At 40.6% G+C, this 58,431-nt stretch overlaps 4 protein-coding genes and 1 non-coding gene across 5 annotated transcripts in view; 1 reads left to right on the plus strand and 4 right to left on the minus strand.

Moving 5' to 3' along the window:
- Window positions 1-512, minus strand: part of LOC133054486 (olfactory receptor 51G2-like) — a 954-nt gene extending 442 nt beyond the window's left edge. The window contains exon 1 of the mRNA XM_061139499.1: window positions 1-512. This exon is cut by the window's left edge and continues 442 nt beyond it. Coding sequence (XP_060995482.1) covers window positions 1-512 — 512 coding nt within the window.
- Window positions 513-16,895: 16,383 nt separating this feature from the next.
- On the plus strand, window positions 16,896-28,314 carry TRIM21 (tripartite motif containing 21). The gene is made up of 7 exons (XM_061148904.1): window positions 16,896-16,965; window positions 18,283-18,726; window positions 19,218-19,313; window positions 20,578-20,808; window positions 25,851-25,873; window positions 27,099-27,199; window positions 27,478-28,314. Exons 2-7 carry the CDS (start codon window positions 18,319-18,321, stop codon window positions 28,026-28,028), a joined length of 1,410 nt encoding a protein of 469 aa, XP_061004887.1. The 5' UTR covers window positions 16,896-16,965; window positions 18,283-18,318; the 3' UTR covers window positions 28,029-28,314.
- Window positions 28,315-28,519: 205 nt separating this feature from the next.
- TRNAC-ACA (transfer RNA cysteine (anticodon ACA)) lies at window positions 28,520-28,591 on the minus strand. Its single transcript has one exon. It is a non-coding gene; the product is annotated as a tRNA-Cys (tRNA).
- A 4,549-nt stretch (window positions 28,592-33,140) lies between these two features.
- LOC133060933 (olfactory receptor 52B4-like) lies at window positions 33,141-34,927 on the minus strand. Its single transcript, XM_061148917.1, has one exon. The coding sequence runs from the start codon at window positions 34,596-34,598 to the stop codon at window positions 33,648-33,650; it is 951 nt and encodes a 316-aa protein (XP_061004900.1). The 5' UTR covers window positions 34,599-34,927; the 3' UTR covers window positions 33,141-33,647.
- An 11,612-nt stretch (window positions 34,928-46,539) lies between these two features.
- On the minus strand, window positions 46,540-47,484 carry LOC133054490 (olfactory receptor 52B4-like). The gene has a single exon (XM_061139514.1). The coding sequence runs from the start codon at window positions 47,482-47,484 to the stop codon at window positions 46,540-46,542; it is 945 nt and encodes a 314-aa protein (XP_060995497.1).
- Between the last annotated feature and the right edge of the window lie 10,947 nt (window positions 47,485-58,431).

Below are 58,431 nucleotides of genomic sequence, written 5' to 3' on the forward strand. Positions count from 1 at the left end.
GGAAAGAGCAGACACCGCAGGAGGATGGGTCCTGGGAGATTGAGCAGGACGGCCCTCACCAGGATGGCAGCCCCCACTTTGGCCATGGCTGAGTGGGTAAGAATGGAGGCATAGTGCAGAGGGTCCCGGATGGCAACAAAGCGATCAAAGGCCATGGCCAGCAGCACCCCAGATTCCACATAGGTGAAGGCGTGGATGAAGAACATCTGTGCCGCACAGAGATCGAAGGGCAGCTCGCGAACACCCAGCCAGAAGAGCCGCACCATGGTGGGGAAGGTGGAGGCACAGAGGCCCAGATCAGAGGCTGCCAGCATGGACAGGAAGCTGTACATGGGTTCGTGTAAGGCTGGATCTGTGTTGATCAGGAAAAGGATGATACTGTTCCCCAGGATGGAAACCACACAGATGAGATTGATGGGGATGGAAACCCAATGGTGAGAAGCTTCCAGACCTGGGAAGCCAGTGAGGAGGAAGGTAGAATGACCAGAAGTGCTGGTGTTGCAGGAGAACATAGTGATTCCACGAGGCAGTGGTCCACCCTACAAGGAAGAAGCACTCATTCCTATGATTATCACTTATAAAGTCCCTACCAAGAACTAAGGGCTAGAAAAGAAGAGTTGCCCCATCACTGTTTCTCAGGCCATGAGAGAAACCTCATTCTTCTGAGGAGCTCCATTCCCCTCTGTTTCCTGGATCATTTAATCTTCTCCCTGAATAAAGTCATACTGAATAAATTTTGTGAGCTAATCTCTGCATATTGCTTTAGCCACTGGATATCTATCATATTTTTGGCCTAAACATCCTCCTTTTTCACTTAAGCTATACTCAAAAGCTATCTGAAGTGTATTCTCAGACTAAATAATATAGAAAGGAGAATAATTTTGTATTTGAATTTAGTATGCTGTTAGAAACAAGCAGTTTAGATTCCATTTCTATTTCTTAGAGGCAGGTCTTCCATAGTGTGACCTATCTTAACAGATACAAATACACCAAAAGGGACACATTCAAACCCATGAAATATTTTCAAAACCATCCTCTGAGAAAGCTGTTTGTTTTTTCCTCTAATTCTTGTTCTGGAACCAACATTTTCTGTGTTTCTCTTCTGGAAAAGACTTTGAGGTCCAAAGGTTCTTTCCAGTGTGCTCAGTGGTGACAAATGTCTCCTCCATGAAGATGGGTTAACCTAGAAGGAGTATTCAAGTGTTCTTTAAAGCTAAATCTGGTAAACAAGATGGCAAATGAGATGGATTCACCTTTGTTAAACTCCTTCCCCAATCCCACTTCCACCTCATGGGCTGCTTAAACTTGCACATTTTATTCCGACCCTTGGAGACAGTCCTGTGGCCATGGGCTTAATTAGAAGGCATCTTCCCTTAAATATCTTTTTTTTTTTTAATCCCCTCTTACCATAAAAGCTGTTATGACAGGACCAAGTGCTTTGTTCTCCAGAGCTGAAGGGTGAACCTGACAGGTCTTGAGGAGCACACCTACAGAGCCAGGCAGAGAAAGTTGATGACATTAAGCAAGGAGCCCAGAGTGTGGTGTGTAAGCACATCTTTTCCCATTACTTCACGTAACACTTTTGGGCTACAAAGCTTCCCATTTCTTTCCTTTGCAACAAGACTGTATCTCCATTTATCTAGTAAGTATTTTCGCATTGGTATGCCTGTGAATCGAATGTCCTGCAGAACCAGAAACTATAATTCCTCTTTCCACCCAGAACTCACCTTCCAAAACCTATTGGGTCTTCCTCCCCTCCTGTTATCCTAGAAATCTCCAGGGAGGAAAAAAAAAAAAACAAAACAAAACTTCAGTATCTCTTTTTACTTTATAATACACTCCCCAAACCAATTATCTTTGAACTATCTCCCCCTTTCAGATCCCAAAAAAAAAATAATCTAGCCAAAATCATCATCATTTCCCCAGATATTATTATAGCCTCCTAACTATTCCACTTTCTTCAGTATTTCTGTATTCTGATCCACCTTCCAAATTTTCATTCAAATCATGATCAGAATACTGAAGAAAACGAAAGGAAAGCATGGACATTTATTTTTTTTTTTCTGTTTACTATTTTTTTATTATTATTATTATATTTTATTTATTATATTTTTTATATATATAATAAATATATATATATATTTATTATATATTATTATTTATTTTTTCCAGTGGGTTTTGTCATACATTGATATGAATCACCCATGGATTTACATGTATTCCCAATCCTGATCCCCCCTCCCACCTCCCTCTCCACCTGATTCCTCTGGGTCCTCCCAGTGCACCAGGCCCAGGCACTTGTCTCATGCATCCCACCTGGGCTGGTGATCTGTTTCACCATAGATAGTATACATGCTGTTCTTTTGAAATATCCCACCCTCACATTCTCCCACAAAGTTCAAAAGTCTGTTCTGTATTTCTGTGTCTCTTTTTCTGTTTTGCATATAGGGTTATCGTTATCACCTTTCTAAATTCCACATATATGTGTTAGTATGCTAGTATGCCTAATGAAACTTAAAAGCTTTTGCAGTACAAAGGAAACTATAAGTAAGGTGAAAAGACAGCCCTCAGATTGGGAGAAAATAATAGCAAATGAAGAAACAGACAAAGGATTAATCTCAAAAATATACAAGCAACTCCTGCAGCTCAATTTCAGAAAAATAAATGACCCAATCAAAGAATGGGCCAAAGAACTAAACAGACATTTCTCCAAAGAAGACATACAGATGGCTAACAAACACATGAAAAGATGCTCAACATCACTCATTATTAGAGAAATGCAAATCAAAACCACAATGAGGTACCATTACACGCCAGTCAGGATGGCTGCTATCCAAAAGTCTACAAGCAATAAATGCTGGAGAGGGTGTGGAGAAAAGGGAACCCTCTTACACTGTTGGTGGGAATGCAAACTAGTACAGCCGCTATGGAAAACAGTGTGGAGATTTCTTAAAAAACTGGAAATAGAACTGCCATATGACCCAGCAATCCCACTTCTGGGCATACACACTGAGGAAACCAGATCTGAAAGAGACACATGCACCCCAATGTTCATCGCAGCACTGTTTATAATAGCCAGGACATGGAAGCAACCTAGATGCCCATCAGCAGATGAATGGATAAGGAAGCTGTGGTACATATACACCATGGAATATTACTCAGCCATTAAAAAGAATTCATTTGAACCAGTCCTAATGAGATGGATGAAGCTGGAGCCCATTATACAGAGTGAAGTAAGCCAGAAAGATAAAGAACATTACAGCATACTAAGCATGGACATTTAAATGAGCATATGCTTGGGGAGGAAACACAGTGATCAGATCTGTTTCAGGAAGAGATCTCCTATCATCACCTTATTTAATGATCCTCACTGGTCCCTGATGCTGCAAGATCAGGTCTAAGTAAGATCTTTATACTGGGTCCAGAAGAGGAAGAGGAAGGATGCTGTTCTTCTGACGTCTTTGGCCTATTCAGTCACCTCTCCCCTAAGCATAAACACTATTCATAAGGTATCTTTCTACTCAGCAAATTGACCATATTTGATAATACTTAAAATATCTTTATATATATACATATAACTGATTCATTTTGCTGCACAGTAGAAGCTAATACAAAATTGTAAAGCAACTATATTCCAACAAAAATTAATTTTAAAAAATCTCATTTTAATTGAAATATAAAATACACATAGAAAAGTCGATATCGCCTAAATGTAAAACTTGATGAACTTCCTCCAAGTGAACACAGTCACGTAACAAGCACCCGGATCAAGAAACAGAATTTTGTCAGCCACCCAGGAACCCCTTGTGACTCCTTCCAGTCACTCCATCCTCTCAGTGATAACCACTATCCCAGCTTCTAATACCACGGATTAATTTAACCTGTAAGAATCATGCAGCATATACTCTTTTCTATCTGCCTCTCTTCATTCAAGGAGTGAACAGATGGTTTGATTTGTTTTACTCACTGTGTTACTAAACTGACTTTCCATTATGTGTCAAGTGCTGCACTAAGAAACAGCATATGGCAATGAAAGCTCACGTAAGACAGGAGTCCCCTAAAGCAGTGGTCCCCAGCCTTTGTGGCAACAGCGACCAGTTTCATGGGAGACCATTTTTCTATGGACCAGTGAGGAAGGCATGATTCAAGCACATTACATGTATTGTGCACTTTATTTCTCTTATTACATCAGTTCCACCTCAGATCATCAGGCATTAGATCCTGTAGGCTGGGCCCCTGCCCTAAAAGAATGTGCTTATTTGTTCCAATATGGGCCTGTGAGCTTCCTTCCACCCATCAGTTTCTGATGGTGATTACAACAGTAAGAGGGATTGCTATAATTTATTGACTATGTGTCAGACACTGAGTGAGCATGTTCCTACCATCTTCTCAGGTTGAATAACTTGCTGTAAGCCAAAGTGAGTGATCCTGATCTCAGCTCAGCCCTGATACTCAAGCAGAAAGCTTATGAAATATTTCCCAATCTGTCAGGCATGACATGCATTATCTGATAGGACAGAGCCCAAGTAGAAAGACTCTTCTCCATATACAACCTAGCCTATACACAAAATAGCAGCTTGAGGCCCACCTGTGTGCAACGTTTTCGTGGACTATCATTCCATATGGCATCATATAGTTTTGCATAAAGCTTCTGTCCACAGCATAGTCAAATGACAACCACGTGTCCACAATCCAATTTGAAAAAGAGAACAGCCTTCTCAAATATTTGCACCTTCTCAAGCAACTTGGACATCCCCCTTCTCTTTGGTCCCTAGAGATCCCTGTATCACTGTGCTGGAGTTACATCCACCTTGCCTTATCCTAATTTTTCCCCTTTTTGCCAGGTCCCTTGCTTTCTGACACTTCTTCAGGGTCCTAAGTTTATTTATTTATTTTTTTCACTAAATAATAGTAAGGGTCAGAAAATTATATTATTTGTCCTTTATAAATGCTCTCTACACATATACTTGGGCTTCACTTGCGATTCAGATGGTAAAGAATCTGCCTACAGTGCAAGAGACTCGTGTTCTATCCTTAGGTCAGGAAGATTTCCCTGGAGGAGGGCATGGCAACCCATTCTAGTGTTCTTGCCTGGAGAATCCCAAGCACAGAGGAGCCTGGAGGGCTACAGTCCATGAAACTGCAAAGAGACACTACTGAGCAACTAACATTTTCACTTTCACTACACACATGCTTACTTAATCCTCTGACCCTGTGAGACATTTTTTTATTTTCTGATGAAGAAATTGGGGCTCGGGGAGGCTAAGTAACTTTCCCAAGTTCATGATGTTGGGTGATAGATCCAGAATTTAAATCCCAGCTGTCCTAAAGAGAAAGGCTATTCACTTAAGTGCTTCATATAAGAAAAGGCAATTCTGATACTTTGTGATTATTAGATTTTTTGTCCTCAGGATAATTTAAAGATCAGTTTTTCTGTCCCCACCCCGCCTCCACCCTCATCTCCCTTTAAAGCAGATGAGGACATCTGAGACCAGAGTGAAATCACCTAAGAGGAGTAGTCTTCAAACTAGTCCAGCCAAGCCTCTCTGCTTCCATCGCTTCCAGATTTTCCCAGCCTTTCCACACGTTGTCGCTCATCATCTGGATGCAATGGCCAAATTACCATGCACAGCCTGCCTGCACCCAAGACCCAAGAATTCAGCAGTGTGTGATACCAGGGAGGCTGCCTCCTCTTCCCTCCATTCTAATGCTGCAGGCGTTACAAGAAGCTCATCAAAAGGCTGTACCCTTATCATGCTTTAAAAAAAAAAGAAAAAAAGAACAATAACTCTGACTTCATAGAGTCGTTGTGAACATGGAAAATTCTATAAACTTCTTGAGCACACCATTGTTGTTTAGTCACTAAGTCATATCGGACTCTTTTTCAACCCCATGGACTGAAGCCCACCAGGCTCCTCTGTCCGTGGAATTTCCCAGGCAAGAATAGTGGAGTGGGTAGCCATCCCCTTCTCTAAGGGATCTTTCCAACCCAAGGGGTCAAAGCCACGTCTCCTGCATTGGCAGGCAGATTCTTTACCACTGAGCCACCAGGGAAGCCCTGTTGAGCACAGAGCAGGCATTTATTAAAAATGTAACAATAAGCAGAGACACCTACTATTTCCACACCCATTATTTCAGCAAGTCTCCTTCCTTCCAAAACCTGTAAGTGGTGCCATTCCCCTTCTGTAAATGAGGAACTAGAGCCTGAGAAGTGAGGAAACCTGTCAGTGACCCCATTAAGAGGAAAGAGAAGAGACTGGCTTCAAGCACAGTCCATCTGACTCCAAGCCTCATGCATCTATCCATTTCTCAGTGCTATCAACTTTAAAATGTTTGAAAATAATGTGTCTCTCGAGATCAATATAGAGACTGAAATATATGCAGAGGACTTCAGATAGTGTCGTGCACATACTAAGCACTTAAAAATAGTAATGCTTGATCTGAAAAGCAAGTAATTATGCCTTATGATAGGAATAATTTTCATTCCCATTTTGCATATAGGAAAACTGGGCACTAAGTGGTCAAATAACTTGCCTAAGCTCATAAATTAAGAAAGTGGATGAGCAAAGGTTTAAAAGTAAGCAGTCGGACTCCAGAGCCCACATTCTTTTTTTCCTCTAATTTTATTTTAATTTTTACTTTACGTTGGAGTATGGCTGTATTAGTTTAGGTGTACAGCAGGGTGATTCCGTTATACATATACATACATCTATTCTCTTTCAAATTCTTTTCCCATTTAGGTTTTTATAGAATACTGAGTCGAGCTCCCTGTGCTATACTCCAGAGTCCACACTCTTAAGCACTGTGTTATGCTGCCTCTGCCTGCTAGCTATGATGGTTATTAATATTATGAAAGCTGCAAATTCTCATCCCCAAAGAAGATGAAATAGGATTTCAAATTTATGAGATCTCATTTACCATCCCTGCCTCCTCCCTGACTGCTTATATGCACCAGTCCCTCAACTGACAATTTTTGTATTGCACACTACATGAGTTTAGCTAGCTCATGGCTTAGGAAGAAGAATTTTCTCCTCAAATAAGAACTCTCCTGAGAGAGCAAAAGAAAAACATGGTAAAACTATATGTGGAAAGAAAAACAATGAGAAAGGGATGGTGAAAGTGACAGAGAATCAATGCATAGCACACCCTTTCAAGGATGAGTTAAAAAAAAAACAAAACTGAATTACGCTCTCTGCCCCTCTACCGTCTTATTCATCCAGGTTCCAGAAGGCCATGAATAGTACAAAAACTATATTTCTCTAACCAGAGAAGTCTGCCCCCAGTTTGGTTTGAGACCAAATTGTGAGCCACCAAAAAGAAATGACCCAGCTTGGAGAAGATTAGAGACCTTCTTTCCATAAGGTGATCTCACGGCAACCAATGCCCAAGAGGATACAAAGCTTTAAGCCTCTGGATTTTCCAGCTGAGTCCTGGGACTGAAGAAGCCCCAGGTATGGGGCCAAAAGGAAGGTTACAGATAAACAGGCCCTGGCACTGCAGCTCTGGCTTAGCAAGGACTATGGGGAGCTGGGGAGCCAAGTTTTCCCCAAGACCATGAAGCTGTTGTGCTTTAGCCAAGAATAGCTCTAATACTGCTCTGCTCAGAAATAAGCTTAGCATAAACCTATCTAGGCTGGACACCTGTAACTGGGCAGCCACTCCCTATCTGCAGGGCTCCAGCTCCCGAAAAATAACTCAGACCCCTTTACCTTCTGCTGCTTTCTAGCAGCTTGAAGCCTTCTTATGTTCTAGGAATGAATAAGAGATGTTCAGCCCACACTGCATATAAACTGAATGGCCACTGCTTTCATACAAGACTTAAATCCTGAAAGCTATCAGTGAAATGGGGCTTCCCTGGTGGTTCCAATGGTAAAGAATCTGCCTGCACTGCAGGAGATGCAAGTTCGATCCTAGGAAGATCCCCTAGAGAAGGGAATGGCTACACACACCAGTATTCTTGCCTGGAGAATCCCATTGACAGAGGAGCCTGACAGGCTACAGTCCATGGGGTTGCAAAGAGCTGGACATAACTGAGCGACTAGGCGCACACACCAATAAAACTGCAGTGAAATCTGGGTATAGGAAGAAAATAGTAATTCCTCTAAAGGTTTTAGTTTGTTTATAGATATGCAATTCATATAGAAAAAAATCATTATTAAATAAATCTGATCCTATCAGTCATCTAAACATTTTTTATCTCTTTATTTTTAAACAGTAGATCCCCTTCAAATCTGACTACTGTATATGTATTGTCTCATTTCAAAAGCTGGCAACCAAAACTCTTGATTAGATATAACTGGTGAAGTCTGGTTATTTAGGAAGAGATCCCTATGGTCTGGAATGAATCCAGAATGTCTCTAAGTGTTGAATATTTAAGTTAAAATGACAGGTAGATAGGTAGAATCAATCTGGTTTAGAGGCTTGTTTGTGTAAATCACTGGTACCTGTGAATATACTATAACCCAGCCTTCTATTGGTCTCAAATGGTTTTAGCAGGTCTCATATGTCTGCAAATGTGATATCTCTTTAATTTCCTTGAAGGCCTTAAATACCATGAATAATGGTTGTTCTATTAAAATCATGAGTCTCCTCACATTAGCATTTCAGAGGTTGGAATGTTCAGAGTTGGCATCTTACACATATATTATCCAGGCTAGGTAGCACAGAGTAGAAGAATGTGTTCCAGACCCAGATTGCCTAAGTTTAAATCCTGGCTCCACTACTGATTAACTACATCATCATGGGCAGATTTCTTAACATTATCTCCTAATGCTTTTACCTGTAAAAGGGAAATTTCTCTCTTGAGTTATGGTGAGGTTATCAAGAAATCATAATCCCTTAGTGAACAAATGTTAACTCTGATCAGCTGTTACATAGCTGTTAGCCTTCGTGACTTAGGTTAGCTAAGGATTAGTAACCCCTCTATGCCTGCTCAAACTAGTCAGAACATACAGTCTAAGGGGAGGTTTGCTCATTCACTTTACCCCAGATTAAGGCAGAATCCATCTTCTATGACTATCTTTGTCCCATAATCAGAAGCCCCACAGTAGGATGCAGGAAAGCTGTCAGTTTCAGCCTGGGCAAAGAGCAGGCCCTGTGGGGGGTATCTGGGGCTTGTTCTGTTGGTTTGGCTAGTTGGCTGAGGACTGAGAAGGAGCAGTGTTTCCTTTTATCATGAGGTCACCATGTTTCTCAACAAGGAACCATCAGTCTCAGAAAGGACACTAATGTGGTAAGAAATCATTCCTGATGCCCACCAAGCCCAGTGTGTTATAATAAGGAGGATCAGCAAAGGCCTTGAGGTAACTCTCACCTCTCAGGTTATGGAAAGACCCGAAGGATAGTTGCCTGCCCTAAGCAGAGATCATTCAGTGCTGCCCTGAGGCAGCATGTGTAGGGCTGAAATGCTGCTGGTGTAGGGCAGTGGTGCAAGACCTTCAGGCCCAGTCTCCTGGCCCCAGGCCGCGGCTCCGACCCCCCAGTCCCAGAACTCACCATGGCTCCAGAGCTTGCGTCTCCTCTCATCTGAACCAGTGTTTGTTAAACGCATTTTCTGCTGTCAATGAAGACCAGTACTTTATAATTCTCCTGATGAAGTTAGGGAAATAACAGGTCTGCTGGGATCTGCGTGCAAATCCAAGAGATTTTTGAAGTTGAACTTTCTGAACCCCTTGAGTGCTGGGCCAGGCAGCTGGGGGACTTGGAAGAAAGTATCAAGCAGTACATGCTGGGACTTCCCTGGTAGTCCAGTGGCTAAGACTTCACCCTCCCCAGTGCAGGGGGCCTGGTCAGGAAACTAGATTCCACATGCCACAACTAGGGAGCCCGGGTGCCACAGAGAAGATCCTGCATGAAGCAACAAGGATAACATGTGCCACAACTAAGACAGGGTGCAGCCAAATAAACATTTAAGGAAAAAAAAAAAAAAAAACCAGTCCATCCTGATGACTTTCAATAGGAGGCGCCAGAAGGAGGTTAAAGTGTGCCTGCTCCTTCCCAAAGAGCCAACCCCTCAAACAGCCTGGCTATAAATGGAGGTAGGTGGGGACTAAGAGGATGGTTATGAGAAGGCTGGGGCCTGGGACCGTTTGCTGCAATGTTGCAAAGCTTGCACTTGGACACACCTCTCTTGGAGCAACAAAATACAAAGAAACTGTATGGGACTACAAATAACTGCATGCATGCACAGTGGGGGCAAATTCTGGCCCCAAAAGATACAAAAGAGACAAAAAAAAAAAAAACTGCCACCTTGGAAGAGCCTGGAGGGAAAACATGGTGTTGGGAACAAAAGCAGGGTATTGCACAAACCCCCCCTTGCAGACATCACCTCAGAGGTGGGCAAAGCACCTAAGCCACCCCTCTGGCCCCACCAATAGACACACCTCTACCCTCAAGCTTGTGCCCCTCAGGGAGCAAGCAAGGAAGGGAAGATGTTGCTGGTTGTCACTTAACCCCTTCTGCAGCAGGGCCGCAGTAAGCCTTGCCTGAAGTTCTTGTCTGCCCTCTAGTCAATTAGTCCATTTCTATTGATTGGGGAAGGCCAAGAACCCTGGTTGGTAATACAGTTCGAGCTGTAGTCTGTTCCTCTGGGGCAACAGAGGCTGCATTTCCATTTCTAGAGAGAATGAGAAATCAGGCATGTAACCAAAGACACGTGTGTGAGTGCTTTAAACATGGAGAGTCTGTTGGAGAGGAGAAAAGTTTTCTATCTAAATTTACACCTGTACCTAGGGAATGAAGGTGGTTGAAAATAAAGTCGTAATGATGAAGCAACAGCTCTTACCTGTTAATACACTCAAGGATCAAGCATGATGTGGCAGAAAAGTGGTGATTTATTTCTGAATCTGTCACTCATCAGCTGTGATAATGAGCAAATGACTTTAACTCCTTAAACCTTTCATGCTTCACTTGTAAACTGGGAACAATTGTTATTTCATGGGATGGTTGTTAGAATTATATTAGAATGGGAGGGCACTCAGAAAGGAACATCATATAAACTTCGTACATACTCCCCTTCCTTTCCAATAGGATATTGAGAACAGGCTTCAGTCATCTGCCTGGACTTCTCTGCATTGTCCTTCCACATGCCACACTTCCTCCACCACTCAGAGTCAGTTTGGCGTCTTTTAAAATAAATTTTATCATCTTAGGATACATACATCTTTAGATTTACAGAAAAGTTACAAAGATAGTGTAGAGAATTTCCATATACCCTTCACCCAGTTTCCTTAATGTTAACATAATACATAAACACAGTACATTTGTCAAAGCTAAAGGACCAATATTGGTACATTACTATTAATGAAAGCTCACAGATTTTATTTGGATTACACTAGTTTTCTCACTAGTGTCTGTATTCTGTTTCAGGACTCAATGTAGGTACCATATTGCAATTAGTCATCATATCTCCTTAGTCTCTTCTGGTCCATGATGGTTTCTCAATTTTTCCTTGGTTTTCATGACCATGAGTCTTGAGAATGTTGGATAGTTATTTTGTAGAACTAACTTCATCCATTCCCTCTTCCTTTCTCTCCAGCGTAGAGAGAAGACAATGTAGAGGTGACAGACCACACTGCAGGATGCGCTGACTCCTTTTTTATTTAAATATTTTTTATTTTTTATACAATTTTTAAAGGTTAGTTTCCATTTACAATTACTACAAAATATTATCTCTATTCCCCATGTTGTACAATACACTCTTGAGGCTATCTTTACCCAATAGTTTGTACTGCCCCATTCTCTTACTGAGTCCAAGCTTGCTCTGCTCACCACACAACAGGCCAGTAAATCCGAGAGATGAAGTGTTGAGGCAAGGAATATGACTGACCCAGAAGATGGCAGGCTAATGTCTCAAAACAATCATCTTATCTGGTTCTGGATGACAGCTTCTTTAGTAGAACAGAGATGGGGGAAGGTGAGGAAATTTTTTTTTAAAGGCTATTTATCTTGCAAAGTTTCCCTAGAATGGCAAGCCTTGGGGAGACGATGTGTTCATTTCTTCCTTCCTGCCATCCAGGTGAACTGGATCCTGAACAAAGGCACTTTGGGTTAATATTTAGACAGAGGGTCAGGTTTCCCCAAGGCAGGCCATTATGTATAAACAGTATCCTTTTGTGAAAAATAATAATGAGAAGCAAAGGTTAAAGAAACAGCAGATTCAACATGGGATCAATTCTTCCCTGTAATAATTCCCCCACCCCTATACTGCCCCCCACAATCACTATTTCTCTACATCTGTGAGTCCTGACTCCTCTTTATTCCACTCCAGGTTCCAGTGTTTCCTGCAGATCAGAGAACAGGATATTTTCAAATTCTGCCTGCTTGAGGCTGTTAGCAGTTCCTGGGGTTTTCCGGGTGGTTCTTTCAACCAGGACACCAGTTTCTGTCCTCAATGGGTTGCAGCCTAATATAAGCTTTCCAATAACCCTTTTCTCATTCATTGAGATTTTAACATTTTGGGAGGTTCTTGTCATATTTCAGTTTCTAGGGGTAAAGAGATCACTTTTTAATGGATTCTTAACTGTTGAAATATTGACGTTTCTCTGATGAAATGCTTTCTTTAGCTTTTCTAGCACCTAATTCTAAAATGATTTCCTTTCCTTAAAAGTAATAAATATGGCTAATGCCAGATCATCTCTCAAATCAGGGATGGGATAGAAAAGGATAAATGGAAGTAAGCAGGTGAAACTTCATTCTATATGCTTAGGAGAGATTGCTCCCCATTCAACTCATTCTAAAATCTAAATTATCCAACAGTCTTTGAGGCAGGAGGCAGATGGCCCCCAAACCACCCCCATAGTAAGGCAATTGGAGATTCATTCTCTATTGACCAAAACTCCAAGACAAGAATAGCAGGAAAGTTACGGGAGGAGGCTGGGCCCTGCTCAGACCACATATTTCTCAATCCAAAGTCAAGAGACTTCCCCAGTGACACATGCATAGAAAAGGTTCCTTGCAGGCCAACGGGGTAGCAATGTCAAGGGATGCTCTAAAAAGACGCCTCTTTGGAAGGATCCATCTTGGCTAAGAGATCCATGTGCATACGTGGAAAGATCCTGAGATTTACCAAATATAGACTGTGAACCAGGCAAATTATAATGATTTGCCAAAAGAAAACCAAAAGAAATAACCTATAAAAGTAATTCAAACTGCCACGAGGGTGCAACTCAGGGACTCTCCCTCTGAGTCTGCCCCCGTGTGTCTATCCACACGTACTATACTCTTTTTCCTCTTAATAAATACTTTACTTGCTTCACTACTTTCCATCTTTGTGGAAATTCTTTCCTACAAAGCCAAAGGGCCAGGGCCCTTGTCACTGACCACTGGTCGAGTGGCTAGGATCTGGTGCTTTCACTGCCTCAACCGGGCCCCAATCTCTGATTGGGAACCCAAGCCCCGCTCCAAAACTTTGCAGGCCGAGGCCACCCAAAATCATATCAGCTCACAAAATCGGGGTTCATTTACTCACTGTGTTCTACCCAGGGATTAATTAGGCACCAATCCTACCCTCTAGTAGTTTATGCCTCTAAACAAGAGTGCACGCTCAGTCATGCCTGCTCTTTGCCATTCCATGGACTGTAGCCCATCAGACTCCTCTGTCCATGGGATTATCCTGGCAAGAATACTGGAGTGGGTTGCCATTTCCTCCTCCGGGGGATCTTACTGGCCCAGGGATTGAAAGTATTTCCTGAGGCTCTTCCATTGGCAAGTGTATTCTTTAGTAAAAGTGCCTAAAAACTAAAGTGGTATATTATTCTCTACTCTAGCAGACAAAGAGAAAGAGGAAATGTTTTATATAAAAGAGGATGGTGTTTGAGTTGAGACTTTAAGGATAAGTTGGCCTTAAATATATATATATTTTTAAAAGCCTGCCTAGATTATAGTTAAGATTACTGTATATGGAATCAAGCAGAACTTCGTTAAACTCCTTACTTTTAGTTAAACTAGGTACCTTGTGCCAGGTACCTGGACTCTAAATGCATCAGCATCCACTCTATAAAGCTGAAATGACAAGACTTTCTAGAGAGGTATAAATGAGATGACATGTATAAAACACTGAGCCAATCACTTGCTCTCAAATATATCCCTTCTCCCTCTTCATTGCAAGAGGTTAATTCCTAAATGCTGGGTTTCCAAGGCTCCCTTGTAACCTGGTTACTAACTGGGTTTAGGCATTGCAAATATTGAAGGAAGATTGACCAGATCCTCTAGATGAGCTGAGGTATGGTTAAATTAGTGATCTTTATTCAGCAAGCAATGAGAGTAAGAAAAAAAAAAAAAAAGGAAGACAAGCAGCCTTGGAGAAAAGGGAAGTGAGGCAAGGAAAAACACAAAACAATGCAATACATTATCACAGTGGATGACATTCATAACGAGTTTCAAAAATATATGACAGGCCCCTCAGTCAGTGGGTTTGCTCATCAGAACTACAAAAGGGAACCTCACCTTGAAATAATCCATGGGAGGAAAATGAAGGGAATTTACCTTTCCCACTTTCTCCCATCAATGCTCACCTCATGAGGAACTAACTCCCTGCAATTTTTGTACTTGTGCCATTTGCTTATAACAACTGCTCAGAAATCTGGGTCCCATGCCCTGTATGTGATGTCTCATCAAACCCAAAAGTGTGTGTACAGAACAGTAACCAGCACTGCTAGGGTGCTGACTAAGAGAATAAGAGGGGTTCATGAGAATCTGAGATGGTACACAAGATTAGTATCCAATACACATCACCCTGAAAGACAATGGTGATGGAAACTCTTCCCAGTGTACAGAACTTGAAGCAAGAACTTGTCCATTTTGCTTGAAACCAAAGAGGAATTGATATATATGATGTATATGCACCACCTGATTTTGCCTTACAGATTGGTCTGTAGGTCCAGGACTGAAAAAAAGATTGAAAGATTGATGACAGAGTTATGGGTAGAAGTATACACTGAACATCTAGGAAAGGGCCCAGAGTGAAAATGTTTTTATCTTATGTGAATTCCCACCAGAGGACATATAATGCAGAGAAGGCACCCAATAATCAGGGGAATAAGATGACCCATCCTATTCACTGGAAGGACTGATTTTAAATCTGAAGCTCCAGTATTTTGGTCATCTGATGCAAGCAGATGACTCATTAGAAAGGTCCCTGATGTAGGAAAAGATTTGAGGGTGAAGGAGAAGAGGGCATCAGAGGATGAAATGGCCGGATGGCAATACCAATGCAATGACCATGAACTTGGGCAAACTTCAGGAAATGATGAGGGACAGGGAGGCTTGTCTCGCGTGGTCCAGGGGAGCTGCAAAGAAACAGACACAACTGGGCGACAAAACAACAACAATCAGGTAAATAAGATGACCCATCCTCTGGGTATTGATCAGTCTTTTCTCAGTCACCTGGTGTTTATTCAATGGACTCTTGTACAAGTATCCTTATCAGTAGTGGTAAATGGATAAACCCAAGGAATCCATACTCAGGCAGCAATTGTATTTCTACTGCTATAGACACCTGTACATAAAAGACCAACTCCGAGCCTGATTTTTCCATATTTCTAAGAGAATCTAGACAGTCTTTTAGTGACATGTTAATGACATTGAACCAACAGCAATTTATCCTCACAAAATAGGTACTATTTCAGAGAATAATTCATTTGCTGTCTTATATTGCTCCTGCCAGCACCACTGTTTTTTGATTTACAACATCAGGGTCTCCAACAACATCCCTTACAACCAAGAAACTGATTTTACAGTCCAAAAATTCTGATAATGGGATTGCACTATGGAATGCAGTAGTCTTACAATGTACATCATCAACCAGAAAAAGATGGTCCAGTAAAAATATGAGATGCAATGCTAAAGGCTCAGATATGGCAGCAGTTTGAAAACCCTACTCTATGATATAAGAACACTGTACCATAAATTCTGGTGCACACCTAAGATCAACAACTAATAGGTGATGGTATTTTTCATAGCCACTATAAACACACTCTTCATAGAATAAAGAAGGGAGGTGGTTGCAGCTCCTATTTCCCTCTAACTGGTAACGCATTTACAGATCATTTCTTTCCATCCCCCAACATAGGGCTCAGCCTTGTTCTAAGGGTCTAGTAAAGGAAGAAGTTCTTCCACCAGAGTGAAAACTCTGATTCTCATAAAGAGAAATTTGCCACTACTCCCTGGCTCTTTGAGGTTTCTTGTGCTTAATCGCTCAGTTGTGTCTGACTCTTTGAGACCCCATGGACCGTGGCGAAGTACACAACTGTAGATGTATTTAATGCCACTGAACTACACACTTAAAAAGGGTTAAGATGGTGAATGTTATACGTACTTCACCACTTCACTTCACTTCACTTCAATAAAATAAACATTTTATTATTTAAAATAATAATAAAACAACCTGAAAAAGTCCCTGGCTCAGGGAGAAGTGCACAGCTGGTGCCTCAATAAATGGCAAGTCCCTTCTTACCACTCACTGGTGTGATAATGCCCTGAGGTACTGCGGAATAAATCGCTCTCCCCCTGATGTTAAAAGAATATCAAGTCTCCTGAAAAGGGAATTGTTTTTGGAAGTAGGGAACAGAAGGTGGCCTTTGGAGGAGAGCTCCAGGCACCGCTGTCCATCCAAACCTCCTCAAAAGCAGCTCCCACACAAGGGCACAGCACCTAGGCCTGGGGTGATGACCTGCATCAAAGAAAGCAGCATGGCTCCTCCACGTAGCAGATACGCTGCTTCACTCTATTACACAAGAAGGACACCGGAGGGAACGCAAAGCAAGGACTAGACGCTGCGGAGTTTTCAGTCCCCCAGCCTCCAAGAAGCGCCGGACTCTAGCGGCACCTCAACCCCTCCTCCTTCCTCCTCCCTTGGCCCCGCCCACTCTCCGCCCCCTCTGCCCGCCTCCCTTTCAGATTTGCAGTGGACGGGAAATCGAAAGTGAAATAAGGAAGCGGCTGCTATCTACTGCGTCCATTGAAAAGGTGAGTGAACTTGGCTAGACCGAGATACCCCAACTCTCCCTGGGGGACCTCTCTCCCCTGCCCCGGGTCGGAAGAGCCTCATCCTAGCCGTCCCCACCCCTAGAAACTTCGATCTCAGGTTTTCTTTCGCAATAGGTTTCCTTCAACCCTAACCCAGCTGTTCTTCCCCTGCAGCCTGGGAGGAGGCTGGGCTGTCCTCCTGACTGGGATGTCCCCTGGAAGGAGCTCGGATTGCCCTGCTTCCGCCGGCACCTGAGCTGGGAAGAAAGACCCAGAGAAACTGGGAGAACTAGGATGGCAACCTAGCTCGGGGTTGGTCCAGGGGAGCCCGGTGTGGGGGTAGATCCGCGATCCCTGAGACTGCTGTCCCCAAAAGGCCCCCTCTGGAGGTGAGAGAGACAGGGTTGCTTAGGATATTAGAAAACTATGGGTCTATGCCCTAGAAGAAACAAAGGCGGTGCCAGGTTCAGAGTAGCTGAGAGAAGAGCCCAGGAAGTTCTTAATAAACCACATGCTTCTGTGTGTATGCACATACGTATATACACACACATATACATATGCGTATGTGTGTGTGCTCTGTCGTGTCTGACTCTTTGCTACCCCATGGACTGTATGTAGCCCGCTCCTCTGTCCATGGTATTTCCCAGGAGAGATACTGAAGTGGGTTGCCATTTCCTTCTCCAGGGAATCTTCCCAACTCAGAGATCAAACCTGCTGTCTCCTGTGTCTCCTGCATTAGCAGGTGGATTCTTTACCACTTGCACCACCTAGGAAGCCCATGTACTTAATACAGATATACATGTATCCTTAGGAGAATATGTAAGAATAAATATAAATATTCTTATATATATTCATGTTACTGATAATTAGATACCAATAACCCCTGCCTATTGCAAAGATTAATGAGAATGTATGTGAAGTATGTGGCACCTGGCACGTGGAAGGAGCACAGTCAATGGTCGCTACTGTTAAGATTAGCTTCTCAACAGAGTGGAAGACCAGTGGCCTGAGGCGGAAGATCAATAGGTAAAGCCTGGACTCTGAGGGGTTAAGCAGAGGTGAACATGATGAAAGTCGAATTGTAAGCAGCTGTCTCTCAGGTTCTCAACAATTTTTGCTATCTCTTGGGGATTCAGTGTCCCCTTCTGTCTGACTGGATCAGTGACCCAGACTATGGAAGAGGAGCGCTTGCTGTTCAGGTTGAGGTCCTTGTCTTTTCTTGTTTTCACTCCCTCCAGGTCACCCTCCCTCCGGTTCCCTTTTCTCACCTGGCTCTTCTCTTCCCTCCCTTTCCCCTTCTCCTCCCCTCACCGCAAGGTCTCCCCAGCACTGCTGAAGAGGAGCATCACCCCAATGGCCTCAGCCATACCCTTGACAATGATGTGGGAGGAGGTCACGTGCTCTATCTGCCTGGATCCCATGGTGGAGCCCGTGAGCATTGAATGTGGTCATAGCTTCTGCCAGAAGTGCATCTCTGAGGTCGGGAAAGACGGGGGCAGCGTCTGTCCTGTGTGCAGGCGGCACTTCCTGCTCCAGAACCTCCGGCCCAATCGACAGGTAGCCAACATGGTGGACAACCTTAGAAAGATCAGCCAGGGTGCCAAGGAGGGCCCCCACGGGGAGCTGTGTGCGGTGCACAGAGAGAAACTTCACCTCTTCTGTGAGGAAGATGGGAAGGCCCTTTGCTGGGTGTGTTCCCAGTCCCAGAAACACCGTGATCATCCCATGGTCCCTATTGAGGAGGCTGCTCAGGAGTACCAGGTGAGGCCTCAGCACAGAGGCAGGAACAGGTAAAAAGGAGATGGGGCCCTGTTGACGGCTTTGTTCCCCAGAGCTGGGAATGGGAGAGAGTTACCTGTGGGGCTGGGGAAAGGATAGGGGTCTCCTGCCTTCTACGTCTTATTTAAGGGAGAAATGGCAAGCTCAGCACAGTTTTCTCATTTTCCAGGAGCAGGGATGTGCCATGGGAAAATGCTTCAAGAATCATCTTCCCTTGTGCCCTCCTGCTTAATTAGGAACAAGCAGTGCCCCCACCCTTTGTATCCCAACCATGTGGCCCTGTTTTGTAAGAAATATCAGGCTTTTTCCAAAACCCTCCCATCCACAGAGTTCCTACCCCAAAGAGACTCTAGTCCTTCCTTGTCCTCTGCACTCAGGCCCTTCTAAGAACCAGTATGATCTTCCCCCACTTCACACCCCTGCACCCTCCTTCTTGACCTGACTGGGTATCATCTTGCTTTCATTCTCTGCAGGAGAAGCTTCAGGTGGCATTAAAGAAACTAAGAGATAAGCAGGAGTTGGCTGAGAAGCTGGAATTGGACATTGCAATGAAGAAAGCATCCTGGAAGGCAAGAGTCATATCCTGAAGGGAATCTTAGATCAGAAACCTGGGGAGGGTCCAGCTATGCCAGTCCCTATATCTCACTCTCCAAGAACCAGCTGCCCCATAGGTCTCTTGACGGAGGGGATTGAAAGAGTATGGAGATCAAAAAGCGCTCCCAATCAGATGGAGAGAGAGTCTTAGGAGAAGGTGCTGAGGGACAAGATACACCTTAATGCTCCTGCTTCTTGAGCCCAGTCTCTGGAGATGACAGCACAGGGCCTCAGGGTCTGGGACAGAGGAATGCCAGGAGAGATGCCCAATGTCAAGAAATGACAAGTTGTCAAGAAATGACAGTGACTGTGAGGACCAGACTTAAGGGAACCATAAAGGCCTAAGATGGACTTCCCTGGTGGCTCAGATGGTAAAGAATCTGCCTGCAGTATTGGAGACCCGGGTTCAATTCCTGGATTGGGAAGATCCCCTGAAGAAGGGAATGGCTACCCACTCCAGTATTCTTGCCTGGAGAATCCCATGGACAAAGGAGCCTGGCAGGCTACATACATCCCATAGAGTCGCAGAGTCAGATATGACTGAGCAACTAACACTTTCACTTTCAAAGGTCTAAGATAGGAAAACCAGTCTGACCAGGTAGTTACTTGACCATGTCCAGCTCACTGGTCCAAAATGTAATGGGAGAGCTACAGCTTGTTCCACCCCAGGGATGAGGAGGTGGGGTGGGTCAGGGACTAGAAAGGAGCAGAAGGAGCTCATGGCCAAGAGGTCCTAGAAGAGGAAGACTTGAGACCCAGGAAGGGCAAGGCAGGCTGTGGTGGTCTTGAGTGACCCTCCAGTTAGAAGCAGGAGAGGGCAAGCATAGAATATCTCAAAGAGTCCTTTGTCCTAGACTTAGGAACCAGGTTATGAGCCTGGCTTTGCAGGTTTGTTGGAGTAGGGCCAGGTGTTACTCGCTCAGTTATTAAGATATGAAGACAAAGGGGCACATTGGGGGAGCGGGGGTGACTTGAAGGAGGTTGAGGAAATCTCTGATACCACAGGCTGATGCAGCTGTGATAGGAGAGCAACTACGGTGCGCCTCCCCCACCGCGCCCCACCAGTCCCATTCCCCTCAGGCCCAGAAGCCTCACCCACCTTCCTTCCCAGCACGGTTGTGTATGTGTGTGTTCCCAGACAGAGCCAGAGTGGAGTAGGAGTAGGTATGGATACTTGCATTCCCAAATCTTAGGGGATTATGATTAAAAACCACCTCTTTCTTTCCATTGACACCAAAGGGGAAAGTTGAGGCGCACAAATTGAGAATTCATGAAGAGTTTGTAAGGCAGAAAAACTTCCTGGCTGAAGAGGAGCAGAAGCAACTGCAGAAGCTAGAGGAGGAGGAGAGGCAACACCTGAGAACCCTGGGGGACACAGAGGCCAGGCTGGCCCAGCAGGTCCAGGCCTTGCAGGAGCTGATCGCAGAGCTGGAGAGGAGGAGGCGGGGCTCGGCGCTGGAGCTGCTGCAGGTGAGGCCTGAGAAGAGCTCCCCTCTGAGATTCAGGGAGTAACTGAAAAAACGCAGAGTGCCTCGGGGCTACCTTCAGGGCACACAGAAACTTGGTCCCTGGCATTTTCTTAAATAAACTGGAATTCAGACCTATGAGTGGTTTGCATTCAAGGCCTGGAAAAGTACAAATTAGAAAGGAATATTCCATGCAGCAATGAAAAGAAATGGACATCACTAGTAAGTGTCTGTTCTAATACACAATCAGATTCATGATCTTGAGAACATACCTTACTCTTTCCGAGGATTAGGTTGCTCCTATATTAAATGGATATTTTAATATTACATATCTCAGGGCCCCAACCTTGCCACCAATTCCTTCCGTAACTCTAAATTAAGTCATTTTCTTTCCCTAGACCTAATTTCTCCATTTGTGAAATAAGGGCAGCGGAATAGGCTGAATGACAAGGAGTTCCCCAGGCTTTAGTTGTAAATGTAACATGTTTACACTTCTATGAGCTATATATGTATAAATGTATATATGTATAACTGTATCACTCTGCCATATACCTGAAACATTGTCAATCAACTGTGTTTCAATTTTATAAAAAGAAAAAAAAGAGGCAGAGAACACAAGGGATCTGTTCTTGGGAGAACCCCATGGGGTCTGCTAGGTTTCCATACGTAAACATAAAATGCTTAGAACAGTGCCTGGCACATAGTATGTGGCTGCATAAATATTATTTAATTTTATTATCATTTATGTTATAAAATACCTACTGAATACCTACCTCTGAGGAGGCCTTACAAATAGCTGAGAAAAGAAGAGAAGTGAAAGGCAAAGGAGAAAAGGAACGATATACCCATTTGAATGCAAAGTTCCAAAGAACAGCAAGGAAAGAGAGATAAGAAATAAGAAAGCTTTCCTCAATGATCAATGCAAAGAAATAGAGGAAAACAATAAAATTGGAAAGACTAGAGATCTCTTCAAGAAAATTAGAGATACCAAGGGAACATTTCATGCAAAGTGAAAATAAGTGAAGGTGAAAGTTGTTCAGTCGTGCCCAACTCTTTGCGACCCCAAGGGCTATTCAGTCCATGGAATTCTCCAGGCCAGAAGACTGGAGTGGGTAGCCTTTCCCTTCTCCAGGGGATCTTCCCAACCCAGGGATCAAACCCAGGTCTCCCACATTGCAGATGGATTCTTTACCAGCTGAACCATAAGGGAAGCCCAAGATGGGCACAATAAAGGACAGAAACAGTATGGACCTAACAGAAGCAGAAGATATTAAAAGGAGGTGGCAACAATACACAGAAGAACTACGCAAAAAAGATCTTTATGACCCAGATAACCACAAGGGTGTGATCACTCACCTAGAGCAAGACACCCTGGAATGCGAAGTCAAGTGGGCCTTACAAAGCATCACTATGAACAAAGCTAGTGGAGGTGATGGAATTCCAGTTGAGCTATTTCAGATCCTAAAAGATGATGCTGTGAAAATGGTTTACTCAATATGCCAGCAAATTTGGAAAACTCAGCAGTGTCCACAGGACTGCAAAAGGTCACTTTTTATTCCAATCCCTAAGAAAGGCAATGCCAAAGAATGCTAAAACTACCACACAATTGTACTCATCTCACACACTAGCAAAGTAATGCTTAAAATTCTCCAAGCCAGGCTTCAACTGTACGTGAACCGTGAACTTCCAGATGTTCGAGCTGGATTTAGAAAAGGCACAGGAACCAGAGATCAAATTGCCATCATCCGCTGGATCATCAAAGAAGCAAGAGAGTTCCAGAAAAACATCTACCTCTGCTTTATTGACTACACCAAAGCCTTTGACTGTGTGGATCACAACAAACTGTGGAAAATTCTGAAAGAGATGGGAATACCAGACCACTTGACCTGCCTCCTGAGAAATCTGTATGCAGGTCAAGAAGCAACAGTTAGAACTGGATATGGGACAACAGACTGGTTCTAAATCAGGAAAGGAGTATGTCGAGGCTGTATATTGTTACCCTGTTTATTTAATTTATATGCAGAGTACATCATTCAAAATGCCAGGCTGGATGAAACACAAGCTGGAATCAAGATTGCCAAGAGAAATATCAATAACCTCACATCCATAGATGATACCACCCTTAGAGCAGAAAGTGAAGAAGAACTAAAGAGCCTCTTGAAAGAAAGTGAAAGAGGAGAGTGAAAAAGTTAGCTTAAAGCTCAACATTCAGAAAACTAAGATCATGGCATCTGGTCCCATCACCTCATGGCAAATAGATGGGGAAAGAGTGGAAACAGTGGCAGACTTTATTTTGGGGGGCTCCAAAATCACTGCAGATGGTGACTGCAGTCATGAAATTAAAAGATGCTTGCTCCTTGGAAGAAAAGCTATGACTGACCTAGACAGCTTATTATAAAGCAGAGACATTACTTTGCCAACAAAGGTCTGTCTAGTCAAAGCTATGGTTTTTCCCGTAGTCGTGTATTGATATGAGAGTTGGACTATAAAGAAAGCTGAGCACCGAAGAATTGATTCTTTTGAACTGTGGGGTTGGAGAAGACTCTTGAGAGTCCCTTGGAGTACAAGGAGATCCAACCAGTCCATCCTAAAAGAGATCAGTCCTGGGTGTTCATTGGAAGGACTGATGCTGAAGCTGAAACTCAAATACTTTCAACCCCTGATGTGAAGAGCAGACTCATTTGAAAAGACCCTGATGCTTGGTAAAGATTAAAGGCAGGAGGAGAAGGGGACAACAGGGGATGAGATGGTTGGATGGCATCACTGACTCAATGGACATGAGTTTGAGAAATCTCTAGGAGTTGGTGATGGACAGGAAAGCTTGGCGTGCTGCAGTCCATGGGGTCTTAAAGAGTCGGACACGAATGAATGACTGAACTGACTGACTGACCTACTGAATATAAAAACAGTCGGTTGCAAATGACAAAATAAAGCTAAAAGTAAAATAACTGAGAAAATAAAATTAAACCTTGTGCAAGTTATTTTGCCCTCCCAGGAAAATATGGACAAAGAAATGAGAATTTTAGAGAAATATTAAAATATGACTTTGTTTCTCCCTTATTTGGCCTAAGCCAGGGTTCTCATTTGGTAATACAGCTTTGATGTATATGCTCATTGCACAGATTATTGAGTTATATAGCCATCCTTGTCACTGCTTTTTCTGTGCCTGTTTACTAATCTTTAAATGGAATATAAATAACAGTACTTACGTAATAGGAGTTTAGAAATAATTAAACAATTTATACCACAAAAAATATCTGTTCTAAGCCATAGTAGCCATGTGTTGTTACTGCTACTTTTCCTAATTTTTGTTTTTTGTTGTTCAGTCACTAAGTTGTGTCTGACTCTTAGCGACTCCATGGACTGCAGCACACCAGGCTTCCCAAAGTTTGCTCAAATTCATATCCATTGAGTCAGCAATACTATCTAACCATCTCATCCTCTGCATCCCTCTTCTCCTTTTGCCCTCAATCTTTCCCAGCATTGGGGTCTTTTCCAATGAGTCGCCAAAGTATTGGAGCTTTAGCATCAGTCCTTCCAATGAATATTCAAGATTGATTTCCTTTCAGAGTGACAGATTTGAGCTCCTTGCAGTCCAAGGGACTCTGAAGAGTCTTCTTCAGCAACACAATTCTAATTTATTTCATAATACCATGAATAACTGAAAATTCTTAAATAGCACATAAAATTGTCAGGCATTCAGTCCCTCATGACAATGAAATGAGGTGGATGCTATTATTATTACCCCTAGTTCATAGATTAGAGAACTTAAGGTACAAAGAAGTGAAGAGATTTAGTGATAGACTGAAGCTAAGAAACTTAACCCAGTTGACCTGAATAAGAGGTATTATCACCTGAGTAAGAAGTATTAAGTAGAAAACACATCAGTGAATTTATTTTTAAAATAGTTTTTGTTTTTTTTTTTTTTTAATAAATTCACTGATGTGTGTTCTACTTAAAAATCATCTCACACCCAGCAATGATGAGCTTGCCTCACTTTGGGAAACTTTGGACTACATGGTCTCAAAAGTCCCTCTGCTGTAACATTCTGTGGTTCCTCTTTTCCCCATACCTCTTCATTGTCTCTTGGTCAGATACAGTCATGGGAAAATTTGTTTGTGCATAAAAGCCAATAAGATTGATTTGACTTGGCAGCTCTCTTCTTCCCATGATCTAAATCATCTGCCCTTCTCTGAGTGGAGCTCTCTGAGGCACTTTTGACAGGGCCTGGGAGCCTGCCAGTTCCTGGGTAAGGACCCTAGTCCCTGCCACAGAACATTCTCAGATGCTTTGGCTTCACATACATGACAGGGACATTAACCATAGCATAGGGTAGCGCTTTAAGCCCTTCCTCCCCAGCACTGCAAGTCTACTGATGAGAGCAGTTTCTGTGCATTCATGTGTCCTGACTCGGCCATTCTCTCTGTGCCTGGGTCTGGGCCTCAGCCAGGCAGAGCTATTTGTTCCTTTCTTCTCCCCCACCAAGAATCTGATCTTTTTAATTTGTTTTCTGAATCAGATTTTGTAAGCTACTTTTCCTTCCCCTCTCAGAGAAGGCAATGGCACCCCACTCCAGTACTCTTTCCTTGCCTGGGAAATCCCATGGACGGAGGAGCCTGGTAGGCTGCAGTCCATGGGGTCACTAAGGGATGGACATGACTCAGCGACTTCACTTTCACTTTTCACTTTCATGTTTTGGAAAAGGAAATGGCAACCCACTCCAGTGTTCTTGCCTGGGGAATCCCAGGGACGGCAGAACTTGGCGGGCTGCTGTCTATGGGGTCACACAGAGTCGGACACAACTGAAGCGACTTAACAGCAGCAGCAGCAGCTTCCTTCCCCTGATTACAGGTCACACCCATGCTGGGTTTCTGCTTCCTCATCCATTTCAAGGTGGTAAGAGGCATTTTTCAGGCCTTGGTCCAGAAGCTTGGGGCAGAGCAGTGTTCTGTAGATCTCAGAGTGATATCGCTTTACCCACACAACTGAAGTCTCAGTTATAAACTAAGGACTCCAGAACTTACTGTCTGTTTCTTATCTCCTCAGGAGGTGAAAAGTGTCCTGGAAAGGTAAGGAAAGGTTTTCTTCATTAGAGGAGGGGGCAGTATATACTTTAAAAAAGAGTTTTAGTTAGAAAACATGCATTGAAGTCATCCCCATCCTCCTTCCTATTCTCAAAGACCCAGTCCTCCTTAAAATATGTCCTGGTCTCAGAAGGCTAATTAATGGACAGCTCAGTTGGTGAATGTCAACCCACTCCAGTATTCTTGCCTGGAGAGTCCCATGGACAGAGGAGGCTGGCGGGCTACAGTCCCTGGGGTCACAAAGACTTGGACACGACTGAGCAACTGAACACACACAGTTGGTGAGGTGCCCAAAGTAACTGGCATGTCATATCTTCACAAAGTGAACTTATAACAGACAGGGAAGTTGAGTTCACAGCCTGCTGGGACTCTTTTAAAAAGTATCTAACCGGTTTCAAACCTCTCCAAAAGAGCCATGGGTAAGACCCACAGCATGGGCGAGACTCCTTGAGGTTCCTCATGGAGGTGATTCAGCCTGTATCAGACACCTTGAGTTATGAAGTGAAACAGAAGGTACTTGTGTAATGACCCAGAGAGACATACAGGCTGGCCAGATGATACAGGCGCTCATGTAGCCATCAAGGCTTAGATTGAAACAAAATCCTACCTACTTTTGCCCTCCGTCCACAGGGATCCTAACACAGATTGTTGTGGTTGTTGTTGTTTAGTTGCTGAGTTGTGTCCAGGCTTTCCTGGTGGCTCAGATGGTAAAGAATCCGTCTGCAATGTGGGAGACCTGGGTTCGATCTCCAGGGAAGATCCCCTGGAGAAGAGAACAGCTACCCACTCCAGTAATCTTGCCTGGAGAATTTCAAGGACAGAGGAGCCTGGCAGGCTACAGTCCATGGGGTCACAAAGAGTTGGACATGACTGGGCAGCTTTCACTTCACTGTGTCTAACTCTTTGCAACCCCATGGACTGTAGCCCCAGGCTCCTCTGCCCATAGGATTTCCCACACAAGAATACTGAAATGGGCTGCCATTTCCTTCTCCAGGGGATCTTTCTGACCCAAGGGATTGAACCCATGTCTCCTGCATTGGGAGGTGGATTCTTTACCACTGCATCACCTGGGAAACCCCCCTAACACAAGAGCAGTTGCAAATTTGCATCAAATTAAATTATCAGTCATCCACAAGGGTGGTATAGCCATCGGATTTGGGCAGGATGAGGTAGGAGTTGGAGACAGGTTCTCTAACTCTTTTTCCCACAGGAGTGAATCCTGGAACCTGAAGGAGCTGGATGTCACCTCCACAGACCTGAGGAATGTATTCTATGTGCCCGGGATTAAGAAGATGCTGAGGACGTGTGGAGGTGAGGCCAGCACCAGGGGTGTGGGACTGGCTTGCCAAGGGAGTGAAGGGGATAAGGAGGGTGCCCAGTGCATCCCTGGGTTGGAAAAAGATGGCAGGTTAGAGTAGGTGGGGCAGGTGCAGAAATCGAGAAGGTGGTTCCCTCAAAGGAGTTGGCTAGGGATCTTCTCCTCACACAGTGAGGCTCAGGGTCACCCCTTCATCCTCATCCCCCCACCACCGGCACAGGGTTCTGACTCTGCACACCCTCCCAGCCTGACTGTGACCCTCTCTCTGCAGTACACATCACCCTGGATCCACAGACAGCCAATCCATGGCTCATCCTTTCGGAGAATCGGAGACAAGTGAGGCTTACAAACACCCGGCAGGACGTGCCTGAAAATGAGGAGAGATTTGATGCTTACCCCATGGTACTGGGTGCCCAGCGCTTTAACTCCGGGAAAGTTTACTGGGAGGTAGATGTGACGGGAAAGGAAGCCTGGGACCTGGGGGTTTGTAGAGACAATGTGCAGAGGAAGGGGCAGTTTTCGCTCAACTCCGACAATGGCTTCTGGATTATCTGGCTGTGGAACAAACAGAAATATGAGGCTGGCACCTGCCCCCAGACTCCCCTCCACCTTCAGGTGCCTCCAAGCCGAGTTGGGATATTCCTAGATTATGAGGCCAGCACTGTCTCTTTCTACAACATCACTGACCACGGCTCCCTCATCTACACCTTCTCCGAATGTGCCTTTGCTGGACCTCTGAGGCCCTTCTTCAATCCTGGTTTCAATGATAGAGGAACAAACTCAGCCCCTCTGATCCTCTGTCCACTTAAGACAGGCTGGTAGGGATCCAGATGATTCTGTCTGGACACAAGCAACCCCTCTGTTGGTTCCACTTCTTAGCCAGTGACCCTGTCTCATGTGCACATGAACTCCAAACCACCTTTGTCTCTGCATATGTGTCAGGATGCCGCAGGCAAACTGGCACAAAGGTCACCCGCGGTCTATGTCAAATGACCTACAGCACCAGTATTCCTGTCCTATGTTGCTTTATGATTCCCTCCATGAAAGAAACTACTTGCATTTGGCCCCCAAACTCATCTGGATCAACTAAAGCATGTTTCTACCTTCATGTGACTCAAGTTTTGCTTTTTCCTCTCCATCTCTAGGCTTTTGGTCCAATCTCTACTATATATCTTGCAAAGTGAAAGTGAAGTCACTCAGTCATGTCCAACTCTTTGCAACCCCATGGACTGTAGCCTACCAGGCTCCTCTGTCCATGGGATTTTCCAGGCAAGAGTACTGGAGCGAGTTGCCATTTGCTTCTCCAGGGGATCTTCCCAAACCAGGGATCGAACCTGGGTCTCCCGTGTTGTAGGCAGACGCTTTACCATCTCAGCCACCAGGGAAGTCCCATGTATCTTGCAAAGGACTTCCTAAATAAATTGGTCTCAATCTATCCTATCATTCCTACCTTGTACACCTCGAGGATTATCTTCCCAACAGACATCTGATCAAGAGTGGCTTCACAGTGCCTATAGGAAAACAGGCATTAACTTTTAAAATAAAGGCTGAATAATGCATGCCTTAGGTTGCCATGTTAAATATCTAACCAGCTGTGATCCCTCATTTCCACTGTTATCTCCCCACCACATCTTGTTGACAGTGGAGTTGGTTAAAGAACATATCAAAATAAATGGCCAGTGTGATGGTTTTTTGATAGACCAACTTGCCTAGGCTATAAGCCCCCAGATTTTCAATCAAACACTAATCCTGATTGTTGCTATAAAGGTATTTTTGTAGATGTCATCAAAGTCCATAATGAAAGTGAAAAGTGAAGTCGCTCAGTCGTGTCCGACTCTTTGTGACCCCATGGACTGTAGCCTACCAGGCTCTTCCATCCGTGGAATTTTCCAGGCAAGAGTACTGGAGTGGGTTTCCATTTCCTTCTCCAGAGGATCTTCCTGACCCAGGGATCAAAGCCAGGTCCCCGGCATTGCAGGCAGATGCTTTACCATCTGAGCCAAGTCCATAAAGATTTGACTTTAAATAAGAGAGGTTGTCCTAGATAAGCTGGGTGGGCCTAATGTTCAATCAGGTGGAAGTCTAGGGGCGGAGCTGAGGCTCCTGTGAAGAAGATAGTCCACTTGTGAATAGCAGCTCCAACTCATGCCCAAGAGTCTGAACTTCACCTTCCTGGATAATCTGCCCTGTGGATTTTATGACTTGTCTGGCCAGCCCTCCCAAATGTATAAGCGAATTTCTTACCATAAGCAAATCTCGTAATATTTATTTCCTGTTCTCCTCTGGTTGAACCCTGACTGGTGTGAAGGCCAGGAAGGAGGTAACAGCATCACCTGATTTCAGCAGACACTTTTCTTGAATTTAAACTTTTTAAGTTGGCACAATGAAGCTCTACATGTGAACATCAGTAGGCTCCCTGAGAGCCACTGTCCTTCCAGGAAATATGATTCCTTATCTAAAATAGAATCTCAGATTGCCCTTAGCACATATGCTAAATATTTCATGAAAAACTTAGATACTACACAAAGATGTCAGTGACCTTGAAAAAAGCTGTTGTTTTTAGGTCTTAACCCCGGACAGAAAGAAGGTACTCTGATGGAAAGATAGCAACAACAGAGTCCTCAGGCAAGAGACATCATAGAGCTAACTCAGTGTAAGTTGTCGAAGGTGACCAGTGCTTTGGTTGATACACTAGAGAGAATATGGAGAATTTAGTTCATCATGAATGGGATGTACTGGGGGAGGGTTGGATTCTGTATATCCAATATGGGTCAAAGAGAAATATTTTTTATTAGAAGGGTAGATTGTGAAATCAGCTTTTCTACCTCTCTGCTCTGGGCGTGACCAATGTAATTGATGGTGGGTTTTTTCCCCCTTCAGTTGATATGCTGATGTGAGGACACTGCCATAATGATATAAACTTAAATAAATTTTTATTTCTCAAAATCTGAATACCTTGGCATATTGGGTTACCCTGATGTTTGCAGATATATTAAACAGATGACATACTGCCATCCCCTGCATCTCCACCAAAAAGAATTAAATAGTAGAGGTTTCATAGTATCTCAACTTTTATCCCCACTGATAATTACTAACAAGTGATCCGGGTACACTCCAGCATGTCACACATAAGATTATCATACTAAGTGAAGTAAGCCAGAAAAAGACAAGTATCAATTATATGTGAAATCTTAAAAAAATGATATAAATGACCTCATATATGAAACAGAAATAGACCCACAGATATAGAAAACAAACATGGTTATTAAAGGGGAAAAAGGGGTTGGAAGAGATAAATTAGGAGTTTTGGATTAACATATATACACTACTTTATATAAAATATATAACTGAGAACCTACTGTATAGCACAGAAAACTATACTCAATATTTTGTATTAACTTAATAGGGAAAAGAATTTGAAAAAGAATAGATACATGTACATGTATAACTGAATTACTTTGCCATTCACCTGAAAATAACACAGCACTGTAAATCAACTGTGCTTCAAAAAAAATTTTTTTAGTTCTCTTGAGAGATGAGAGATTTACCAGCACCAATTCTAATTTTGATTAATATTATCCTTTGAAATTCAAATAAGATCTCTTGACTTTTTGATCTCCTTTGTTACCACAACTTCCTTTTGAAGTATTGATAGAAGAAGCAGAAATTATCATAGCAAAGTTTTAAAGATAAACAAGCTAAGACAGGAAGACGTTAAAAATCTATCCAGTGCTTACTCTTTGTCAATATTCAAGATCCTATTTATACTTTAAATTTTCGGTTCTATCACAGACATATGGTAAAAGCATAATCAAGAAATTTAAAGATTATGGTGCCCCTCACTTACTTATGAAAATATTTTAATTAAAACATTTCTTAAGATCAAATCAGCAAATTTCAAGTATATAATACCATGTTTTAAACTATAGTCACCATACTGTCCATAGGATCCCCAAACTGAAAGTTTGTACCCTTCAAGCATTATCTCCATTTCCCCTACCCCTGTGCCTCTTGAAACCACCTTTCTACTCTCTACTTCTGTGAGTTCAGTGTTTTTTGGATTCTCCATGTAAGAGAAATCATACTGTTTTTGTCTTTCTGTTTCTGGCTTATTTCATTTAGCATTGCATGCAGATCCTTTACCATCTGAGCCGCAAGGGAAGCCCTAGTATAAGCTACTCCAGGTTTATTCATGTTATCAAAAGTAGCAAGATTTCCTTATTTTTATGATTGAATAATATTCCATTGTGTGTATGTACCACATTTTTCTCTTTTTTCTCCCAGCTTTATTGAGATATAACATTTTTTAAATTTAAGGTGCACAATGTAATGATTTAATACACATACATATGGCAAAATTTTTACAATAAACTTTGTTAACACATCTATCACCTCACATAGTTGTATTTGTATTAATACATGTTTGTGGTGAGAATTTTTAAGATCTAGTCTCTTAGCAACTTTCAAATATACAAAGAAGTATTATTAACTATAGTCATCATGCTATATGTTACATCCTCATAAAATACTCATCTTAAATACTGAAAGTTTGTACCTTTGACCACTTTTACCCATTTACCCTACCCCCAGACCCTCACCTCAGGCAACTACCAATCTTTTCCCTGTTTCTATGAGTTTCTTTTTAATTCCACTTATAAATGAGATCATACAGTATTTAGCTTATTTCATTTACTTCAATATTCTCAAGGTTCATCCATGTTGTAACAGATGGCAAGATTTCCTTCTTTCTATGGCTGGATAACATAAATGTGTGTGTATGTGTGTGTGTGTAATATTTTATCTATCAATTAATTTTTCAATGGACATTTAGGTTGTTTCTATGCCTTGGCTATTGTAAATAATGCCTCAGTGAACATGGGGATGTATATATCTCTTTGAGATACTGATTTTATTTTCAAATACACAGAAGTACAATTTCTGAATCATATGATAGTTCTACTTTTAATTTTTTAAGAAACATCCATACTGTTTCCATATTGGCTCCACAAATTTACATTCCCATCAACACCACACAATGGTTCCCCTTTCTCCATATCCTTGCCAGCATTTGTCATCTCTTATCATTTTGATAATATCCATTCTAACAGGTTTGAGTTGATACCTCATTGTGGTTTTAACTCACATTTCCCTGGTGATGTTGAGAATCTCTACATGTTCCTATTGACTGTATGTCTTCTTCAAAAAATGTCTCATCAGGTCTTTGCCTATTTTTTAGTCAGGTTATTTCTTTTTGATTTTGTGTGTGTGTGTGTGTTATTTTACTATTGAGTTTTGCTAACTGAGTTTCATTGGTTCCTTATATATTTGGATATCAACCCCTTAGCAGATATATGGTTTGCAAATATTTTCCCCTATTCCATAGTTACCTTTTCCCTTTACTGATTATTCACTTTGCTGTGCAGGAGCTTATGGGGTCTTCCCAGGTGGCTCAGTAGTAAAGAATTTGCCTGTCAATGCAGGAGACACAGGAGACATGGGTTTGATCCCTGGGTCAGGACTGTCCCCTGGAGGAGGAAATGGCAACCCATTCTAGTATTTTTGCCTGAAAAATCCTATTGACAGAGGAACCCAGAGGACTACAGTCCATGGGGTCACAAAGAGTCAGACACAACTGAGCACGCACGCAGGAGCTTTCAGTTTGATGTAGTCCCACTTCTTATTTTGCTTTTGTGTGATATCAAGAAAATCATTGCCAAGACTGATGCCAAGAAGTTTTTCTCCATATTTTCTTCTAAGATTTTTACAGTTTGGGGACTTAGAGTTAAGTCTTTAACTCACTTCAGGTTAACTTTTGTTTATGGTGTAAGGTAAGGACCTAATTTCAATCTTTTGTATAGGAATATCCAATTTTCCTAATACCATTTATTAAGAGGTTGTCCTTTCCTTTTTGAGAATTCTTGACATCCTTGTTAAAGTTTCACTGACCAATATGCAAGGGTTTATTTCTGAGCTCTTTTTTTCTATTCCACTGGTCCCATTTCTAATTCAGAATAAAAGTTTGTTATACCTCAAATGTATATATTATTAAATGAATATGTATTCTGTCTAGATGTTTTAGTAGATAAGTTTATTATAGGAAATAATTCTCATTGTTTAATATGACTTAGTTTGGTTTTGATATTTCTGTATTTCTGGGGCCCTATGCATACACTGAGAAGTCTTTAAGAAAATAAGCTAACTTCCCCAAGGTCAAATGCATCACTTTTGGAAAATCCAGTACTCAAATGTAATTTTGATCCAACAGCTCATGCTCTTTCCTAAGTACTACACTTCTCAAGATAACATTGCATTCAGTCTTTCAAAATCACAACAAATCGTTTTGTTCACAGTCAACACAACCCTAACTTGATAAATCTCTACAAAGTAAGCAAAGGAATTGCAAGATCCTATGTTGATAATCATATCACCTTTCATACAAACTCAGCAGAGTTTCCACGGTGAAGACAAAGTACTAACCACACATTCTCGAATCTGCCTGGTCTTAACACCATAAATTATGGGGTTTAGCATAGGAGGAGCTAACATGCAGACATTTGCCAGCAGAATGTGGATATAAGGAGGAACCTGATGCCCAAATCGCTGGGCGATTATGGTAAAAATGCCAGGCAAGTAGAACATGGAAATGACACCAAGGTGGGAGCCACATGTGCCTAGGGCCTTTTGCCGAGCTCCTCGGGAGGGAAGACGGAAGACTGCATTGAGGATGAAGATGTAGGAAACTAAGATGAGCAAAGCATCTACCACTACAGTAGAGAGAAGGACAGACAAGCCATACCAGACATTGACACGAATATCAGCACAAGCAAATTTGGCAACAGCCATGTGCTCACAGTAGGTATGTGGTAGCACGTTGCTATGGCAGAAAGGCAGTCTTTTCACCAGGAACACATCTGGAAGGATCACAGAGAAACTCCTCAGGACCACAGCCAGACCAACCCTTATGATTACTGCATGACTGAGTACTGTGGTATAGCGCAATGGGTCACAGATGGCTACATAGCGGTCAAATGCCATGGCCAACAGAATTCCTGATTCAGCAATGAAGGTGGCATGGATGAAGAAGATTTGGGTGACACAACCATCAAGGGAAATCTCTCCAGCATGGAACCAGAATATAGCCAGGGCTTTGGGCACGGTGGTAGTGGACAGGATGAGGTCCGCCACACCCAGCATGCAGAGGAAGAAGTACATGGGCTCATGGAGGCTGCGTTCAGTCATGATGATGAAGACAAGGAGGCTATTCCCTAGGACAGCAACAAGGTAGGAAAGAAAAAATGGGAGGGAGATCCATGTGTGCTGGTCTTCCAGGCCAGGGATCCCCAGCAGAATGAAGAGTGAATGGCTGGGACTAGTGTGGTTGGGGGTTGCCATGGCCAGGATGAGTCATCTGGATGTTGGTGTATGGGATTTGGCAGTCATCTCGTTTCTCTTTCCAAACAGGTGACTGGAGCTGGAGTGGGGGCAATGGAAACAGATCACTTTTCTCTGGATGAGAAGTGGAAATGGTCCTGATTAGAAACAAGGAAACATGGGTTAAAAGTCCTTGCCATTCTATTCAACAGCTATGTTATCTTGGTAACATTATTTCCCTGCTCTGGGTCTCTCTTTTATTTGTCACTTTAAAACTAAAGTCAGGGAGACTCTGGATTAGATATTTCTAAGTGAGTTCTCCCAGCTCTAGAATGCCATAGACCTTAGCATCAGGTTGTTATAAACAGTTGAGAGCTGTGAATAACCCTGCATTTTCCACTTTATCAGAATGTGATATACATCTCAAAAGGAAAATGGTAACTGAGTTCATTATCAATTTAACAAACCTTACTGAACACATACCATGGCTCCTGGAGGACCTCCCCGAGAAGAGTCAGACAATTAAACAAAATATCTATACAATACAGATAGCGTAGAGGAAAAGTTAAACACAGGAGCTGTGGAAACATGGAAAGCTTCCTAGAAGTTCAGAAAAGGATTTCTAAAGTTGCCACTCTGAGTTGAACCTTAAAAAATTAAATAAAGAGTTTGCCAGGTAAAGTCATGTGAGGAGGAAGAACATGAACGAAGTCACAAAGATCTGAAAGGACAAGGAGTTTGTAGGGAAATTATAATGATTCAGGGTTACTATAGCCTGGAGGACATGGCATGAAATGATAGGAAATAATGTGAGGCAGTGAAGTAGGGGTCAACTCACTGAGGGTTCTGAGTACTGATGTAAGGAGTTTGGGATTTATGTTGAAGCAGGAAGAGCCACTGAAGGGTTTGCCGTGAGAGGGGGTCATGGTGAAGTTTGTATTTGAGGTCACTCTCTCTCTAGCCCTGCTGTGTAGGAAGGATGTAGAAGGGAGGAGGCAGGTTGGAGAACAGGGACCAGGGACGAGATCAATTGAGAGTATCTCTATTCTAAGGGCTACACGTGCATTTTCTCAATCAACATAGCAGGAAATGACTGTAGTCATTTTCCCATTTTACTGATGGAGAGCATCAGAGTTTTTCATCCCCCGTACGCAAGGTCACCTGGCTAGTAAATGGTGAAGCTAGGATTTGGCTACCCACGAGATGCTTTGAAAATCACACCATGTCCACCTCACTCCACCTGGGTCCCCTTCATCGGGTGATTGCGATTTCCTGGTTCCTGGTTCAAGGAAAAGAATATCTGTTAATTCCCTTAACCGCCCTCATTCTGCCAGCTACAAATTTATATTTGAATTGTCTTCCTCTTTCTCCCACTCAAGGCTCAGCTCTCCTTCTGTGCACTGGACCCCAAGCTTCTCTCCATTAATCTGTCACTCCGGTCATTTCAAACTCTCCCTCTCTGCTGACTCCTTCTCCTTACTGTGTCTCTTCCCCCATTCACCTCGGTTTCAGAAAAGCAGGGCTGGCTGCACTCTCTCTTCATTTATCCCCTTACCACCCTCCCAATCTTTACCCCATGCCATTTTACTTACAACACCTAAAACTTCCTTTTCCTTTTTCAGGGCTTCTCATTGTGGTAAGTCACATATTATAAAGCATACTACTTTAGCCACATCTGGCTGCATGTTTCAGTGGGACTAAGTGCATTCACATTGTTGTTCAACTCTCATCATCATCCATCTCTGAATATTTTATCTTTCTAAACTGAAACTCTGTCCCTATTAAACACTAACTCCCCATTCCCTCCCACACCACTCTTATCCCCAGCCCCTGGCATCTGCCAATGTACTTTCTGACTCTAAGAATTTGATTATCTATGTACCTTGTATAAGTAGAATCAAACAGTATTTGTCTGCACCTATCACTTCATGCAAAATAGATGGGGAAACAGTAGAAACAGTGGCTGACTTTATTTTGGGGGGCTCCAAAATCACTGCAGATGGTGATTGCAGCCATGAAATTAAAAGATGCTTACTCCTTGGAAGGAAAGTTATGACCAACCTAGACAACATATTAAAAAGCAGAGACATTGCTTTGCCAACAAAGGTCCATCTAGTCAAGGCTATGGTTTTTCCAGTAGTCATGTATGGATGTGAGAGTTGGACTGTGAAGAAAGCTGAGCACCAAAGAATTGATGCTTTTGAACTGTGGTGTTGGAGAAGACTCTTGAGAGTCCCTTGGACTGCAAGGAGATCCAACTAATCCATCCTAAAGGAGATCAGTCCTGGGTGTTCATTGGAAGGACTGATGCTGAAGCTGAAACTCCAACACTTTGGCCACCTCTTGCGAAGAGTTGACTCACTGGAAAAGACCCTGATTCTGGGAAGGATTTGGGTCAGGAGGAGAAGGAGACAACAGAGGATGAGATGGCTGGATGGCATCACCTACTCGAAGGACATGAGTTTAAGTAAACTCTGGGAGTTAGTGATGGACAGGGAGGCCTGGCGTGCTGCGATTCATGGGGTCGCAGAGAGTCGGACACAACTGAGCAACTGAACTGAACTGAATGTATATTGGAATGCATTTTTAAGGTTAACTTAATATTCCCTGTTAGCTCAGTTGGTAAATAATCCACCTGCAATACAGGAGACCCCAGTTCAATTCCTGAGTCAGAAAGATCACCTGGAGAAGTGATAGTCTACCCACTCCAGTATTCTTAGGCTTCCTTTGTGACTCAGCTGGCAAAGAATCCGCCTGCAATGCAGGAGACCTGGGTTCAATCCCTGGGTTGGGAAGATCCCCTGGAGAAGGGAAAGGCTACCCACTCCAGTATTCTGTCCTGGAGAATTCCATGGACTATATAGTCCATGGGGTTGCAAAGAGTCAAACACGACCGAGCAATTTGCACTTTAATATATGTCCTAAAAACAGATTGCATCTTCTTTTTTCCCCCCCTCTGCTATACAATAGGGTCTCATTAATTGTCTGTTTTGTGCATAGTGGTGTGTATATGTTAATTCCAATCTAGTACAGAATGAAGTAAGTCAGAAAGAGAAAAACAATATTGTATGTTAATGCATATATGTGGAATCTAGAAAAATGGTACAGATTAACCTATCTGCAAATCAGAAATAGAGACACAGATGTAGAGAACAAACATATGAGGAAAAGATGGGTGGGATAAATTGGGAGATTGGGATTGACATATATACACTACTGTGTATAAATCTTCCTTTTCTAAAATAATCTGTCATATCATGGTTGCCAAATCTAATATTACTTTTCATTTCTTATTACTAGTAATATCCAATTTCTGTCATTAATACTTCTTTGATGATAGCAACCATTACTACTGTTAGATGTATTTATTATTTCTAATTATTGTACAAAACCTATGGAATTGAAAGTATCACTAGTTCATGCAAGAAGAAACTAATCTCAGATAAGCAACAGCCCAAAGTCAAACAACCTGTTAGAGGCTAAGCTGATATTTGAGTCCCAGATTATTGAGTCAAACCTTCCATTAGTTTTAGAAACAGACATTTTTTTTGTTGATTATCTAACCACTTTTCTTTGGTGTCCTCTCCACTCCCTTCTCATTCTCTTATTTCACCAGAATGTCTAAGACATGTAAACAATATAATATAGGAAAAATTATATGAACTTTAGACCTACCTGAGTTCAATTCCAGCTCTGCTTGCTACAAATCCACATACACACAATCTTCCATTCGTATTACCGTATTATCAGACTCATTCATTTATACAGTCACAACACACATTATTTACTCATACAAATTTTGATGATTTACATACTAACACACATTTTCCCTGTTCACACAAAACACCCCTTCACCATAAGTACACACACACACACACACACACACACACACACACACACAGAGTTTTAAATTTTCCTTCGCATATATACCCACCCAAACTCACAGTCATTACCCCTTCAAACTCACTCTCACTTATCTAAGTCATAACTTTGCCAATCTCCATTCAGTATACTGGCTCTCCTCTCGTTAAATCAGTTTCCTCAAGGAGGTGGATATTCAGGTGGATATTCAAAGTTTATTCAGCTCTTGCCCCTGCTTCCAGCCTTACAGTCCTCTAATCTATGCCAAAAGGAAGAACTGTCTCTGGGAATGCGATTCACAAGATAACCTCCTGCTTCACCAGTTCCCTCTGGAATTGCCCAAACATGAATCAGAGATGTAAAATATCAACACTGGTTGGCAATCTATATCAGCAATCATCAAACTGCAGCTGGTGGGCCAAATCCTGCCCACCACCTTCTTTTATAAATAAAATGTTATTGAAACACAGCCATGCCCAGTTATTTACATACTGTCTATGACAGCTTTCATGGGACAGATTGAGTAGTTGCAACAGAGACCATGTTCAAAACTTAAAATATTTGCTGTTACTCTATAAAAACTTTCTGGTGATCCCTGTTTTAAAATAATCTTATATGATTTATTATTTATGAAGGAAAGGCAATTTTCCCAAGGTCACAGAGGAACTGAGCTAAGATTTCTTGCCTCTCATTCCACTATTTCCACCATACCACAAAGCTTCTGCAGACACATTTTGGTCTGCCCTCTGACTCTGCTCTCAAGGGACAGAGAATTCCAAACAGAGCCTCTATTGGGTGACCAAATGGTGAAGGCAATCCATTATTGTTTCCCATGTCTCTCATTAATAAACTCAGCATTTCCCACCTCCTTTATCCCCACCATTCCTGCCCATAGGCAGAAGGACCCAAAGAGGCACCAGGCTACACTGGTCAGTACCAACCTACATCTCTCCTCACCCCAAATTGTCATCATAGCCATTTGGAACCACAGACTGGAGTCATGCCCCTGCCTAGATGGGTATTCCCATAACCAGCAGACTGTTCAGTGGCCAGGAGATCAAGGTGGAGGAGAAACTGCAGGGCAAGTTATTTGTTCTCTGAGCATCTTTGGGGACCATGGTCTTACTCATGTTGTCTTTCTTTCCCCCAGGATCTCCTCTATTGCTGGTCTCCTCAGTGACATAACCAGAAAGTCTTTAACCCTTCTTGTCTGAGTGCTGGAAGCCTCATGTGGAAAGTGTGCCCGATAGGTTATATGAACTTAGGAGAGAAAGGAGTTGCGAGAGAAGATTTGGAGTGAGTGTCTGACTCTTTGCAACCTCATAGACTGTAACCCGCCAGGCTCCTCTTTCCATGAGATTTCCCAAGCAAGAATACTGGAGTGGGTTGCCATTTCCTTCTCCAATCCCGACCCAGGGATTGAGTCTTCTGTGTCTCCTGCTTGGCAGGCGGATTCTTTACCACTGAGTCACCTGGGAAGCCCTAATGAACCAATACTGATACATTATTATTGATGAAAGTCTGTAGCTTATATCAGGGTACACTCTTTGTGTTGTATAATTTAGGGGTTTTAAAAAATGTATAGTGACATGTGTACACCATTATAGTGCCTTTCAGAATATTTTCAAAAACTTAAAAATACTTGCAAGCCTCCTATTTATCCCTCTTCTGTTCCCTCAGAATCCCTGAAACCCAAAGATTTTTTTTTTTACTGTCTCTGTAGTTTTGCCTTTTTCCAGAATTTCATAAGATTTGTATCATACAGTAGGTACTTTTACAGATCACCTTATTTTGCTTAGCATAGTGCTTTTAAATTTCCCCCACATCTTTCTGTGGCTTCATATCTCACTTCTTTCTATTGTTGAATAATATTCCATTGTTTGGATGTACCAGAGTTTGTTTATCTATTCACCTGTTCAAAGATATTTTGGTTGCTTCCAAAATTTGGCAATTACACATAAAGTTTCTGTAAATATCTGTGTGTAGGCTTTTCTGTATACATAAGTCGTCAACTCGTTGGGTAAATACTAAGAAGTGTGCTTGCTGGATCATGTGGTAAGAGTATGTTTAGCTTTATAAGAAATTGAAGAACTGCAGAAGCCATTTCCAAAGTGGCTTTACCATTTTCATTTCTGCCAGCAATGAGTAAAAGTCCTATTGATCCATACTCTAAACAGCATTTACTATTGTCAGTGTATTAGGTTTTAACCGTTCTAATAGGTATGTAGTGGTATTTCATCGTTGTTTTAATTTGCATTTCCTTAATGAAATATGCTGATATTGGGTATTTTTCATATATTCATGTGACATCTCAATGGATTCTCCTCACCAGGACAGCTACTGGTTAATTTCTCAGCGTTTTTTTTTCCCCCCCAGACAATACAATTACTGCAATTTTTTGCACAAATAATGCTTTGCATGTTCATGGCTCTGAATGCTCAACCTAACATTTCTTATTGGTGTCCAGAAAACAAACAGAGGAATTATTTCTTGGTAGGAGAGACAGTTCCTCCAGCAAGATGGAAGAAAAGGATGGTGGGAACAGATATGTGCATGTATGTGCTGGATATAGATGTGTTTTAAATTTTAGTATCTTGAATTTCTGTGAGTTTCTTACTGATTAGTTCTGATTTAGCAGGCAAGATTTTCTGTCAAAGGTAAATACGTAGGTTCTTGTATCAAGGAAATGGTTATGAGTGCATAACTACAGTGGAATTAAGGGAAAGGCAACTGAGTTTAGGAGGAAATAGAATCAAGAGCACAGGATGAAGAATTAAGTTTTCCACGTGGACACCAAAGTCCCTATGGTACTAGTATAATGACTTGCATGCATTTTTGGGTGAATTGAGAGGAACTTAAGACAGCACTGAAGAGTAGAAGGAAGATAGCATGAGTCTCAAAGCAGCATTGGTCTTTAAGAACATGAATGAGCATTATTTTGGAAAAAAAAAAAAAACCCTGGGAAATATTTGGAAATAAAAATGGCCCCCAAATGGGCTTATAACTTTAAAATATGAAGAACTTCTACAAGTTCCAAATATATGGCACCAAAGTATTAATGAACAAAAGCACTTAACTGGAGGATTTTGTTTTTGGTCTCTGTATGATAAATTCTACAAAGGCACTGTCCTGTTCACTCTTGTATTGCATAGTGCCTGGCACAGAGCATGTTACCAATGAAAAAATTTAACTTTGTAAAAAAAATAGAACAGCAAATAATTATTAAAGTATGGAAGTTTTGCATCAACAAAAACTACATGGAAATAGAAACATAGCTATAACAACTTCTTTCTTTTGAACATTGTATATTTAAATAAAATAATCCAGAACACATATAGAAGTTTATATATAACTATACTCATCAAAGAATATTTTCTTATTGAAGTACATTGTGTTAGTTCCAGGTGTACATCAAAGTGATTTACACTTCATTAGGATTTTCAGGTTATTTTCCATTATAAGTTATTACAAGATGCTGAATATCATTGGGTCTTCACTGCTGGCTCAGATGGTAAAGACTCTGCCTTCAATGTATGCGACCTGGACTCAATCCCTGGGTCAGGAAGATCCCCTGGAGAAGAGAATGGCAACCCACTGCAGTATTCTTGCCTGGGAAATCCCATGAACAGAGGAGCCTGGCAAGCTACAGCCCAAAGGGTCAAGAGTCAGACATGACTTATGTCTGACTAAAACACATTGGTTCATTAAGTGTAACAAATGTACCAGGAAAACTCTCTTATCGAGGGAGGAGGAAAGGGGTAGGAGGTATATAGGAACTCACTGTTCTTGCCACTCAATTTTTCTGTAAACCTAAACTTGCTGTTAAAAAATCTATTAATTTTTAGTAATCTTTGAAATTGAAATAGTGTATTGTTTAAACAGTTTATTAGATAGATCTAAAGAGATCTGACAAAGCTAGACAGTGTATTGAAGAGCAGAGACATTACTTTGATGACCAGGGTCCACACAGTCAAAGCAATAGTTTTCCCAGTAGTTATGTATGGATGTGAGAGTGGGACTGGGAAGAAGGCTGAGTGCCAAGAATTGATGCTTTTGAACTGTGGTGTTGGAGAAAACTCTTGAGAGTCCCTTGGACTGCAAGGAAATCAAGCCAGTCAATCCTAAAGGAAATCAATCCTGAATATTCATTGGAAGGACTGATGCTGAAGCTGAAGCTCCAATACTTTGACCACCTGATGCAAAGAGCCGACTCATTGGAAAAGACCCTGATGCTGGGAAAGATTGAAGGCAGGAGAAGAAGAAGACAGCAGAGGGTGAGATGGTTAGATAGCATCACTGGCTCAATGGACATGAATCTGAGCAAACGCTGGGAAACAGTGTAGGACAGGGAAGCCTGGTGTGCGGCAGTCCATGGGGTCACAAAAAGTAGGACATGACTTAGTGACTGAACAACAACAGAACAACAACAAAGGGATTATCAGAAATTTAAAGATAGATTAGAAAAAGGCGTCCTGCACAGTGGGGAAGGAAAGGCTAGGAGAAATTGTGCAAGTAGCATTAACAGAAAAACACTATCACGTGTAAAATAGATAACCAGCAGGAAGCTGCTACATAACACATGAAGTTTAGCTTGGTGCTCTGTAACGATCTAGAGGGGTTAAATGAGGGGGAGGAGAGGCCCAAGAGGGAGGGGGAATATATATATAAATAAGACTGTATGTTATGTATGGCAGAGACCACCACAACTCTGTAAAACAATTATCTTCCGAAAAATAAAGAAAAAAAAAAAAGGATAAATGTGACACAAAGAAACAGAGTTACAAAATAATAATGAAGGGTTAAATTTCTTGTAGAAAAGAAATAGGATATGGAGCTTTTTAAAAAATATCTTATTTCATAAGAAATGTAACTGGACTACAGTCATCTATTAAAATTCAAAACTTATCAGATATAATGGAAAAAATAAAATTTTATGTGGTTTAAAAGTCATCGGCTTTAAAACCTTACAGGCACACAATGCTTGGGAGAAAGGATATAAAATTGTTTACGAAGAAAACCAATAGAAAACTTACTCAGTTATATTCATGTTCAACTAAATAGTATACTTACAATTTCAAAACTGCTTAGAAGATCAGTTGTTCCAGAGCAAAACTTACAAGAATTACAAGAAACTGGCAAGTAATAATTACTATGAGAAAAATAACTTTTCCCAATAATTGTTGAATATTTTAAATTTGTATATATATAGAAGGTTTGAACAATACTTGTCAACCATATTGTTCATTCCTTAACTCATATGACATGTTAGAAAGTTTCCAACAGTTTTATTGCATAACAAACATATAATGTTACAGAAAAAAATTTAACTATACCTGTACAGAAAGATATAATCATATAAAAACTGAAAAACATACTAAAATTTAGTAATTATGTCTCAGTTTTCTGTTTATTGGTCATTGAATTTTGTTTTCTTTAGTTTGTTTAGTTTTGTTTATTTATTTACATAGATTCTTGTAAATTAAATATAAAAGTGTATACCATAAAAAATAGAAGACAAATCTAAGAATAATAGTCAAATCTTAGATTGAAGAAAATAGTCCAAGATTAAAACAATGAAACCCATAAAAGAAAATGATGGATTTGAAAATATTTCATTTCTTTAAATAAAACAAAAATAACCAAAGAATGAAAATTAAAGAAATTAAAATTTAAAGGACCTGAGAAAATACTTTCAATAAATATTAATACCCTGGGGAAGTTATATATCCTCTCTGAGCTTCAAACTACAAGTCTGTAAAATGGAAAGACTAGAAACAATAACAACTCTGAACTGACATGACGATTAAATAAGGTGTAAAATAAGTTTTGCGCAAATTCAATAAATAGTTGTTACTATTAATCCACAAAGAAATACAATATGCAATAATCACAATATAAATTCTTCAATGTGTCTATTAATAAATTCAGAGTAAAAGAAAATGAAAAAATGATTTTACCATATCACGCAGCAAATTTCTAGAAATAGAACTATTTACTAAATGCTAGTATTGTGTTTGTTGCTCAGCCATGACCGACTCTGCAGGCCTGTGGACTATAGCCCACCAGGTTCCTCTGTCCATGGAGTTTTTCAGACAAGAATACTGGAGTGAGTTTCCATTCCCTTCTCCAGTAGATCTTCCCAACCCAGGAATCATACCCAGGTCTCCTGCATTACAAGCAGATTCTTTAACATCTGAGCAACTAGGGAAGCTAGTAGCTCAATTCAGTTCAGTTGCTCAGTCGTGTCGGACTCTTTGCCACCCCATGAACCGCAGCACACCAGGCCTCCCTGTCCATCACCAACTCCTGGAGTTTACCCAAACTCGTGTTCATTGAGTCAGTGATGCCATCCAACCATCTCATCCTCTGCCATCCCCTTCTCCTCCTGCCTTCAATCTTTCCCAATATCAGGGTCTTTTCAAATGAGTCAGCTCTTCGTATCAGGTGGCCAAAATATTGGAGTTTCAGCTTTGACATCAGTCCTTCCAGTGAACACCCAGGACTGATTTCCTTTAGGATGGACTGGTTGGATCTTCTTGCTGTCCAAGGGAGTCTGAAGAGTCTTCTCCAACACCACAGTTCAAAAACATCAATTCTTCGGCGCTCAGCTTTCTTTATAGTCCAACTCTCACATCCATACATGACTACTGGAAAAACCATAGCCTTGACTAGACAGGCCTTTGTTGACAAAGTAATGTCTCTGCTTTTTAATATGCTGTCTAGGTTGGTCATAACTTTCCTTCCAAGGAGTAAGTGTCTTTTAATTTCATGGCTGCAATCACCATCTGCAGTGAAGGGTGGAATAAATTTTGGCATGTATTTCACAAGAGTGAAAATCAATAGTAACTTCTCTAGAAGCAATTTTCCAATGTTCCAGGTGAGTCTAAAATCTTGATATCCCTCCTTAAGGCTAAAATCATTGTAAAGCTTGGAACTTCCCTGGTGGTCCTGTGGCTAAGACTCCACACCCCTAATGCAGGGGGCCTGAGTTCGCTGTCTGGTCAGGGAACTAGATGCCACATGTCACAACTAAGATATGAATATGTATGTAGTTATATTTGTTACAAGTATGTGTGTGTGTGTATATATATATATATATATATATATATATATATATGTGTATATGTATATATGTATATGTATATACATAAAACCTGGATGATTATACACCAAAATGAACAGCAAATTTCTCTGGGTAGTAAAATCATGTACAAGTTTAATCTTCATCTTACTAATTTTCTATAGAATATTTATATAAAATGAAAATGTTTTCAAAAGAAGTATAAACAATATGATCTCATGTTGTAGAGAAAGTAGTACTTCACCTTGAGATGAAGTGGTTGTAATGACCTCATTGGGTAGGTGACACCAAGCTGAGCCTTGAAAGATAAATGGTGAGAATTCATTAAAAGGTCAAGAAAAGTAGAGGACATTCCAGTCAAATGGATTATTTAGGGAAAATGTACCAAGACACCTGAAAACATGACTGAACATGGAGACGTTAAAGATATGCAGTTCCTTGAGACTGAATCATAGGCTGTATGAAAGTGATGTGGAAATGGTTGCTGATAAGGAAGCCTGCATTTATTCTGTACCATTTTGAAGGGAATGATCTTTGAGAAACAATCCCCAAAAGTCAAAAGTTAGAAGTATAGCACCTCTTCACTCCCATCACACTTTGAGTAAGCATATGAAGCAATGAAGGTTTTACATGAGTGTCCAGAGATGTGTGAGATGTCTTGGGACTTAACATAGCTCAAGACAGAAAGCCTACTTTTTTTTTTAATCTAATTGGGACTTAATATTACATTTGACTATTCCCAAAGTTGAACTGAATATTACTGAGTTAGACATGACTGCCAGAGAACAACCTGTCCACTCCAAATAATAAGTTGTAAGTATCTCAGTCAACCCACAGGCACGGCTTTCAGACTGATTAGAGAGGCAAGGCTCACAGGCTCAAGTAAGTTGCTCCAGAGCCCGTAACTCCATGAGTCATTTTTCCTACTGACTTAGTACTAGTTCTCTTGTTCGCTGCTGCCAAAGTACATTTCATGGAGGACCACAATTTCTGAGAAACCAGTCTCTGTCATCCCCAAAGTCATTTCTGCTTATTAAACAACATGTGAATGACTTGGTCTCGTATCTGTTTCGTCTTGACTCCATAAATGATGGGATTAAGCATAGGTGGAGCAAGCATGCTGACATTGGCCAGTAGGATGTGGATGTGTAGTGGGATGTCACGTCCAAAGCGCTGAGTGAGGACTGAGAAGATCCCAGGCCCATAAAAAAGGATAATGACACAGACGTGGGAGCCACATGTGTTGAGAGCTTTGTGACCAGCCTCTTGGGAAGGAATGTGGAAGACAGCATGGAGAATCAGAACATAGGAAACAAAAATGAGGGCAATATCTAGGATCACTGTTGACATCAAGACAAAAAATCCATACCAGATGTTTACTTGGATGTCATCACAGGCATACTTGGCCAAGCCAATGTGTTCACAGAATGTATGTGGGAGAATGTTATTTCTGCAAAAGTGCAGCCTCTTCAGAAGAAATACTATGGGGAAAATTGTACAATGTGCTCTCAAGAAAACAGCCACACCAATTTTCCCTATCAGAGAGTGGGTGAGTATTGTGGTGTATCTCAGTGGGTAACATACTGCAATGTAGCGGTCAAATGCCATAATTAGCAAGATGCCTGACTCAGAAATGAAGGAGGAATGCTGGAAGTAGAGTTGGGCAATGCAGCCATTAAGAGATATTTCCCTCCTGTTACACCAGAAAATGGCCAATGCCTTGGGTTCTGTGGTTGAGGCAAAAACAATGTCAACTGCAGCCAGCATACAGAGGAAAAGATACATAGGTTCATGAAGGCTGCTCTTGATGAGGATGATGAAGATGAGCAGACCATTTCCAAAGAGGGCAACGACATAGGAGATGAAGAAGGGGATGGAAATCCACAGGTGTAGGTCTTCTTGGCCTGGAATGCCCAGCAGATAGAAGACTATATGATTAACACCACTGTCGTTGAAGCCATCCATTCCTAAGACAGGCTAATGTGGACTTATCCTGAATTTCTCCTAATAGAGACAAAGAGAAATACAAGTTATATATGTTTTTCTAGGTTTTCTGCTTAACTGTATCAAATTAAATGTCTGCATTTACCTCTATTTCCTCTTAATATCCTGCCAAAATACCAGTAAAATAACAAAAATATCATAAACCAAAAAAGCAGAAGAGAACACAATAGCAGAGGAGTGGTAATGTTTTGAAAGCAGGTGGACAACTATTGACCAAACAAATGGGAAAAAATGAATAACTTCTGGATGAAAACAAGAATCTAGGCAATTTTCACTGAAGAATGCAGATAGTTTCCAGAATTAGAGATATCAGATACTTCTCTAAATAAGGATAAAAATAGGTTTTAAAACATTATTGGTTGAAAATCTGTTTTAAGAGCAGTTAGAGTCCTAGATCCTCTTTCTCAACCTGTTCACCCAGGTCCCACTTTCCTTATCCAGCAGAATACTGGAAGTTTTTTCCCATGTGAAGTTAAGCCTGGAGATGATAGGCATAACTTGTGCAAGAATGCTATGCTAAAAAGCAGTGATTCCATAACCCTATATTACAGATCTTACAATCCCACTTGAATTTAAGAATGAGGCACTAAAAAAAGTGAAGCACTGTATAGAAAATAAATCATGAGAAAAAATTGCCGGGAGAGGCTCGTGAGGTTGTGCCTGCTGACAGTGACTGCCAGCAGGTCAGTCTGTGGCCACACAAGCACTTTGAGTACCCATTCTCTCCTGAGGAAAGGCATCCATCCTCCTGAAGGAGATGGAAGAAGTAAAAATAGATATGATGGTGCACTGAGGTTTGGTGGCCAGCTGTTCATACAATGCTGATGAAAACCTAGTGGGAAAAAGAGATGAAGCAAAATAAGAGCCAGAAGAGGACCAGATTTTAGATGGTTATGCTCATTGGGTACTTTCAGAGGGGCAAAGAGGCTTTCTTTACTGGGAAGCATAAAATAGAGGCTAAGGGGCACAAGAATTGAGTCTATAAGTGAAGTTGTATGAATAGAGTTGTTGATTGTCTAGCTGGGATCATTCGATGATTATTTCTCAAATGCCTCATGAAGACTTCAGTTGCCTTCATCTCTCTGGAAAATTCACCTCCACCTCCCTGTCTCATGCTGCAGAGAGAACTAACTTTATTCAGATTACTTATCATCTGCCTAATATGTTGGAATATGCTTATTGATACATCTCTCTATAAACCACTCCTTTCACTACATTTTCACCAGGAGTCTAATCATCAGAAGACCTCTCTCAGATAGAAGCATATCTGATTACCTGTCAATGTACCACCAATTAATTGGGAGCTTTCTGAGACCTGAGTATTACTTCTTTTCTTTGTGCATCTCCAGAAACAAGCATACTGAGGTACAATATAAATTCTCAAAATGTTTCATGAAGCAACAAAATGCAAACATTGGATAGGTGCAATGAGGATTAGGGCAAGGAAATTGTGAATAAGATCCTTTAAATGCTTTAGATATTTACAGCAGTACAGACCAGTGCAAATACAGAGCCTTATCTGGAGGGACTCAAGGATTTTTGGCACCCTGAGAGCTAAAGAGAGTCCCAGTGCCCAGCACATCTTCACTACAGGCAACACTTCTCACTCTACTTGGACAGCCCTTATTTCTGAGTCTGGAACAGTGGTGTGCTGGTAAACCAGCTCACTACATGTGTGTGTGTGTGTATATATATATATATATACACTTACATATATATAAAATGTATATATAAGTATATACATATATACTATGTATAAATAGTACATATATAGTATGCATATATGAAATATGCATATATGTATATAAAAGTATCTATATATATATAGTAAAATTAAACCCTGATTTAATGTATTTGCCAATTTCCATGGTGTATATTCATCTACCATGGTCAATTTCATTTACCAATAAAAAGTCACTCGAGGTTGACTTTGAAAGAAATGCACACAATTGATTTTGCTAGCCAGTGAATGTGGCTCCAACAGACAACTGCTCTTGTCTCTCTGCTTCACTCTAGACAATGGTCCTAATATTTTTAACCACCTACCTTAGATTCAGTACACCTAGCTGAAATTATACCCCACAGCAATAAAATATGACTCACCTGCTTCAAACGAAGTGTTTATGGGCTAGAAGAGAATTAGTCACAATAGGAATCTCAGAGTGATGAGCACCAAGAGCTGAGATTTTATATATTTGCTAGAAGATCTCAGGGGTACCTATTACCCCCAGGGAGTCCATAATTAGAATTGTCTTTTTAACATCTGCCCCTCTGATCCATACACACAGGTAACATATTTATGGCTCTCCAAGCAGCCAAAGGTGGAGAAGCTCTATACAGTCAGCAAAAACAAGACCGGGAGCTAACTGTGGCTCAGATCATGAAATCATTGCCAAATTCAGACTTAAACTGAAGAAAGTAGGGAAAACTACTAGACCATTCAGGTATGACCTAAATCAAATCCCTTATAATTATACAGTGAAAGTGAGAAATAGTTTTAAGGGACTAGATATGATAGCCAGAGTGCCTGATGAACTATGGGCAGAGGTTCGTGACATTGTACAGAAGACAGGGATTAAGACCATACCCATGGAAAAGAAATGCAAAAAGCAAAATGGCTGTCTGAGGAGGCATTACAAATAGCTGTGAAGCATACTAACACATATATATGGAATTTAGAAAGATGGTAATGATAACCCTATATGCAAAACAGAAAAAGAGACACAGATGTACAGAACAGACTTTTGGACTCTGTGGGAGAAGGCGAGGGTGGGATGTTTCAAGAGAACAGCATGTATATTATCTATAGTGAAACAGATCACCAGCCCAGGTGGGATGCATGAGACAAGTGCTCGGGCCTGGTGCACTGGAAAGACCCAGAGGAATCAGGTGGAGAGGGAGGTGGGAGGGGGATGGGGGTGGGGAATACATGTAACTCCATGGCTGATTCATGTCAATGTATGACAAAACCCACTGCAATGTTGTGAAGTAATTAGCCTCCAACTAATAAAAATAAATGGGAGAAAAAAAAAAAACAAATAGCTGTGAAAAGAAGAGAACCTAAAAGCAAAGGAGAAAAAAAAGATATATTCATTTGAATGCATAGTTCCAAAGAACAGCAAGGAGAGATAAGAAAGCCTTCCTCAGTGATCAGTGCAAAGAAATAGAGGAAAACAATAGAATGGGAAAGACTAGAGATCTCTTCAAGAAAATTAGAGATACCAAAGGAACATTACATGCAAAACATTACACAGAACTATATAAAAAAGATCTTCATGACCAAGATAGTCATGATGGTGTGATCACTCACCTAGAGCCAGACATCCTGGAATATGAAGTCAAGTGTGCCTTAGGAAGCATCGCTACAAACAAAGATAGTGGAGGTGATGGAATTCCAGTTGAGCTATTTCAAATCCTAAAAGATGATGCTGTGAAAGTGCTGCACTCAGTATACCAGCAAATTTGGAAAACTCAGCAGTGGCCACAGGACTGGAAAAGGTCAGTTTTCATTTCAATCCCAAAGGAAGGCAATGCCAAAGAATGCTCAAACTACTGCACAATTGCACTTATCTCACATGCTAGTAAAGTAATGCTCAAAATTCTCCAAGTCCAGCTTCAACAATACGTGAACCATGAACTTCCAGATGTTCAAGCTGGTTTTAGAAAAGGCAGAGGAACCAGAGATCAAATTGCCAGCATCAGCTGGATTATCGAAAAAGCAACAGTTCCAGAAAAATATCTATTTCTGCTTTGCTGACTATGTCAAAGCCTTTGACTGTGTGGATCACAACAAATTGTGGAAATTTCTGAAAGTGATGGGAATACCAGATCACCTGACATGCCTCTTGAGAAATCTGTATGCAGGTCAGGAAGCAACAGTTAGAAGTGGACATAGAACAGAAGACTGGTTCCAAATCGGGAAAGGAGTACGTCAAGGCTGTATATTCTCACCCTGCTTATTTCACTTATATGCAGAGTACATCATGAGAAACGCTGGGCTGGGTGAAGCACAAACTGGAATCAAGAGTGCTGGGAGAAATATTAATAACTTCAGATATGCAGATGACAGCACCTTTATGACACAAAGCAAAGAATTAAAGAGCCTCTTGATAAAAGTGAAAGAGGAGAATGAAAATGTTGGCTTAAAGCTCAACATTCAGGAAACTAAGATCATGGCATCTGATCCCATGATGGCAAATAGATGGGGAAACAGTGGCAGATTATATTTTGGGGGGCTCCAAAGTCACTGCAAATGGTGACTGCAGCCATGAAATTAAAAGATGCTTACTCCTTGGAAGAAAAGTTGTGACCAACCGAGAGAGTGTATTAAAAAGCAGAGACATTACTTTGCCAATAAAGGTCCATCCAGTCAAGGCTATGGTTTTTCCAGTAGTCATGTATGGATGTGAGAATTGGACTATAAAGAAAGCTGAGCACTGAAGAATTGATTCTTTTGAACTGAATTCTTGGATAAGACTCTTGAGAGTCCCTTGGACTGCAGGGAGATCAAACCATCCTAAAGGACCCCTGGATTTCCTAAAGGAAATAAGTCCTAAATTTTCATTGGAAGGACTGATGCTGAAGCTGAAACTCCAATACTTTCACCACCTGATGCGAAGAACTGACTCATTGGAAAGGACCCTGATGCTGGGAAAGATTGAAGGCAGGAGGAGAAGGGGATGACAGAGGATGAGATGGTTGGATGGCATCACTGACTCAATGGACATGAGTTTGAGTAAACTCCGGGAGTTGGTGATGGACAGGGGGGCCTGGCGAGCTGCAGTCCATGCGGTTTCAAAGAGTCAGACACGACTGAGCAACTGAACTGAACTGAACTGAAGCCTGTGCATCCCCTCCTCCACAACACATGTGTGCATGTGTTATTTTTAATGAATGGATTGTTAGCATTACTGCACCAAATATCTTGTTTCCAAGTTCATCAGAGAGGGTATAGGACTTTAGTCTTCCATCATCAAAACAGCCTGAGAAAGAAGTAGCTTGTTTGACTGAGCAAACAGCCACCTCCTGCAAAGACCTTGAAACAGGATGGAATGATTTTCAGAAGTCATCTATCCTTAATGGCACCATAGCATGATCTTCAGGAATAGACAAAGTGAGAATGGTGCTCTGGCCTAGGATTTTGCTCAGCTATGCCTCACTGAGTTTCTCAAGCTCTGAGACAGCTAGTGATGTCCTTAGACAATTACATACAAACATCTATTCTTTAATGTCTCTTATTCTAGCTATGTGACATTCTTAGAATCTGTAATTCCTGGATTTTAGTATTCCTATTATATCATAATTTACATCCTATCAACATGCATGTCTGTAATAAGAGAATGTAAATGAATTGTGTGTTTCATGTTTTACAGAACAACCCTTGAGGAGACTGAGGAGACTGAGATTAATAACTCCTGTCATGGGAACACTAATGTGGCTTCTGAGGGAGTGATGATTGCTGGGAGAAAGCTCCAATCTCACTGTCAGGCCATGTTCTTCGGTAATCTCTCAAGGGTGCATTCGAAACCTTTAATGATCTGATTCGTGACCTGCTTTATAGCAAGACTTCCCACATCACCTTCAAAGGAAACAGGTTCAGACACACCAGGTCATTAACTCCTCAACTTTCCCAGGTCATGTCATATCCTCCAGGTATTTCTGCTCTGTCTTGGGATAATCTCCACTGATTTATTGAAAATACTTAGTCCCCTTTTCATACCCAATTCTCATCTTGTCTCCTCTGTGACACTTTCTCTAACCACAGCTCCCTCTCAATGTGTTGTTTAGATGGTAATTCCTCTCTGATAAAAACAGCATGTTGTTGGTAATTATTTAATAACTTTTGACTAAAAATCTATGTTCCTTGTAGATAGCATTAGAAATTATGAATAAGGATAAATGTGAAATGGAACTCATAAACCCATAAATGTATAGCCCTCAAGCAACTTTATTGTAAAATGTTGTTTTCTATGGTTGTACATATGCATATATATTTATATGCTATGTCTACAACTAACCTGAATCTGTATCTGAATCTGTGTCTGTATTTTATCTCCATCTGTACCTAAAGATTTATCTATTCCTATATCTATCTGGAAAACATAATATGATACATATATATAGTTTTGATCATACTACATACCATATTATATATATGACCTGTAAGCTACTTTTCTATCAGTACAATGTGGACATTGATCATTTCTAATATATATGAGTACACATAAACAATATAAAACTATTATAAATAATAAAATTACTGTGTCTATATAGTATTTCACTACAGAGTTTACTATAATTTATTTAACCAAGCATTTTTCTTTTAATTCCTTTCTGCATGGTATTATGATTATATATTTGCAAATTTAATACTCAGTTTTACTTGTTGTTTAAGTACCAGCATAGATATGCTCTAAGTAAATTTATTTTTAAGTATTATCTTTTAATATAAGATGCAAAAGCTCAACATAATAGTTGGGAAACAATAAAAATATGAAGAAAATCACTAGTCAGAAGAAAACCACTGTTAGCATTTTGGTTTACCACTTTACATTCCTTTCTCGCTCCATATATATCTTTATATATTTTCAATATTGGGCATTTAGAGCTTTCTATTTTTAGCTATATAAACAATGTTCCTCTGAATATCTTATATATAAACCTTATTCTAATTGTTCAATTTTTATTTTAAGAATAGTCCTAGAATCAATCCTATGTTTCACACATTATAGATATTTTTAATGAGTCCTATGAAATTGCACTTAGAAAGGATGCATAGTATATCTCTTTGCACTAACAATACGGTTGAGTATTTTCATTTTTAAAAACTTCTTTCATTCTAAAGGACAAAATGATATTGTATTTCAATTTTAATTGCATTTCTATTGCTACTGAGACTAAACATTTATCAGATACTCATATTTTATCCTATGACATAATGATAACTACCATTTGTTGAGTACTTATGTTACAGCTCCCACACTAAGCTTTTTATGTACACTACCTCACATAATCTTCACTTTGGCTCCATAATAAATGCTAAAGATGAGGATATGGAAATCTACCAGGGAAATGGCAGAGACAGGAGCTAATTCATTTTTTCTATTTAAGTTTGTGCTGTTTATCTCCTAGATGATTCTGGCTGCTCCCACTTATGCCTAATTAACTTTTCTTTTTTTCAGGTTATTTAACTCTTGAAAACTCTAATGTTATCCTTATCTTTTGTCATTATTTTTTAATTTATTGATAATAATAATATGTTAACATTCCCATATTTAAGTATTTATCTAGTATGTCTGCCCTTCTTAATATTTTTATAAACTGATTTAAATATTAATAGCCATATTTGTGTCTTTTCTTTAATGTTTCTTTCATTGGTTAATCATAGGAAATTCTCCTTAAGCCAGGATTTGAATATTATTAACATCCATTTCTCTATTTTCATTTTCTGATCTCTAAATTAGGATTATTTCATTAACATTACAGAGCTCTTATGGGGATTAAATGGCTTAATATATGTAAAGTGCTTAGAATGGCAGTAGGCATATATGCGTTTGCTATTATGTGTTTAACACTATTAAAACATAGTGTTAAAAAAAAAAAGAAAAAATAAAACATAGTGTTATGTATGTTTGCTATTATTATTATTATTAAAGATGATCTTCATTTGTCTTGAGATATCTTTATTTCACACTCAACAGTTTTTTTGAGTTTTATATTTAAATAATTATAGATTCACAGAAAGTTGCAAAACAAACTATAGATCGAAGATACTATTTATCCTTCATCCAGATTTCCCCAGCAGTGGCATCTTGCATGACTAAGTACAATAGCAAAACATAAAGTTGACATGGGTACAAACCGCAGAGCTCACTAGATTTCACTAGTTTTATATTCACTACTTGTATGTATGCTTCTGTCTGTGTGTGTCATTTTATAATTATATAACATTAAAGATTGACGAAACCATCACCACAATTAAAATACAGACTTGTTCTGTCACCATTTATGGTATCCTTTGGAGCCTCACCCACATCCCTGTTTCCATGGCTGGTCCTTGACAACCTTCTTCTCTAAAATTTTGTTATTTTGTGATATATATATCCTCTAGAGACTAGGTTTATTTCACTCAGTATAATTCCCTTAGGATTCATTCAAAATGTTACATATATTAGTAGTGTATTTCTTTTTATTGTTGTGTCAAATGTCGTGGTGAGAATGTACGTTGTGTTTTTAAACATTCACATTAAATAACACTTGGGTTGTTTCCAGTTTTAGCTATTACGGATAAAGAAAGCTGCTATGAACATTCACGCAAAGGTTCTCATGTAAATATAAATTTTCATTTCTCTGGGAAAATGCTCAAACATGCAATTCTGGGTTATAACATAGTGAAAGTGTTAGCTGCTCAGTCATGTCCGACCTTTACAACCCCATGGACTGTAGCCCACCAGGTTCCTCTGTCCATAGACTTCTTGGAGCGAGAATACTGAAGTGGGTTGCCATTTCCTTCTCCCGGGGATCTTCCTGACCCAGGGATCAAACCCAGGTCTCCTGAATTGCAGGCAGATTCTTTACTGTCTGAGCCAGGTTTACCATTCTTTACCAGGGAAGCCCATAGATTATAAGTTTATAGACATGAGCTGATATTTAACTTTGTAAGAAACCACCAAAATGTTTTCCTGAGTAGCTTGACCACTTTACATTCCCACCAGCAGTGCCAAAGTGATCCAGTTTCTCTGAATCCTCACCAACATTTGGCATCATCACTATTTATTGCAGCTAGTCTGATTCTGGTCTTAATTTACGTTATCTCTGGATGCTAATGATGTTATACATTTTTCAAGTACTTGTTTGGCATCTGAATATTCCTCTTCAGTGAAGTGTCAGTTCAAATATTTTGCCTATTCTTTATAACTCTAAGCACAAGTGCTTTGTCATATGTGTGGTGTGCAGACTTGCCCAGGCTTTGGCTTGCCTTTTCATCGTCTTGATAGAGACATGTCTCAGAGGACAGAGTACAGGTGTTGGGAATAGTGCTGCGGGAAGGGAACTGAGAGTCTCATACTACTTGCTGTCCGTACTATTTGCTGATACTCTCAAGGATTCCCATTTTCACAGGGCAAATAAGACTACTAGGCATCTAGTGAGAAGCTCCATTTCAGCAACATATTCTTTTTCACCATTCATAAAACCTGTTCCTCAAAAACAGCACATTATTTATTCATTTTTCACCCCTCTTTGGTCATGCAGTGCTCTTCCCATGTGCAGCATGGATTGATATATGAATATAGGGATTGATAGGAATATGATAAAGCAGACAGAAGCAAAATTTAACAGAAGAAACTAGATGGTTGACATATAGTTGACAATTGTAAAAGTCTTTCAGATATTCTCTATGCTTGAAAATATTTGTAATAAAATGCTATAAAAAGTGCATTTATTGTTTGACTAAATCATGGCCACTCTTTTAAGAAACAGTCAATACAGACTAATGGAAATAAAATGATTCCAAAAGTCACCAATCTTTCGGTGTTCTGAGATAATCATTGTCAAAACTTCTTAATGTACATTGTCACATATTTTTCATGTATGAGCATTTGTGTGTTTGTGTGTATGTGTGTGAACAAAGATCAACATTCTATGTGTATCTGTGTGTGTGTGTTGTTTCCCTAGTACGTATTAGATCTACTAACATTACTAACATAGCAAATACTAAATTAGGAAAATAATTGTTTATTTTAAAGAGCAGGTGTATGAAATTCTCATTGCAAACTATTTGGAAATTATTTAAATGCATAAACAAAATTTTGTATGACTTATATTTATGATATAATTCCATCTTATCATTTCAAAGTTTTAAAGCTTTGTGACCTAATCTTGTGTAAAATCTTACATCCTATTGTTTTCACAGAGATTTTTTAAAAGTGTTTTACGTTTGAAACATATTTTAATTAATTTGTACTAACTACAAATTGTAACAACTTAAGAATTATCATAAAGTGACTAATCATTCGTATCTAACATATATGCAGTATTTCAAAGTAACAGTCTTTGCAAATATTTCCTTATTTTATCTGTCTTCAATTTTAATTACATGCGTGCTTGGGTGCTAAGTCACTTCAGTCATGTCCGACTCTTTGCAAACCTAAGGACTCCTCTGTCCTTGGGAGTCTCCAGGCAAGAATACCGGAGTGGGTTGCCATGCCCTCCCCCAGGGGATCTTCCTGACCCAGGGATTGAACCCACATCTCTTATGTCTCCTGCATTGGCAGGCAGATTCTTTACCATAGCACCACCTGGGAAGCCCTTAATAACACTGGAGGACCTAAATGTTATGTAGTAAAGTCCCCAGGCTTTTCCTTCAGATATTTCCTCTTTGTTTTTAACTTCAAGAAGTTGTTCTAAGATAATTCTGTTACTTTTTTTATTCAATATATTTTAGATTTTAATTTTTTACATTTACTATTTTAATAATATCTGTTTTAGAAAATGAAACACAATATATATAATTACATTCACGAAACATAATTGCTAACTTTTAGAAAATATTCTGTCATTTAATCATATTTTATATATTAGTATATTGTATAGTGATTTGTATGTCATATTTTTATTTAATTTTACAAAACAAGCATTTTCTTTCATACAAATATACTTAATATGTATATTAAACTTATTTATTACTGCCTAATATTTTCATATAAACAATATATGAAAGCTATATTTTAGTTAACCTGTAGATTCTTGTTGAATATTTATTTTCAAATGATTGCCAGTATCAATAAAGTTGTTGCAAATGTTATTATGCATAAGCTTTTGTCTATGCTCCATGGATTTTAACATGGAATAGATTCTTGAAAATTTTTGTTTACATTTGATACGCCTAAGGTCAGTTTGAATATGTAC

The sequence above is a fragment of the Dama dama genome, chromosome 1 (genome assembly GCF_033118175.1).
Source record: "Dama dama isolate Ldn47 chromosome 1, ASM3311817v1, whole genome shotgun sequence".
NCBI classification, from domain to species: domain Eukaryota; kingdom Metazoa; phylum Chordata; class Mammalia; order Artiodactyla; family Cervidae; genus Dama; species Dama dama.

Bases quoted from the DNA above. Each gene is read 5' to 3' on its own strand.
- TRIM21 (XM_061148904.1), top strand. From the start codon at position 18,319: ATGGCCTCAGCCATACCCTTGACAATGATGTGGGAGGAGGTCACGTGC. The intron at 19,314-20,577 runs GCAAGAGTCATA...TTGACACCAAAG, and splicing joins TGAAGAAAGCATCCTGGAAG to GGGAAAGTTGAGGCGCACAA. The intron at 20,809-25,850 runs GTGAGGCCTGAG...TTATCTCCTCAG, and splicing joins CGGCGCTGGAGCTGCTGCAG to GAGGTGAAAAGTGTCCTGGA.
- LOC133060933 (XM_061148917.1), bottom strand. From the start codon at position 34,598: ATGGCAACCCCCAACCACACTAGTCCCAGCCATTCACTCTTCATTCTG.
- LOC133054490 (XM_061139514.1), bottom strand. From the start codon at position 47,484: ATGGATGGCTTCAACGACAGTGGTGTTAATCATATAGTCTTCTATCTG.